Below are 72,089 nucleotides of genomic sequence, written 5' to 3'. Positions count from 1 at the left end.
GCTTTGTCCTTCTATGTTGAATAGGATTTTTGGAAATATTTATGGCACTCAGGTTATCATAGTATAAAGTCATGACTTCTTGTGTGACATTGTATTCAGACAACATCTGCTTCATCCAGACCAGCTGAGAACAACTACTCCCAGCTGCTATGTATTCAGCTTCAGCAGTGGATAGAGATACACAGTTTTGTTTCTTGCTAAACCATGAAATCAGATTGTTCCCCAAAAAGAAGCATCCCCCAGATGTGCTTTTCCTATCATCAACACTTCCAGCCCAGTCAGCATCACAGTAACCAGTCAACATGGATCCATATCCATGAGTATACAACATCCCATAGTCACTGGTGCCATTGACATATTTCAGTATTCTCTTCACTTGGTTTATGTGACTGACTTTTGGTTCAGCTTGGTACCTAGCACAAACACCTACAGCAAATGCAATGTCAGGTCTGCTTACTATGAGATATAGCAGACTTCCTATCATGCTTCTGTATAGACTCTGATCTACACTGACACCATTTTCGTCTTTGGAGATTTTCACATGAGTAGGAGCAAGTGTCCTTTTATGGCTTGCATTTTCCATTCCAAACTTCTTCACAATGTTCTTGGCATACTTGCTTTGAGATAGAAAGATAGAGGCCTCCATCTATTTGACTTGTAGCCCAAGAAAGTAGGTCAGTTCTCCAACAAGGCTCATCTCAAACTCAGATTGCATTTGTCTAACAAAATGTTCAACCATCTATTCTGACATCCCACCAAAAACAATGTCATCTACATATATTTGTGCCACCATGAGCTTTCTTCCTTCATTCTTCACAAATAGAGTTTTGTCAATACCTCCCTTTTTGTATCCATTGTCAGTGAGGAACACTGTGAGTCTCTCATACCAAGCCCTGGGAGCTTGCTTCAACCCATAGAGGGCTTTCTTTAATCTGTACACATGTTGTGGAAGATTTGGATCTGTGAATCCTTTAGGTTGTTCAACATATACTTCTTCATTTAAGTAGCCATTCAGGAAGGCACTTTTTACATCCATTTGAAACAGCTTGAATTTCAGAATGCATGCAACTCCAAGCAATAGTCTAATGGACTCAAGGCGAGCTACAAGAGCAAATGTTTCATCAAATTCTACTCCTTCAACTTGAGTATATCCTTGAGCTACCAATCTAGCTTTGTTTTTAGTAACAACCCCTTGTTCATCAGATTTATTCTTATATACCCACTTTGTTCCTATGACATTTACTCCTTCAGGTCTAGGAACCAATTCCCATACTTCATTCCTCTTGAATTGGCCTAACTCCTCTTGCATTGCATTGATACAGAACTCATCAGTCAAGGCTTCCTTGATATTTCTGGGTTCAGTCTTTGACACAAAGCATCCATGTAAGATTACTTCCCTTGATTAGTAGTGACTCCTTTATCTGGATCTCCTATGATAAGATCTTTGGGATGATCCTTCTGAATTCTGATAGAGAGTCCCTTGTTTATTTTGTCATCTTCAGGTTCAGCTTGAGGAGGTTCTTCTTCCTTATTTTTGTCTGAGAGGTCAACTGGAGAATCATTCAGAGATGTCTCAACATCGTCTGTGACATCCGTCTGTTGGTCATCAACCACAACATTAATGGATTCCATCAATACATTAGTTCTGGAATTAAAGACCCTGTAGGCTATGCTATTTGTTGAATAGCCTAGAAATATTCCTTCATCACTCTTGGGATCCATCTTCCTTCTTTGCTCACGGTCAGCCAGGATATAACATTTGCTACCAAATACATGGAAATATTTGACTGTTGGTTTTCTTCCTTTCCAGACTTCATAAAGGGTTGTGGGACTTCCTTTCTTCAATGTCACTCTGTTGTGAACATAGCAGGCTGTGTTCATGGCTTCAGCTCAAAAATGATAGGGAAATTTCTTAGCATGAATCATAGCTCTGGCTAATTCTTGAAGAGTCCTATTTTTTCTTTCCACCACACCATTTTGCTGGGGAGTGATGGGGGATGAGAACTCATGATGAATTCCTTCTGAAGAGCAGAATTCAGCAAATTTGTTGTTCTCAAACTCCTTCCCATGATCACTTCTAATTTTGACAACAGGACTTTCTTTTTCCCTTTGATGTTTCAAACAAAGCTCCTTAAATACTTCAAATACATCAGATTTTTCTCTTATAAAATTGATCCAGGTGTATCTGGAGAAGTCATCCACCACCACATATGCATATTTTTTCCCACAAAGGCTTTCTACTTGCATGGGTCCCATCAAGTCCATATGAAGTAGCTCCAGGACTTTGGTAGTTGTGTCATGTCTAAGCCTCTGGTGTGACATCCTTATTTGTTTTCCAATCTGACACTCTTCACAGATTTTTCCCTCATCATTCTTTAAGTTGGGAATTCCTCTAACAACTTCAACAGATATGATCCTTTTCATACCTTTAAGGTGCAGATGGCCCAATCTTTGATGCCATATCTTCACCTCTTCTTCTTTGGCTAAGGTACACATTAAAGAGTATCCAGTTTCTTGAGAGCTCCACATGTAGCAGTTGTCTTTGGACCTAACTTCCTTCATGATTACTTTATTTTCTTTGTTAGTAATCAGACATTCAGTTTTGATGAAGTTTACATTCAGACCTTGATCACACAGTTGACTGATGCTTATAAGATTAGCAGTTAATCCCTTAACAAGTAGGACATCATCAAGGTCAGGAACTCCCGGGCAATCTAGCCCACCCATTCCCTTGATTTCCCCCTTTGCACCATCACCAAAGGTAACATAACTCATGGCATGAGGATGAAGTTCAGTTAGCAGATTTTTGTTCCCAGTCATGTGTCTGGAGCAACCACTGTCAAAATACCAATCTTCTTTGGCTGAAACTCTGAGGGAAGTGTGAGCTATGAGACTTGTGACCTTTGTCTTAGGAGCCCATTGCTTTTTGTTGACAATCTTGTGATGCTTGGACCTTGATTGGTATTGAGACTGAACAGGGCCAGGATAGCCACATAGCTTATAGCAAAAGGGCTTCAGGTGGCCAAATTTTCCACAGTATTGGCATTTCCATCTTTGATGCTTCCCTTTTTGCTGTTGTGACATCTGATGTGACATCTCAGGTTTGCTTTTAACATGGCTGCACTTAGGTTTGGATTTTGGTTTGCAACCAATGTAACTGCACTCAGCCTTGAATCCAATACTAGATTTGTTTCCTGTTATTTGGCCAGTCTGGAGAATCTTGTCTAAGATGGCAGATCCATTGTTAAGCATTCTTACATACTTAGTCATCTCATCTAGTTTGGAATTCAAGAATACAACTTCCACCTTCAATTTTGAGATGGTTTCCACAAGCTCTTCCTTTTCATTTTTCAGCTGAGTTATCACTTTCTTCTGGCTTTCAACTTGTCCGCACACTCCTGCCCTTCTGTGGCACAACTCTTTAAGGGTTTTGTCATCATCAATTGACTCTTCCTCAGACCCCCATCTTCCTGTCAATGTAGTCACATGGTTTGTGGCTTCTTCTATTTCACTTCCATCAGACCAAGAGGCCACAAGACTCCTCTTTTGTTTCTTGAGGTAGGTCCCACATTCTGTTTTAATATGACCATACCCATTACACTCATAGCACTGAACTTCTTTGGGCTTTTCTTCAGACTTTGGTTTCTTACCAAGGTTGTTGGATTTACTGATGTCAGATGTGATGTTCTTGACATTGCCCTTTGTTCTCACATCTACCTTTTTTTATCAGTCTGTTGAACTGTCTTCCCAGCATTGCTATCTCATTTGCCAGGTCTTCATCAATATCTTGACCACCTTCCTCATCTTCCTCTTCAGTGTTTGACATAAATGATATGCTCTTGGCTTTCTTTTCAGCTCCATCACATATTCCCATCTCAAATGTTTGGAGGGATCCAATTAGCCCATCAACTCTCATATTTGAGATGTCTTGAGATTCTTCTATGGCTGTTACTTTCATAGCAAATCTCTTGGGGAGTGATCTGAGTATTTTTCTTACTAACTTTTCATCTGACATCTTCTCACCCAAGGCTCCAGAGGCATTGGCAATTTCAAGGATACTCATGTAGAATTCATGAATATTTTCATCTTCTTTCATTCTTAAGTTTTCAAACTTGGAGGTGAGCAGCTGAAGTCTAGACATTTTTACCCTAGAGGTGCCTTCATGAGTGGTCTTGAGAATGTCCCAAGCATCTTTGGCCACTTCACAGTTGTTTACCAGCCTGAAAATATTCTTGTCTACCCCATTGAATATTGCATTCAATGCTTTAGAGTTTCCAAGAGCAAGATCATCCTCTTCCTTGGACCATTGTTCTTCAGGTTTCTTCTCAGTAGTGGCTTCTCCTTCTTTAATGATGACAGGATGCACCCAACCTGTTAACACAACTTTCCAAGCCTTGTTATCAAGGGATTTCAGAAATGCTACCATTCGAGGTTTCCAATAGTCATAGTTAGAACCATCCAAAATTGGTGGCCTATGAACAGATCGTCCATCTCACCCAGAACCAGAGCAGGATGCCTGCTCTAATACCAATTGAAATTCTGGTATCAGATATAAGATGTCTAAGGTAATGTTACGACACTAATATCTGTTAACACACAATGGATAAAATATACAGAATGGTAAAGCAAATAACACAAGCAATTGTTAACCCAGTTCGGTGCAACTCACCTACGTCTGGGGGCTACCAAGCCAGGAAGGAAATTCACTAAAATAGAATTAGTTCAAAGACTCTCCGTACACTTCAACAAGTTACAGTCTTTCTCACCTAATCTCTACCCGTGCAATTTCTACCTAAGCACTCTTAAATATGAGAACCCACTCACTTCCCTACAATCACACACCAGTGATTTTAAACAACAATCCCTTGTGAAAAGAAAATACTTTTCAATTACACGCTCTTGATTTTACTTCACAGTTTCAATCAAGAAGACACACTCTTGATCTTGCTTCACAACTTTGATCAAGAAGACACACACTCTTGCTTAACAACTTTAGAGTGACAAATTACAACCATAAATCAGTCCAATTCAATCATCAATGGATGACTTGAATGACCTATAAGTCTCACGACTAAATAGACATAAACCCTAGCTCTCTCTCTATATTTCGCTCAGTATTGGTTGTGTGTTCAAACAGGTTTTCTAAGTCCCTTTTTATAGAAGCATCCAGCTGGGCTTGGACATCTTGAAAACCCTAAATCTATTTTCCAATCAAATCTTTTTATAACAACTATTTAGATCTCCTTGGAAAATAAGTAAATCTGGTTGTAATCCATGATTGAATGCGCCATCTAATCATATCTTCAATCATACAAAGATTGCCATTAATTGTGCAATCACAAAACACCAGACATTCATACTGAATGTTCTGTGTACAGGATGTCATGACATCGTTTCTGACATCCTGGAAAAATCCTGCATAATCCAACAATTCCTTTTATAACTTCCAGCAGGTACAGCCATATCAGATGCCATGACCTTGTGTATGTCATCTGAAACAATCCTGCATGAACATGTCTTTCATTTAAGATCCAGAAGGTACATCCAATATAAGAAGTCTTGTCATTGTATGTGGCATTCTGAAACAATCCTGCATGAACATTTTCTTGAACTCCAGCAGGTACATATGATATCTCATGTTAAGACATCACATATAACATCTTGTGAACACTCTTTGTTTTACCAAAGTTGCTGCCAACACTTAGAATCAATAGAGTCATTCTTGGCCGCCCAAAGCCAGTCTTCTCCAACGCCTTCAACTCCTCCCCAGATGACTGTCATTTCAGAGGTTGCTGCCTCTACCGTGCCTGCTGTCAGTGCTCACTTTGCTCCGTTTGCTATGCCAGTCGGGTTTCCCTGGGGGATGCCCGCGAATTTTGTCCCAGAGGGTCTCGCCCCTACATTTGCTTCTCTATAGGCATCTAGCCCGATCCTTGCTGTGCCACCTCCAGTCGTGCATACTTTGTCGAGAGTTGATGACACCATTTACCACTCTGAGCCATCTGAGGGCCCAGATGTGTACGATAAAATGGACGTTATGAATGATCAATTCCTTGAGCTTGGCAAGGAACTTAAAACTCTCAAAGGGAAGGACCTCTTTGGCAAATCTAATGCTGAGCTATGTCTCGTGCCTAATGTCAAGATTCCTATCAAATTCAAAGTATATGACTTTGAAAAGTATAAAGGAAACACTTGCCCGCTCAGCCATCTTATGATGTACGCACGCAAGATGTCGACTCAGACCGATAACGATCAACTCCAGATCCACTACTTCTAGGACAGCCTGTCCGGTGCTGCTTTGAGATGATACATGGGCCTGGATAGTGCGAACATCCGCTCCTTCAACGACCTTGGCGAAGCCTTCGTTAAGCAGTACAAGTACAACGTTGACATGGCTCCCGATAGGGACCAACTGAGGGCTATGTCCCAGAAGGAGAAAGAAACATTTAAGGAGTACGCCCAAAGGTGGCGTGAATTGGCTGCACAAGTTGTGCCCCCGCTTGAAGAGAAGGAAATGACAAAGATCTTTCTCAAGACTTTAAGCTCTTTCTACTACGAGCAGATGATTGCTAGCGCTCCTTCTGACTTCAACGATCTGGTGAACATGGGGATGCGTTTAGAAGAAGGATTCAGGGAAGGGCGCCTGATCAGAGAAGAGGGCTCTTCTGCCAAATGTTATGGGGTGTTTGCCAAGAAGAAAGATGGAGAGGCACATGTTGTGTCATCCCATGTTAAACAAAGAAGACCCTCTATGAAGAGGAAGATTGTGCGTCCAACCAGTAACCAGCACCAAGTGGCTCATATAGCACCTGCATTCAGAGAAAACCAACATTATCATCGCCAGAACCAACAACAACAATATGAACAGTATCAACAACAACAACATCGTCCTCAACAGCAGGCCTACCAGCCTCGAAACAACAATCAAACCAGCACTAGCTATGATAGGAAGAGGGTCACTTTTGATCCAATTCCAATGACCTGCGCTGAATTATATCCTTCACTGATTGAAAGGAAATTGATCACTCCACGTGACCCACCTGCTGTACCTACCAACCCTCAATGGTGGTATAAGCCCGAGCTTCATTGTGTTTATCATTCTGGTGCTCCCAGACATGATGTGGAGAACTGTTACCCTCTCAAGACCAAGGTTCAAGACCTTGTTAGAAGCGATATCTTGTTTTTCGAGGATGTAGGTCCTAATGTGAAGAAGAACCCATTGCTCGAGCATGGGAAATCTTTTGTTAATATGGTTCAGGGTTGCCCTGGCAAATACAAGGTCAAATATGTCAGCCATATCAGGCAATCTTTGGTTGAGATGCATAGAATGTTATGTGGATACAGTCACTATGAGCATGACCATGACAACGGCCGTGTATGCACGGTCAATGAGAGGGGATACCGTCAAGTCAGGAAAAACATCCAAGAAATGCTAGACCAGGGTATGATCGAGATACTTCAGAATCGTAATGAGGTTGAAGTCAATGTTATATCCCCTGTGTTCAGATTGCCTGAGTCGGTTGTTGTCAGATATGATGGCAGCAAGCAGAAGGCTTCTCCTACTCTCATTATTAAGCCAACTGGCCTTGTTCCATACTCTTCCGACAAGGCTGTTCCCTATCGATATAATGCTGTTGCATTAGAAGATGGGAAAGAGGTGCCTTTACCCTCTGCTTCTGTTACCAATATTGCTGATGTCAGTGGTTTGACCCGCAGTGGTCATGTATTCTCGGCGCCGCCGAAACCCCAGGTTGACACCATAAGAGCTGATGATGTTGTTGATAGTGATGCACGTCTTGTAGGGAATTCTTCTTCTTCTCTGAATCCGACACTTGTTGTTGATAGACCTGCCGTAACTGCTAGAGCTCCTGTCCCTGCTGGCCAGAATGACATGTTAAGAGAGGACTGTGATGAGATGCTGAGGCTCATCAAAAGGAGTGAGTACAATGTTGTAGATCAGCTGCTACAAACGCCATCAAAGATATCCATGTTGTCTTTGTTGATGAACTCTGAGCCATACCGCGAAGCTTTGCAGAGGGTGTTGGACATGGCATACGTGGATCACGATGTCACAATAGAACAATTTGATAGCATTGTTGCAAATATTACTGCTTGTAACAACCTGAGCTTTTGCGATGCTGATCTTCCCGAGGAGAGAAAAGACCACAATTTGGCACTTCACATTTCAATGAGCTGCAAGGATGATGCCTTGTCTAATGTGCTGGTAGACACAGGATCATCGCTGAATGTGTTGCCAAAATCCACTATGGCGAAACTTTCTTACCAGGGGCCTCCCATGAGGCAGAGTGGAGTGGTCGTCAAATCTTTTGATGGATCCAGGAAGACTGTGATTGGTGAGGTTGAGCTCCCAATCAAGATAGGACCTAGTGATTTCCAGATCACTTTTCAGGTTATGGATATCCACTAGGGGTGGCAAAACGAGCTTGGCCCGCTGGGCATTCCCGTTTTGCCCGCACTTTTGTGCGGGGCGGGCCAAGGATTTAGGCCCTCACCCTAAAATGTGTTCGCCCCGCCCTGCCCCATTTTTTTCGCGGGCTTTTGCGGGCACGTGTGTTTACATAATTTTTTGCATTTTTAGGCTTAAATAGTGCAGTGCCCGTGGGCTTTCCCCGCCCCGCCCTCACTTTTTTGCGGGGCGGGTATAAGTTTTAGGCCCACATCCTTAACTATGACCGCCCTGCCCCGCCCCGTTCTTTTGTGGGCTTTTGCGGAGCGAGCCTAAACGGGGCCGACATGCCCGTTAGCCACCCCTAATATCCACCCATCATATAGTTATTTGTTAGGCAGACCATGGATTCACGAGGCAGGCGCCGTGACATCCACCCTACACCAAAAGTTGAAGTTCGTCAAGAATAAGAAGTTGGTGGTGGTAGGGGGAGAGAAGGCTCTCTTGGTAAGCCATCTGTCTTCCTTTTCTTACATTAATGCTGAGGATGAGGTTGGAACACCGTTCCAAGCCTTGTCTATTGCTGAGCCTTCTAAGAAAGGAACTTATTCATTTGCGTCCTACAATGATGCAAAGTTGGCCATTGAGCATGGCGCAACTACTGGTTTAAGACAAATGATTAAGTTGGAAGACAATAAATCCTGGGCTGGCATAGGGTAGTCTTCAGGCGCTTTCAACAAGCACGGTCTGTTTCAGAGTGGTGGTTTCATCCACACGGTCGAAGACCAAGAGTCTGCTGCTATAGTGGAAGATGATGCAGAGGAAGATTCTGGAAACTTTGTTATCCCTGGAGGAATCTGCAATAATTGGGTCGTTGTTGATGTTCCAACAGTTGTCCATAAGTCCGTGTAATGTTCATTTTTGTTTAAAAACCCTTCTCCCATGCCAAAAGGAGAAGTGATGACATTGTTCGCACATAAATACAATGACATTCATTCAATAATTACATGTTAAATGTTTGTTTTTCCAAATTATTTTCACTTTTTGCTTTTTGCATGAAATGGGTGATCACATAAAACCCTAAAAAGAGAATAAAATCAATCTTTTCATCTACATAATGATTTGCTTTGTTTGAATTCTAAAATCTCTTTTATATCCAAAATCATTATGCAGGATGATCAAACCCATTGAACATAATGATCCAACGCCATCTCCCAACTTTGAGTTCCCTGTATTTGAGGCCGAAGAAGATGATGTTGAAGAGATTCCTGATGAGATTACCCGTCTGCTTGAGCACGAAGAGAAGATCATTCAGCCGCATCTTGAGAATCTGGAAACAATCAACTTGGGGTCTGAAGATTGTGTTCATGAGGTGAAGATTGGGGCACTCCTTGAAGAGTCTGTGAAGAAAGGGTTGATCGAGTTGCTACGAGAATATGTCGACGTCTTTGCCTGGTCATATGAAGACATGCCTGGTCTGGATACTGATATCGTGCAACATTTCCTGCCTTTGAAGCCTGAGTGTGTGCCTATAAAGCAGAAGCTCAGAAGAACTCATCCTGATATGACGGTGAAGATTAAAGAAGAAGTTCAGAAGCAAATTGATGCGGGGTTTCTGGTGACTTCTACATATCCTCAATGGGTGGCCAATATTGTGCCCGTGCCTAAGAAAGATGGAAAAGTCTGAATGTGTGTGGACTATAGAGACTTGAATAAAGCTAGTCCGAAAGATGATTTAGCTCTACCACATATTGATATGTTGGTAGATAATACAGCTAAATTCAATGTCTTCTCATTTATGGATGGATTTTCCGGATATAACCAGATCAAAATGGCACCCGAGGATGTGGAGAAGACAACATTCATCACGCCTTGGGGAACATTTTGTTATCGAATGATGCCCTTCGGTTTGAAGAACGCCGGAGCCACGTATCAACGCACTATGACTACCTTGTTTCATGATATGATGCACAAGAAGATCGAGGTATATGTTGATGATATGATTGCAAAGTCGAGAACAGAAGTTGAACATGTTGAGCACTTGTTGAAGCTTTTTCAGCGTTTGAGGAAGTACAAACTCCGCTTTAATCCGAACAAGTGTACATTTGGAGTCCGTTCCGGCAGGTTATTAGGCTTTATTGTCAGTGAGAGAGGTATTGAAGTTGATCCTGCCAAGGTCAAAGCAATACAAAAGATGCATGCGCCCAAAACTGAGAAGCAAGTCTGAGGTTTTCTTGACCGCTTGAATTATATTTCCAGATTTATATCCCACATGACTGCCATATGTACGCCAATATTCAAGCTCCTCTGGAAAGATCAGCATCATGATTGGATCGAGGATTGCCAGAAGGACTTTGACAGTATCAAAGAGTATCTGTCCGAGCCTCCGATTCTGTCTCCGCCTGTTGAAGGGAGAACATTGATTATGTACTTGACAGTTCTTGAAGACTCCATGGGATGTGTATTGGGTCAGCAAGATGAATCAAAGAAGAAAGAGTATGCCATCTACTATATGAGTAAGAAGTTCACTTATTGTGAATCTCGATACTCAATGCTTGAGAAAACATGATGTGCTTTGGCTTGGGTTGCTAAGCGTTTACGCCAGTATTTGTTGAATCATATGACTTGGTTGATATCCAAAATGGATCCAATCAAGTATATCTTTGAGAAGCCTGCTTTAACAGGGCGGATTGCCCATTGGCAGATGCTGTTGTCTGAGTATGATATTGAGTATCGAGCTCAGAAAGCTATTAAAGGTAGTATCTTGGTTGACCACTTGGCACATCAACCAATTGAGGATTATCAGTCTATTCAGTACGACTTCCCTCATGAGGAGATTCTGTATTTGAAAATGAAAGATTGCGATGAGCCTACGCTCAATGAAGGGCCAGAGCCTGGTTCCCGATGGGGCATGGTGTTGGATGGCGCTGTAAATCAATATGGAAATGGTATTGGGGTAGTGATGATTACTCTTCAGGGCACACATTTTCCTTTTACAGCAAGGCTAACTTTCAAATGCACGAATAATATGGCGGAGTATGAGGCCTATATTATGGGTTTGGAAGAGTGTATTGATCTTAGGATCAAGCATCTTGATGTTTATGGTGATTCGGCCCTTGTTGTTAATCAGATCAAGGGTGAATGGGAGACGAATCAGCCTGGCCTCATCCCATATAGAGATTATGCGAGGAGGATTTCAACTTTCTTTACTGAGGTTGACTTCCATCATATTCCTCGAGATGAGAATCGGATGGCGGATGCACTTGCTACGCTTGCTTCGATGATAGTGGTGAAATTCTGGAATGAAGTCCCCAATATTACTGTGATGCGCTTGGATAGACCAGCACATGTATTTGCAGTTGAAGAAGCGAAAGATGATAAGCCATGGTATTATGACATCAAGTGCTTCCTTCAAAGACAGATTTACCCGCCTGGGGCATCTGTTAAAGATAAGAAGACTTTGAGGAGATTATCTGGCAGTTTCTACCTCAATGGCGATGTGCTTTATAAGAGGAATTTTGACATGGTTCTGCTCAGATGCGTGGATAGACACGAAGTAGACCTGTTAGTGACTGAAGTCCATTAGGGTTCATTTGGTACTCATTCTAATGGACATGCCATGGCAAAGAAGATGTTGAGAGCAAGCTACTATTGGCTGACAATGGAGTCTGACTGCTGCAAATACATGAAGAAATGCCATAAGTGTCATATTTATGCGGATAAGATTCATATTCCCCCGGAACTTCTGAAGTTATTTCCTCACCACGACCTTTCTCTATATGGGGAATTGACATGATTGGCATGATAGAGCCAAAGGCGTCGAACGGTCACAGGTTTATTCTCGTAGCAATTGATTACTTCACCAAGTGGGTTGAAGCGACCTCATATGCAAATGTGACCAGGCAGGGGGTTATGAAGTTCATCAAGAATCAACTCATATGCCGTTATGGTGTGCCAGACAAGATCATTACTGGTAATGGATCTAACTTGAACAACAAGATGATGGCGGAGCTGTGTAGCGAGTTCAAGATTGCACATCATAATTCTTCTCCTTATAGACCCAAGATGAATGGGGTTGTTGAAGCTGCTAACAAGAACATCAAGAAGATTATTCAGAAGATGGTTGTTACGTACAAAGATTGGCATGAGATGTTTCCATTTGCTTTGCATGGCTATCGTACATCTGTCCGCACTTCAACATGGGCAACCCCTTTCTCTCTTGTTTATGGCATGGAGGCCGTGCTCCTAGTGGAAGTTGAGATCCCGTCAATGAGAGTCTTGATGGAAGCCAAGTTGACTGAGGCTGAATGGGTTCAGAGTCGTTATGACCAACTGAATTTAATAGAAGAGAAGAGATTAACTGCCATGTGCCATGGTCAGTTATATCAACAAAGGATGAAGAAATCCTTTGATAAGAAGCTCAAGCCTTGTGTGTTCCGAGAAGGTGACCTCAGGCTCAAGAAAGTCTTGTCTTTCGCGCCCGATTCCAGGGGCAAGTGGACTCCAAACTATGAAGGTCCATATGTTGTTAAGAGAGCCTTTTCAGGCGGTGCTTTAATACTTACAACTATGGATGGGGAGGATTTCACTCGTCCTGTGAATTCAGATGCATTCAAGAAATACTTCGCCTAAAATAAAAATAGAACAGCTCGCTATGTTGAAAACCCGAAAGGGAGGCTTAGGCAAAAATGAGCGTCTTAGTGGATTGAAAACCCGAAAGGGCGATCCAGGTAAAAGTTAGAGACATGAAAAAAAAAGAATATATATATATATATCCCGCTGTAGCGGGGTATTCGTTACCATTAGAGATATTGACTAAATCCAAGGTAAACCATACAAGTCGAGTCGCCACCACACTTCTATTTATCCAAAGGAATGGTTAGAAAGCGAACAAAAACCTCAAAGTTTTATCGAATAAAAAACAAGTAAAAATGTTAGAGATCTGGGTAAGGGGGTTGGTTATGCAATGGAAAGGTTTTAAGCACCCAAAACATCCTAGGTACTCCTAGGGAGCCCTTTTCATAAGTGTTGTTCTAGTCTAAAGGGTGTAGGTATATCTAAAGTACTATTTACTAAAAGGAAGGTTAAAAGAAAATGACTCGCAAGGATGTCGCATCCACTGCCTACGTATCTCATCTGAGTATGAGAATCAGAGTCTTCGTAGCTCGGCTACCTATGGGTTAAAGAGAAGTGTGCTCGGTAAGACGTCGCGTCTTATGCCTACGTATCTCATCTGGAATGAGAATCAGAGCAAAACGTAGTTCGGCTAACTAGGGGTTAAGGATTGCCATCTGAACATGGACTTACAAAAGAGGACACCAGTTGTGTCAAAGAAGGGTGGGAAGTGTGTTCAACGTCCTAGCAGTAGGTGTCACAGCTCGCTGAATCGAGTCTTAGGCAGTTACCTCTTTGCAATAGAACGAACTGACATGCCACAAGATCGGAGATGCACAGAAGGTCTAAAATTGGGGAAGCTCTGCTCTAGAGTTGTCATGCAATATGGACCTATGTGTTAGGATTTACAAAGGGGAACATCTATCTAATGTTAGTATACAAAGAATAAGGGAATTCTACCTATGTTATCATACAAAGGGTTCTACCTAATGGGTGCTACCTAAACGGAACAAGAGTCGACAGATGGAGCGCGGAGAGGAGTTACGGATAAGGGTAGGTGGCGATGCCGGAGGCAATCGACTTACAGGTAGATGGCAATGTCTGAGGCAATCGACTTACAAGAGGATGGATGAATGTGTGCTGGTTCTGTTAAGTTTTGAAAATGATTACTCGACGTTGGATCGATCTTTTGATCTTGTTTTGAAATAGTTATCGGATGTTCGTTTTAATTCTTGTATTAACAGGTGACTAAAGAAATAAAGAAATAAATATTATACACTTTATGGGAGAGGGGTACATTTGTTATGAATGGGGATTGTTCATGGCAAACAAACAATAAGAGTATATGCCTCATACATCATACAAGTAGGCAACAATTATCAATCAGATCGGATAAATAAACAATATATAATCAAACCAAAGAATAAAATAATGGAGCATTTAAACAATGCATGGGAGTATGAACATGTTAAACAATCAAGCAATAGAAAACATGAATGAGAGAAACAAGTATAAAAGATAACAAATGAATCAAACAGATGAAAATATGCACACGAAGGGTCCACTGAATAATTTAATCAGGAAATGAGGTAAGGACCAAATAAAATCAAGGTAAAAGTCCTTTAATACATGGCATATGAGATGAACGAGGGAGGATCAAAAGATCTCTTCAATTGCCATAAGCAATCCCTAAGTCAAACATCGATCATAAAGAAGTCAACTGAAAATTCAAGTCAACTTAAAAAATAACAAATAAATAGTAAAATAATCAAGAAAATTATGAAAAATTAAACTAAATAAGGTGGGGTCAGGACATCATCATCCCCCGAAAATAATTTAAAAATAATGAAAATTGGCACGTGAATTAATTAAAACAAAACATAGGTCAAACAAAAAGTCAATTAATAAGACTAGGTTAGAAATAAATCAAGAATAAATAGTAAATTAATCAAGAAAATAATGAAAAATTAAAATAAATAAGGTGGGGTCAGGACATCATCTTCCCCCAAAAAGATATTAAAAACAATGAAAATTGACACACGAATTAATTAAAATAAAACAGAAGTCAAATTAAAAGTCAACCAACCAAACTAGGTCAAAAATAAATCCAAAATAAATTGAAAATGTGCAATAAAATTCCAAGAAAAGGTCATGTTTACCATGAGACAGTAGTCAACCTTCATCCCAAAAATAAAATGCTAAAAATGATTTTAAGTCATAAAAATAAAATCAATAAAAAAAAGTGTATTAAAATGGACCATTTAGAATAATTAATTAAAATAAAATATTAATTTTAAAAAATACAAAAATAAAAATTATATAAAATTAAATAAAACGTTAAGAAAAGTGAAAAATATTTTTGGGTAATTTTATGGACGAAGAAAATATTTTAAATAAGAAAAAGAAATATGAAAATGGAAGGATTAATGGTGATGAACATGGTAAGCAAGCGTAGATATATCAAAACATGGTCATGGAAGAGATGGTTACCTAAAGGAAAATAGAAGTGGAATGGAATCTGATATGTGATGAAGCTTTGCCTCCTTGCCACGAAATTTCAATGCTCCTTTAGGGTTAGGGTTTCAGCTTCTTAAATAGGGTGGATTAGGTGTTCTCATGGGCTCTTTAATAAGTGATTTATCCATAAGAATAAAAGTGTGAAGTGAGGTGTAAAATGTTGTTATATTGGGCCAAAATTAAGTGAGTGGATGTCCAATGCATGGCCAAAAGAGGTAAAAAACGTGACTGGTTTGTGCAGCATGCTTAGAAAATCTGATCGGGACAGCCAGACCCAAAATCTGCCTAGAAAATCAAGTCATGATGCCCACTTTAAATGAATGTATCTCTCAAACCATGGATCCAAATGAGATGATTCCAAAAGGATATGAAAGAGGACATGGCAAGGTACAATTGTTGTGAAGAAAGTATTTTCAAATAATGCCTTGAAGTGCAAGAAAACTGGCCAAGAAGTCTTGACAAATTTTGAAGATTTTGGACTTAGAAATTTTTCTAAGTGTCCTAAAAAATGTCTCACTTTGACTAAGCATAACTTTCTCAATTCTAATCCAAATGGAGCAAACTTTATATCTCTAGAAAGCTTGGAACAAGAGGAACAACGTTCATGTTGGAGAAATTTTGAAATGGAGCTTTTATCTTGATACAAAATGGGCTTAAAGTGAGTGCAACGATCATGAAAACTTGCCCTAAATGGAAAGTCAACCATTTCCAAATTAAGTAACTTTTCCAATTCCTGATTAAGTGATGAATCCATGATCCAACCTTGATCAAATTTCACATGTAGGATCCCCTAGGCACGGATTTTGAGATTCCACTCTCAAAATGTTAGGAGTTGACTTTTCTGGCCCCATAGTTGACTTTTTTCCAAAGTGTCTCATTCCCGATTCCATTGATCAATTGAAGCACTTCTAGCTCAAATAAAGAGCTGATTTTTTGTATGTAGACCCTTGTGGACATATGGAGGGCCATGGAAAAGAGTTTCAACCAAAGAATCAGAAATAAACTAATTTTATACCAAACCCTAGTTTTAGGGCAAAATGATCAGGAACTGATTGCACTGATTGCCAATGGATCTTTCTGAGATAATTGTGAATCTTCCTAGGCCAAGATGCCTCTCTAATCATGACATGGATGAGCTCCTCTACTTCCAACCAAACATTTCCTGTTGCAGGTAGCCATGAAACCCTAATTTCTGATTAAATCCAGATGAACAATGTGATAGCTTTGAATCCTTCATTGATGAACTGAGGACCATAATAAGATGCTTGGACCCCTCTAAGACCCTTGAGACTTGTATACTTAGAAAATGAAGTCCAATTCTCAATCTTGTTTTGTGTGGGCTCTTTCTGTTAAGGAGTGATCGATCAAAACCTGATCTCCATGTCACTAATGCAGTATGCAATGAGTATGACCTAATATGATGCTAATAAAGTGTAAAACATAATCCCATGCTTCTAGGAAAAATGAAGGGTAAATTTTGGGGTATTACACCCGCTAGATTGAGTACCTCACATCGGGGCAATCTAGGCAAAAATGAGGGATTTGGCAAGTAACTGCATCCTGACAAGACTTTTCAGCCGTCTTTTGTCAAAGATTCTCGCAGTCATCGTCAACTGAAGCTTCAAATACATTGGATTCAGAGTTGGTGGAGAAATGGTCATTATGTTCAATGTAGCCCTTTTCCAATATATATCACCAATTTCAAATTTGTAAAGATCCATGGAGTCTCGCCATTTGCAGACTACCATTCCATCAAATAAATTTGAGCCTTTATCCAATTATTTGCACTCTTATTTGTTTTTGTTTAACAAAGGTTTGCATGTTTTAATTGATAAATATCATTGTTTTAAGTAAATAAAGTTTTTATAACTGTTTTTAAACAAAGTGAACATTCACAATGTCTGAAAGGATAAATGGGATATCCTCAGTGCTCTCCAAAGGATAGTATGATCTCCAAAAGGGTAATGCATTTGTTCATATTCCTAGCATGTCTGTTATTCTCTTCATCATCTTTCAGGTTTGGTCTTGGTCTTCTAACTCCCCAATGGGTCTGGTTCTAGCATCTATGTTTTATCAATTATATGGTTGTCATCCCTTGTGTGGATTGACCTAAAATCCCTTATAGATTGATAAATTGACATGCTATCTTCTTTCGAGGAAGTTGGTCTTCCCTCATTCAGATTGGAAATCCCACGCATAGTGAGCAGGAAATCCCAGCATGCGTGGAATTTTCAACAAAGTTGGTTTGTAGCTTATCCCTAGTGGATTCACATACATTGATATCCAGCAGGTTTGCCTCCTGTTCATCCTCAGCAGGGTTGTTCCCATTAGACTTCCCCAGTTTGGTCACCAACAGGTTATTTCCAACTGATCACCTACAAGTTATTCCCGGTTCAGTCATCAGTAGTTATTTCCCTGGTGGAGTTGCCTGATCAGAGCCTGATTATCCATTTGCTTCCTCTTTGGATAGTTTTCCTCCCGGCAGAGCGGTGATGAAAATGTTTATTTGCTATCCCCAACTGAGCGGTGTCTCTCTTCTCCTCAGCAGAGATTGTTTCTCAATGGAGTATGAGGAAATGTGATGGTTATTGGAACTTTTGTTTGGTGGTTTTTCCCCGCAGAGTTTCGTATCTTTCCTTGGCTTTTCCCCAATAGAGTTACTTCTATGGTAGATCTTATCCATGTTTAGCTTCCCCAGCTAAGGCTCTACCCAACCCTAGTTTGGATTTGAAACTCTAAGAAGGATGTGTTATCTTCTTCCCCAGCGGAGCGTTTGGTGCTGTCTTCGCAGCAGAGACATTTCTGCCATGGTTAGAAGTGAATGTTGTTGATGTGTTTCTGTTTGGTGGTTATTCCCCACAGAATTCCACATCACCCTCTGACAAGATCCTCAATAGAGTTCTTCTATGATCGATCTTATCCATGTGCCTGCGTACTGTTGAAAGATCCCCAACTTTGGTGGTTGTGACCCTTTGCTTATTCCCAACAGCGGTCCCTAACCCCCGGTGATTCTGCTTGTTCCCCTATCAGTGGTCTTTGTCCCTGGCAGCGACTTTGCTCAATCCTCAACGGTGATTGGTGTTTCCTGGTATTTGTTGCCCCCATCAAATTTGATTTTCTCCAGTGGGCTTGGCTTTCTCTTTTGAGATGTTGTACCGGGTGTTTGTCCGTTGATTCTTGGACCTGTTTGTGTTAGATATGTCTAATCGTCAGCATTAATCATACATAAACCACACATATACATGCATATTTATAACATTCAGATATTCATGTTGCATTCTTTTCCATATATCTTTGTTTGTTATCCTCTGCTACGTGGTGATACATATTTCCCCAAGTAGATGGTTGTGTCTGATCTCTCCATATAGAGTCAGCCTCATTGGCAGAAAGTGTCTATCCTTTCTTCCATATTCCCCACTGAGTTATGTCCTCGTGGGTGATTTTTTTGTTTCAGTTTCCTCCCAAAACATGTATTGGGATGGAATTACTCCTCTGAGTTTGTATCCTTATTGGGTTGAGTCCTGTTTTATTGTGTCTCTCTAGATTGTTCCTAGATTGACTCCTCTTGTTTTTTCCCCTACAATTCCCTGTGGTTCAGGTGACCAATTGCTTAGTAAGCATTGGTTTTTCATTCTCTCCCCAGTGGATTTCTGCGGTCTTCTACCCAGTAACCGGTAGTTATAAGTCCTATTTCTGTGGTTTACTACCCAGTAATCGGTAGTTGTAAACCCCACTTTGTTCCCTTGCAGAGTTAATCCTCGATGTTGTTCATCCTAACCGATGACGGTGACTTTCTTCTGTGGTTTTCTACCCAGTAACCGGTAGATCTAATCCCCTCCTTGTTGGTTATCTTTATCCAATATGCGATATTGATATTCCTTCACCTTTCGAGTATACCACCCAGTAACCGGTGATGTATCTCCTGGATCATTGCTCTCGTCAATGTATCCCCAGCAAGTCATCTTTCATTTACCCTTGTTTGGTAATGATTATTTCTCCCTTTGATTGGTCATCATTTTATACCCAGTAGCCGGTATCCCGATGTCCTTTCTTTTCGGTCGATTTATCCTTTATTAACCTAGTAACCGGTTGTGGATAATCTTCCATGCGAGTATGTTATCTTTATTCTGATGGTAATATATAACATATCTCATGCGCCCTTCTGTCGAAGTCTTTTTCTTCCCCAGTTGAGTAAGATTCGTATTTCCTTATGGAATCGAATGCCCATCCTGTACTCGAGTCTGCTTTTCCAGCCCTCATTTCGGATGATGAGTGTCTTGGAAATATTCCTTAATTCACACCTGGTTGGTCACCTATTATATGCCCAGTAACCGGTATCCCTGGTGTTTCCTTCCTTCTGCTCCCTATTATGACCTTTTGGTCCCCTGTGGAGTCAGATTTTCTTGAGTTGAAATATACCTTCTAGGTTTTCCTCAGATGTTTCGGATGATCGATATCTCTCACCCTTATACCGGTCTTAGATATTCTTTCTCCCTGAGCGTGTTGTTCTCTCACCCTTATACCGGTGTTTGGATCATGTCTCTTTTTGAGTTTTATTACCCAGTAACCGGTAATATCTCATTCGTTGCTTCCTCAGCTGAGTCCTTTGTGGACATCCCCACCTGAGTCCGGATTTTTATCCGAAGTATCCTTTATGGATAGTTTTGCTGTATTGGCATATTCCCCAATACATGCATCTTTGCGTCAGCTCGAGTCTTTCCATTGATTTATTTTCGTGGAATCCTCTCATGTCTCCCAGCAAGTTTCAAGTCGTGACCTGCTCACGCATTTTATTCCCCATTAAAGTCCCCAGAGTCTCTGTCCCATTTACGAGTGTATTACTCATATGGATTGTCAATTTCTCCTGATTTCTTTTTCTTTGTGGACATATATCCCCACAAAGTATTAACTTTTGCATACATACATTTGCATCATGAGGTCTCTTAGGGACCAAAATTCGTCTCTTTGTTATTATTTAAGCCCATTCTACCTCGTCGAGACGAAGATTTTAACCTTCACTTCTCCGGCTAGAATGAACTTAAATAGGGGCATCTGTAAGACCCTAATTTTGACCCTAAGATCCCTCATGGCATCATATCATTGCACATTGCATTTGCCTCAAGGATCATAGCATCTTGGCTCCTTAACCCTTAGGGTTGGGACTTGTGTGAGTTGGTTTGAGACCACCAAGCATGCTTGAATTGTATACTATTGCTTTTCTCATTTTGTTTACTAACCAAAAGCACAAAAATATGTCACTAACTTTGTTTGTTTTGAAGCTCAAGCAGTCATGTGATCCAAGGCCCCTAGGAGGCCCCTATACTCATTGAAGTGGCCTGATGAAGATGAAAGCAAGCATGAAAATGGTTCAAAAAGCACTCAATCATCATATATGTCCCCCTAGTATCTCAATTTTCCAATTTGATCAAGATAAACCAAAGGGCTTGAGGATTGTTTCCCCAAGGAAACCCTAATTCAACTATGCATTGACTGTGCCTTGCTCATGAAGCAACCTCAACCCATGATCAAATACAATCAAGGGAAGTTATTTCATTCATCATTTTATGCATATATGAGCCCATATGAGTCTCCTCAATCATTAATTCATCAAGGTTTGAAGTTTGGACTTGAGAAGTTGATCAATCAATTCATCTGACTATTTTGAAATCCACTGAGACCTAACTTTTGATGTGTTTGTCAAATGAAGATGACCCTAAGAGAAAAAATGTTCTTAATAACCATATGAACAACTTTCATGTTCATCAAAAATTTATGTGAAACTTGGAAGGTCATCATTCATTTCAAAACATTATAGGTCATTTTGACTGAAACCCTAATTTTGGGTCAACTTCCCAAGGACCTAACTCACTCTTTTTTTATGATTTTGAGGTGGGACCAAGTGCGTTGGAAATTTTAAGATGTCTACTTCAATTTTTATGTTGGACAAAATTTCATAATCCTAAAATAAACACATGTGATATTACAAAACATTATAGGTCACTTTGGTCCAAAGTCATTGAAATGTGAAAAAGTCCAACTTCAAGTGCCCATAAAGTTCTCATCAAAAATCCAAATGATGTAACATATAAGTCCAAATTGATTTACTTGAAAAGATCAACAACTTTGATGTTGAAGGTTTTGTCATTTGAGGCTTGCATCATTGAAAAGATCAACAACATAACATTTGTTCCTTATGTCAAGACCTTTCCAACCATTACCCACATGCCTATGTTTCAATTTTGCAAAGTGGATTTTCGAAGAGGTGAATTTTTGTGATCATTTATGGAAACCATGTTGAATCTTTATGCACAAGCTAATACAATGAAATTTGCACGTCCAAACCATCTCACATTCATCTCAGCTTGCATTTGCAATAGATTTTGGGCCTCCCATGCGCCTGTACAGGCCCATGCATGGAGGACCCAACTTCACATGCACACGAATTCTTCATGCCTTGCATCAGCCTTGCCTATAAATAGAAGGCTGCATTCATTTCAAACTTCAACCTAAAGGCGCCTGAAATTCTGCAAAAGTGAAATCCAAACCCTCACTCAAAGGAATTTTGATTTTCCCCTCAATTTTTTCAAGTTCAATTTTCAACTTCATTGGTTGATCTTTGAACTTCAATTCCTTATCCTAGCTTCTTTGTTACCTCAAGAGCAAGCTGCATCAAAGAATTGGAGTAGATCAAGCATAGAAAAGTTGCACTTCAAAGGTTGTTATTCAAACTTTTTTCATTCGAATCTCCTTGGATATTGATCATTTTTTGTGTTCGTTGGTACCTCTGAAGTCCTCATGTGAGAGGCAATTGATTTGTGCTTTTAATTTTATGAATTGAGAAAACTCAAATTGAACACCTCATTTTTCTATCTCAGATTTCTCCTTCTATGAGAGTCTAGAGTAGAAACTAAGGGCACATGGGTGATGTACATCACCGCAGCTTTCTATTGATGTATGGATCGTGCATTATGGTGGAGGTTGAGAAACCTACAACTCTGGCCGGAACGGTGAGTCTCACCGGAGAAGACGGTGGTTTCCACCACCGTCCCCACGTGGACGAGTTCTTGGCCCTTGGATCTGTTGCTTCTGATCTAATCTGGTCCTTTGAACGTTATGACTTATTTTAATGCTTGGTGCTTCGCTGTTAATTAATCCACACCATGAGCGCGCGCTACACTGCCTTCTGATCAGCCACGTCATTTAATGAGCTTTGATCAGACGCTCCCTGATTTTTCTTATTTTCTGAATTTCCATTTTAATTTCTTTTATTCCATTTTATTTTAAAAATTCATAACTTCTTTATTTGGAATCACAAAAATATGGGACCAATTGCAAAATCTTTCTCTTAAATTCTAGTTTCTAAAAATGATTTTTAATTATTTTTGCGATTCCATTTAATATTTTTTGTGAATTATTTCTTTTCTGGTTGTTTTTAATTCATTTAAAATACTTTCACTACGCCAAATAAGGGAAAAGAGGGCGCTTTTTTTGGCCTATAACAGCGCTTTAAAGCGCCCTCTAATCTGGCGCTGGCATAGGTAAAGACATCGCTTTTTTTCCTGGTGAAAGCGCTCTCTAAAGTGGCTCTTTAAGCCCTTTAAGGGCCACTTTAGAGGGCGCTTTTTAAAGAAAGCGCCCTCTAAAGTGGAAACTTTTAAGGGTTTAGAGGGCGCTTTTACTGGAAAGCGCCCTCTAAAGTGGAAATTTAAAGGGTTTAGAGGGCGCTTATTTTGGAAAGCGCCCTCTAAAGTGGGTGGTTATTTAAATTTTTTATTTAAAAAGCGCTATATTTTTTTATTTATTTTAGACAACCTGTATATTGAAGCAGTACACCTAAAACTGTATAATTTGAAGCCCTTTTTCACACATTGCATTCAACAAGCCTTATATACAACAATCCATACATATACAACAATCCACTGATATATAATCGTTTAACTTCTAAAGATTCTAAATATACAACCAATTCATAACTTAAAAAGAAATAAAACTAAGTAGCAAAAGCATCTCTGAGATGTATGTTTTTTTTGCTAGCCGCAGTCTTCTTAGCAACAACCTCTTTTTGTTCAATATCAATAGCATGAACCTAAAATATCATAAAATTAGTTAGGTGAAGTATAAGATCAAGAATTAACATTTTCTATGCATAAATATCATATAATTGTGTTTATACCTTTTTTTTTTATGCAACTGACTCGATTTGCTGTAATAAAAGCCATTTTACCTGTAATAAAGAAAACAATTAAAATCATTTGACCTGTACCTTTTTCACTAAGTTCTCTTTCTTTTCTGGGTTGGAATATGTTCTACATGTCTCTTAACAACACGGACGGTTGGATTGATCCAAATACCCTCATTATGATCATTTCTAATATATGAATCATTTGATATAATATTCTCATCTTGATCATTTCTGGTAAACGATTCAATCTCAACATCAATATCACCTTGATCTCCAGTGTTTTCATCAATTACTTTGTTGGAAAAAAGAACTATAGACCATTTCGTACTTCTGCAATCTCTTCAACTCGATCACAATCGTATGTATCTGCGCCACTATAGTTTGAGGCATAGGTCGTACTATCCCCCGGTTCAACATTCTCGTTACTTTTCTCACCATGCAAATTCCAACATGTATAACTTCGATCAATTTCATGCCTCATTAGATGCGATGTCAACTGAACTGCGTCAACCCGTTTCCCATAACAACAACCCAAGCAAGGACATATCATTCTACTGGGGTCTTCGGCGTGCGTGTAGCGGTGTATTCGTCGCTATATGATTTATTGATTAAACCATAAGCAAAGCATACAAAGAATCGAGTCGCCACCGCACGTTTATTTATCCTAAGGAATGGCTAAAAAGCAAACAAAAGCCTAAGAAGTTTTACACGTAGAAAACTAATAAAAAGATCAGAGAATCTGGGTAAGGGGTAAATTACGCAATGGGAAGATGTTAGGCACCCAAAACGTCTTAGGTACTCCTAGGGAGCCCTTTTCACACTTGTTGTATAAAAATGTTTATTTGTTTATGACATATTGTGCAAACATGAATGGGAAGATGAGAAAAGAATGTACAATTTTATTATTTTTGTGTTTGAACGGATGAACCCGTTGCCTACGTACCTTCCATCAAAGGTAAGGATCAAAACGCCGTAGTTCGGCTAAAAGATTTCCAAAATATCAGTGGGTTCATTTTAAAACACAAGCACTAAGGCTTTTCATTACCAATGGGAGAAAACTCAACCTGAATCAACAATCCACCATGCGAGGACGGCTTCGACGTACTAGAGGGGTTAACCATGTTTTCAGTACGGAAGTCTTACAATCAACTCACTAAGGATAAGGTAAGATTTACATCAACCACTATGGTAATTGAAACCTATGGCTAATGTATGAAAACATATCAACAATGGACAAAGCCACAAAACAATTGAATGGGTGAAGTTAATTGATTATGAGTATTCACAAAATATGGTCAAGGTATGATTAGGATTGATTCAAAGAAGTGTTATGAAATGGAGTTTGAAAAGTCAAGGACTTAGGGTCCAGGTTTCTAATTTGAAAGGACATGAAGATGTTTGCACAATAGTTCAAAGTTTTTGAAAGCAAAGTGAAAAGGTTTAGGACAAAGAGGGTGAATGGAAAATGGAGTGTAAAACTTCTCAGAAAGGTTCACCTCTTGAGATCATATAGAAGATGATTCAAGTGTGTCCTTAGGAATAGGCAAATGAGCAATAACAAATAAGCAAACAAATGATACCGGAGGCCAATTGCTGGGCTTATACCAATCTCACAACAAAGGTGGATACCAGATACCAATAGATGGATTTACACCAGTCTCCTAAAACAAACAGGGATGTCAGATGCCAGTAAATGGACTTATTCCAACCTCCTAAAGCAAAACAAAACCTGGATATCAGATGCCAATCTGTCTGGACTTACTCTAGCCTCCAAATGATGATCATAGGAATACAAAAGCCAACAACATGGTCTTACAATTGCATCCTCACATACAGCAAACAAACAGAAGTAATGGACATAAGTGGCCAAATGAAATGGTCTTACACTCTATCCCTTCCAAATCATAGGAACAATGGCCAATTAATGGACTTATTGTTGTCCTCAATGGGTAAACCAAAGATGGATCACAAAGATATGAGATGATGATCATGCAATAATGAGCAATTAATGATGATAAATGCACAAAGGCAATCAAGCAAACATGTACAGATGCAACAAGCAATCAATCAAACAAAGTCATTTAGCACACACTATATCCAAGCAATTAGGCTCAAGCAAGGGTTAGACTTTAAAGTCAACTGGAATGGGGTAAGTGGTGCTCTTAACCTTAACATTGAGAGTTAAGGTGAAGCAGATGAAAGGATATGAGGGGTGTGCCTCATTGCTCTTATCCCTGGTCAGGGAGAGCTTTGAATATCAGAAGATGTGGGAGTTCAGAAAGTTGGAACTCTCTCCACAAGTTAATGACTCGATAGATCTTGGGTTAAGATCCACAATGCTACAACATGTAATGTGAGCAGAGGGAAGACACACAGAATAGTAGGAGATAGGCTACATATCTCTTCTATCTACCAATTTCCTCATATGAGGTCTTTTCCTGCTTAGGGACAAAATTAAACAATCACAAACATTGCCTCTTAAGGAGGACTTCAGATAGGTGCCTGGCCAAGTAACAAGCCAGGTCTTCCAGACTACATGAAGAAGAGATGTTATACCTCAATGCTTAAGCTATCAAGCAAATCAATAGCAAGTTCACAATGAACTATAGCAACTAAATGTACCTGTGGAAACATCAAACAAATCAGTATGGTATACAGACAATCAACCAACAGTTAGTGCAACAGACAACCAATATAGGCAAAGGCATAAGCCACAAGTCAATCCCAATTGAATCAACTTCAACCTACAAAACACACATTAGTAATCAAAAGCAAATATCAAATGCTCTTAAGATGAGGCATCATCAATTGTGTAACTTGCATGTGCAACCTGAAACAAAGCTTCAAAAGGCAAACCCTTAGGCTAAAGCCTAGGGTCAAAGATAGGGAAAAAATTTAAAACAGAACATGAAAATTAACCACAATCAAGATTAATCAATTAAGAATAAAGTCCAATTGGTCTCATGTCAAAACTATGCACAAAATCTATTTCATAAGCAAATCATGTCAAACTATGCAAATTGAAACACATTGGAGCAAACAGAATGATCACAAGCATATCAATACCACAATGGCTCAATAAATTCCAAGAAAAATTAGGCCTAAACAGAACACATTGAATGAGCAACACACCAAAATTCATTGTATTTGGATAAATGGAAGCATGTCAATTAAAATCAACAAGTCAATGTATGCAAAAACAAGCTCAAACAAGGCACCAAATCATGCATCAACTTCAAGCAAGCATAAAACAGAAATGGCATAAGATAAATGAACCAAACCAAAGCCAAAATGAACTTCAACATGTCAACAATCAATGTACAAATTTTTAGGCTCATGTGATAAGGCATAAGAATTTCACAAATCATGGAAGTTGAACACTCAACAAAAGTCCAATTATGACCAAACAGCAAAGAAAAATATCAAACAAATTGGAAATGGATCTAAAAATCCTACAAAAAAATCATGCTCAAACTAGATATCCAGTGGTAACATCATGCAAAAATTCAGAACAATTGGCAATCAAATGGCACGGAAAATAAAATCAGCAACATGAACAAGAAATGGTGTGACACACATTGTCACACCTGCAATGATCACATCATAAATCATAATCCAGGAAGGCAAAAATCACAAACCATATACCAAAATGTTCATCAAAGTGTCTAGATTATACATGTAAAATTTCAAGAATTTTGGATCAACCATCATGATTTCACAAATGAAATGGCAAGCTATATGCAAGAAATGACATGTGAGAACAAACCCTAGGCAATTATTTTTTCCAACCGTGCACAAATTCATTAAAAATCATCAAAAAATAGAAGACATTACAAGGATCATGGCATAAAAAACCTCATGTGATTTGGATTATTATTGAGAGAGATATGAATTTTTTAATATGATGAAAAATTAAAAATGATGAATGGAATCACATGGACATGATAAGCATAACATGAAGAAAATACACAAAGCCAAAATAGATGGATGCAGGAGGCCGGATTTGAACCGCGTATGAGTTTGAAATTGGCGCTCACTTAATGAAACGCATTGTTTCATTAAGTGAGGTGTCACGCGGTGAATGGCGGCATTGTTCACAAACAGAAAATTCATGCAAAACAAAGGCCAGGCAAGATCTACACACGATCTGGAAACGAAACTGAAACATTCATCATCATCTTCATCATTTTCATAATCACCAAGATCCAATGTTCACAGAAATGCATAAAAATTATATCACTCGAATCATCTCATCATGCACAGCACTAAACCAGCTTCAATTTCAATTAATTTTAACTATATTAAGAGCATCGATCAAAACAAGTTTCAACATCCAGATTTCAAATCCACATAACTTGCTCAAAACTTAATGAAATTTCACGACCTAAATTGCAGAATGCTCTACATGCTAAGATCTACAAAAGCCACATGATAATTGCAAGAATTGAGAGTATCGAGTTCCAACCTCTTTGAAGATGCAGCAGCTGATTTGTTGGATTCAAAGCCTGGAAGTGTGAAACAGGTGCTCAATAATGTTTGGATGAATGTATGGAAGCAAGACTTCAGCTCAACACAGCTTGAATTCGAAGAAATTTCCAACTGCCATGTGAATATGCAAGTTCCAACAGTCAAGATTCAGCATGAATTATCCACGATTTTGCTTCAACAAATCTTCACCATGCCTGCAAATGATGATTAGAACAAGAAGCAAGCAAAAGGAATCAAGAAATTCGATGGAAAAAGTTGAAAAAAGTTTGAGAGAATTTGAGAGAAATTGAGATGAAAAAGTTTCAAATCTGAAATTGTGATGTGTTGATGCAGAATTTTGTTATGATTAGGACTTTATAGTTCCTGTTAATCACACTTGCTAAACATGATTAGGCAAAATGCAATGGATTAGTGAAAATGAAGGTTTATGCCAAAATGCCAAAATCACCCTTATGCATATGTGGCCAATGGAACAGTGTAAATTCACTTGCAGCAAGTCCAAAATTCTGTTTTAAGGCAAATTGAATTGGTTTGGCATGAAAATTATGCATACTTTTCAAAATCACTTTTTCCCACCAAAATTCAAAATGAAGTCAAGTGAAAAATGCACTTTTTGTGTGATGATTTTTGATGAAATGTAATGAATGATTATGATAGAGCATGTCAAATGGAGATTGCTCCAAAAAGAACCACATGAATTGGCCTTTTGGTTCAAAAGTTATGCCTCCTTGAAGTTCAAAAATTCTTGACAATGATTTGATCATAACTTGCCAACCACAAATTAGAAATGGATGTTCTTGGACTTTTTGGAAAGTTGAGAGCAAGATCTTCAACTTTCATGTTGAACAAAATTTGATTTGGAGCTTTCTTGATGATGTAAAGTTGAGGAGAAGACCTTTCCATTTTTGGCAGTTTGAAATTACAGGTCACTTACTATTTTTGGCAACTTCTTGTCTGACCTCCAATTCCTCAATGATGATGTTTGACATGTTATATGAGACTTGTATGGACATGAATGAGACCTTTCCAACCATCTCCCACCATCAAATCACTGATTTTATGCACAGTTGACCACAGTTGACTTTGCTAGGGTTTCAGCTGACCTAGCCATGCTCAGATGAAATCCAAGCCTCTACCACTTGAGATCTTGATTCAAAATGATATCCCTACTCATATGAACTCTTGATGAATGATCAGTGGTGCCCAAATTCTTCAGAATGGCCACCATCTATGGCTAAATGAATGCCTTTGACTGTCTTGACTTAGTTTTGCTTCATCTGCAAGTAACAAGGTTAGATGACAATATTTTTGTAGTTTTGGGTTAGTAAACAAATGAAAAGCAATGATATACAAATGCAAAACATGCTTGGTGATCAAGACCACACTCAAAAGATAACCCACCCACAAAGAAGGAAGCAAAGGTGCACAATGATCCTTGAGGCAATGATATGATATGAGGTGATGCCATGAGGGATCTTAGGGACAAAAATTGGGGTCTTACAGATGCCCCTATTTAAGGTCATTCTAGCCGGAGAAGTGAAGTTTAGAAATCTTCGTCTCGACGCGGTAGAATGGGCTTAAATAACAGTAATGAGACAAATTTTGGTCCCTAAGAGACCTCATGATGCAAATGTATGCATGCAAAAGACACAAACTCTGTGGGGAATATAGTTCACACAGAAGAAAAGACGATCCGTCGGAGTAATACACTCACCAGGAACAGAGACTCTAACAGGACTCTTGTTGGGACTTTGATAGGGGATAAAAAGAAAAAGAATGCGTGCGCAGGACACGACTCTGAGTTGGGGAAAACAAAACTGACACAGCGTGAACAAAACACGACTGGACCGGAGACCTCACTGAGGATGCGAAGGACTCACACTGGGGAAAAGAAAATTCCAAAGGACAAAACATCCATCGGAGAGACACAAGCTGACTCAAACTATCCGCAAAGGATACTTCGGATAAAAATCCGGACTCGGACCAGGAAAAGATCCACAAAGAATCTCTCTGCCCGGGAAAATGCATATATTGGATAAAACGCCAATACAGCAAAGGGTAAAGTCACAACAAGAAATCCACAGGGAAAGTGTTTAACGAAGAGACTCTCCTGGGGAAAAGCAACAAAAAATGAGATGTTACCGGTATAAGGGCAACAAACTCAGGAAGAATGAATATCTAAGACCGGTATAAGGGTGAGAGATATCAATCAACCAAACATCTGAGAAAGACCTAAAAAAGGATACATCAACTCAGGAAAATCTGACTCCACGGGGGACCAAGGTCATAATAGGGAGCAAAAAGGAAGGAGCACCAGGGATACCGAGGTATATAATAGGTGACCGACCAAAAACGTGAATTGGTATATATGCCAAAACACTCATCATCCAAAACAAAAGCTTGGTAAAGGATGGAATATTCGATTCTACAAAGAATACGAATCTTACTCTGCGGAGAAAACAATCAAACGATTGACCCAATAGTGCATGAGACATATTATTCATTACCGTCAGAACGCGAATAATATACTCGAAAAGGAAGAGACACCAGAGATACCGGTTAGGGCATATAATAGGTGACCTACCAAAGCGTGAATTGGTATATATGCCAAGACACTCATCATCCGAAAGGAGGGCTTGAAAAAGCAAATCGACTCACAGGATGGGCATTCGAATCCACAACGGGAAGACGAATCTTACTCAACTGGGGACACAAACCCAAAGAGCGCATGAGATATAATATCCATTACCGTCAGAACATGGATAGAATACTCGCATGAGATATATTATCTATTACCGTCAGAACGTAGATAATACGCTCGCATGGTAAGAAACACCAAGGATACCGGTTACTGGGTATATAATAGGCGATCTACCGAAAACGTGGATTGGTTTTTTACTGCCAAAACACTCATCATCCAAAACACAAACTGGTTAAAGGATGTATATTCGATTCTACAAAGAATACAAATCTTACTCTACTGGGGAAGATCAACAAAGGACTCCAACCAAAGAGCGCATGAGACATATTATTCATTACCGTCAGAACGTGAATAATATACTCGAAAAGGAAGAGATACCAGAGATACCGATTAGGGCATATAATAGGTGACCAACCATAAAGAGAGACAATCGATACCAAGCATCCGGGTAAACGAAAGACAACTCAAAGGGATAAATTGCAAGCATCCGGCAATTATCCAACAACAAATATTCGACTCCGCAAAAGGGAAATAACGAATCTTACTCGACCAGGGAAACACAAAAGGCTTCAACTGAAGAGTGCATGAAATATATTATCCATTACCATCAGAACGTGGATAACATACTCGCATGGAAGATTATCCACCACCGGTTACTGGGTTAATAAAGGATAAATCGACCGAAAAGAAAGGCATCGGGATACCAAAACTAGGTATATAATGATGACCAATCAAAGGAGCAACAATCATTACCAAGCAAACGGATAAATGAAAGGCGATCTGCTGAGGATACATTGGTACAACAATCAATGATCCGGGGATGAATTGCATAAACAGCAGTTATCCACAAAGACTAGCTGGGGATATATTGATGAACAATCAATAATCCGGGGAACAAATCACTAGCAAATGGTGAAAGGACCCACTGGCGACTTCAAAAGGGATAAAATTGCAAGCATACGGCAATTATCCAAAAGACTTGCTGAGGATACAACTGCGAGCATACGGAAATTGACCACAAGCAAAAAGGAATATCAACATCGAACAACGAATGAAGATAACCACAAAGAGTAACCATCATCGGTTAGGATGAACAACCAGGTTAACTCTGCAAAAGGGGAGAAATTAGGGTTTACAACTACCGAATACAGGGTAGAATACCAAAACTCTGGCTGAGGAAACAAGAGGTTAGCACTACCGACTACCGGGTAGAAAACCAAAGACTCCGCTGGGATAAAATTGCTAGCAACCGGCAATTATCCACCTGTATCACAAGGCACAAACTCCGCTAGGGAGAAAAAACAACATGGGATTTACAACTACCGAATACGGGGTAGAAGACCACAAACTCAACTGAGGATAGGGTGAATGAATGCCAAATATCGAGCAATTATTCAACTTATTCCATAGGGAGATACCAACTCTATTGGGAATGAAACCACAACAGTACCAAAAATCCATCACTAATCAGCCCGAACCACAAAGGTTACCGCTGCTAGGGGAAAAGAGATGGGACTTACAACTACCGAATACGGGGTAGTAGCCACACTCCGATGGGGATAAACACGAATTAGGGTTTACATCTACCGAATACTGGGCAGAAAACCAACAACTCCGCGTGGGGAATGAAAGAATCACAAATCCGCACGGGAACAAAAATAGGGTTTATAACAAACCACAAACTCTGCTGGAGAGCAGGACAATAGGATTTACGACTACCGACTACTGGGTAGACAACCAATAACTCTTGCCGAGGAATAAAAGGTATATAACCATAAATTCCACCAAAAGGGCAAGGAAAATAGGACTTATAACTACCGGTTACTGGGTAGAGGCCCAAAAAGATTCCGCTGGGGATAAAAGAATTATTGCCGATTACTGGGCAGTTCATTCATTTATTCCACAGGGAAGCACAAGCAACTGCTGACAAATAGTCCATTCGGGATCGATCCGAAAAGACATACTGAATCAAGACACGTCCTATGAGGATATAACTCAAATAGGAACATCCATCCCAATATATATGCTGGGAGGAAACGGAAGAAACCGCCATCCACGAGGATAATCTCAGTGGGGAACTGCAGAAGGAAAGACATACACTTTCTGCTTATGGGCTGACTCTATATGGGGAGATTAAACACCCGATATCTGCTTGGGAAGATCTAATGAAGAGATCTATAAAACCCAAAGCAGGAGACAACAATCAAAAGATATATGGCAAAAAATGCGACATGAATATCTGAATGTTTATGAGTATGCATGAATATGCGTGATTAATGTTTGATGAATGCTGACAAAACAAACAATTCTAACACAAACAAGTTCCAGGAATCAAACATTCGGTACTATACTTCCAGGGAGAACCAAGGAGGTCCAACTGGAAAGCCAATCTGCTAGAGATCTTCAAGCTGAAAAGCAAAGATCTGCGGGGAGGCAAAAGATCGGAGATATCACAAAATCTCTGAGCGATGGATCAACAAACATCCCAACTGGAGTACAGAAAGTCACAACAGGAAACAACGGCCACAAAGACAAATCTGTTGGGGAATGGGATAAATCCCAAAACATGCAGGGGAACAAGAGCTCACTGCACAGGCAAGAATTGCCACGAAGGCACCTCCGCAATAACTCCACTGGGGAACAACCCTCAAAGGGAGAACATATCATCCATGTAGAATCTGACTGCACGAGCAACTCTACCTGGGGATAATGCCAGTAACCAATCCATTGGGGAACAACCCACTGAGGAGAAGGAAAAGATCACACAAGTAGATTCTACAACAAGCCACTCTACTGGGGACCAAAAGCAATCAAGGAATCAACCCAACCCTACTGGGGAAAACAGAGGTTTCAACTCTGGCAGAAATTCTGAGGGGATTATCACAGATGCAACCCTGACTCTGTTGAGGAATACCCATTCCATTGGGGATTTTGCATACACACGATCCACCAAACCACAAATTTACAGGCAGATCCACTGGGGAAATCCACTGCGGGATCCACTGGGAATATGGAAGAGAGCTGGGGATCAACCACCAAATGCTGACTCTTCTGAGGAGAAAATCCATAACTGCTGAGGAGGAACACAATCACTGCCCTGCTGAAGGAAGATAAGAGGTGAAAACCTCGCCAAATGCTCTGATGGAGAGATAGCAACAACTCTGCTAGCGACTTGGCCGGGGAAGAGGGTACTGTTGGAGAAAAACGACGTTTTCCACAAGCACTCTATTCTGGAGATATATCACAGATTCCTCTAGCGACTGTGTTGAGGAAAGATAGCGACAACCCTGCTTACGACAATGTTGGGGAAAGCGGTAAAGTACCGGGATATCAATCCACCAACCATTGAATCTTCAACAGGAAAAGCATCCATGCTGAGGAGAAAAACCACAACTCCGCTGGCAACTGCACTGGGGAGAGTGGTACCGGGGTCTCAAACCACCCACTACCGAAACTTCCAAATGGGAAACACCCATGCTGGGGAGAGGATACTGCTGGAGAAGAAAACGAAGTCTTCAACAAGCACTCTGCTTAGGGAACAACCCTAACAAAAGCTCTGCTTGGGGAATAACCCCAACAATAAAGCAAGAGAAAGAGGATACAACCAATGCCAGGAATATGAACAAATGTCTTACCTGTTGGAAATCATGCCACCCTTGGGAGAGCACTGAGAAATTCTTGAGTATCCTTTTGTCATTGTGAATGTTCACTTTGTTTAAAACAATAATTTTAAAATTTATTTGTTTAAAACAATGACATTTTATCAATTAAAACATGCAAAACATTTGTTGAATTGAAACAAATAAGAGTGCAAATAATTGGATAAAAAGCTCAAATTGTTTTAATGGAATGGTAGCCTGCAAATGGCAAGACTCCATAGATCTGTACAAATTTGAAATCAGTGATATATATTGGAAGAGGGCTACATTGAACATAATGATCCTTTCTCTACCAATTTGAATCTCGATGTATTCGAAGCTTCAATTGACGACGAATCGAGAATCTCTGACGATCAGACAGCTGTGGAACAGAAAGTCTTGTCAGGATGCAGTTACTTGCCAAATCCCTAATTTTTGCCTAGATTGCCCCAGGGTGAGGTACTCAATCTAGCGGGATGCAAATATTAATTTTTTCAAGTCTCTAACTTTTTCCTGGATCACCCTTTCGGGTTCTCCACCGAGACACTCATTTTTGCCTAAGCCGCCCTTTCGGGTTTTCAACTTAGCGAGCTATTCTGTTTTTTCATTTGCATATACTTCATTTTTTTAGGCAAAGTATTTCTTGACTGCATCTGAATTCACAGGACGAGTGAAATCCTCCCCATCCATTGTTGTAAGCATCAAAGCACCGCCTGAAAAGGCTCTCTTAACAACATATGGACCCTCGTAGTTTGGAGTCCACTTGCCCCTGGAATCGGGCACGAAAGACAAGACTTTCTTGAGCACGAGGTCACCTTCTCAGAACACACGAGGCTTGACCTTCTTATCGAATGCTTTCTTCATCCTCTGCTGATATAACTGACCATGGCACATAGCAGTCAATCGCTTCTCTTCAATCAAATTCAGTTGGTCATAACGACTCTGAATCCATTCAGCATCAGTCAACTAGGGGCTTTGAGGGTATCATTTTTCTTTTATTCTCTTTGAAAATTTTTTCCTGATTTTTCCTCTTATTTTGATTTTTTCACCCTCTTCTCTTTTCTTTTTTTTACATTACATTTGTAATGCCCCAGTTTGATTGTTCTGCTGATTCTCAAGATACAGCTGAATGAGCTCTTTCGGTGTTCGAGAATGGGAAATCTCGTCAGGAATCCCCTTCAACATCATCTTCCTCTGCCTCGAATACAGGGAATTCAAAATTGGGAGATGGCGTTGGATCATTATGTTTAATGGGTTTAGAAATCCCTGCATAATGATTCTGGATAATGAAAAGCTTTTGTACTTGATCGGTCACATTTTAACTTGATTTTCATCATGTTCTCGGCCAAAATTCATCAATGTGGTAACCCTTTATTTTGTGTTTGAGTGTTTGAATTTTAAGTATTTCATAGTTGAGTAGATTTATGCTTATTTTGCTTTTGGTGTTAATTTAAGTTTTTAGATGCGTTTTATGTCGTTTCCATGGTGTTGTGCATGTTTCAGAAGTAGTTGAAGAGTCGGAAGTGCCAAGGCAACAGTGGAAGAGTGAAAGAAAAAGAAAGAAAAAATAGAAGGAAATTCCTGGAGCCAAACACGGCCCGTGTCTCCTGACACGGCCCGTGCTGCAAGAAAACCTTTTTCCCATACAAAAACCAGGGGGCTGACACGGCCGACCGTGTTGCTTGGCACGGCCCGTGTCAGCAGGTCTGAAGGAAAATCAAAAAAATAAATAATTGAAGAGCCAACACGGCCGCCCGTGTTGCTTGGCACGGCCCGTGTTGGCAGGTGCGCTGAAGTTTCCGATTTCTTGTTTTCACTCATGTAAGTGATCCCGAAGGGCATTTTTGACTTTTTGGCCTGGCTGCAATGTGTACCACACTATTTAGACCTAATGGAAGGACAAACTAAAGGACGAAACGGAGAGAACGAGAGAATCAAGATTTTTGGAGAACGGAGATCATCAAGCGCGGAAGCAATTGAAGATCGAAGCTATCTAATCTCTTGTAATGTCTAATCTTATATTTGTACCTTCTTTGAATATTATCATGAGCTAAACCCCCCAATGCTAGGGGGGTGTCCCTGAATTGCTTTTGTAATGAACTTTTTTCCTACAATGTTATGAATGTCTATGTTTTTATGAAATCAATTTGTTATAACACGAGTGTAATGCTTGCCGTATTGGAAAATTAGGTATTGAATTGGAGGTAAAGGAGGTCTGACAAATCCCTTTATCACTGTGTGTATAACAACATCTCTAATTTCTCTTAGGAATGAGGATCTAATAGTGATGATGGGAAATTCTTGATATTCATACATGGGATTAATATTCTTTTGAATGGCTAAGGAATTAGGATTTAAAATTGAATGTTAATGGTTTCTGGCTAAGGAATTAGGGGAAACTTCTCTTGAGAACCATATTGAATCATTCGAACATAGATATCATAAATTAAGGATTAAGTTTATTTCAGAGCAATTCATACACCCTTGATCTAGCATGTTTAACTTGTCTGCATTCAAAAATCTCTACTTTATTTCCTTTGTATTTTACAAAGCAAAATCACTCTTCACTTACCAACCCAAGGATATTTTGTTCAATTGAATCATTATCAACACTGATAGTTCCTACGCAGTCCTCGAGATCGATACTCAGGATAATTCCTTTTATTACTACATCGGTGAAATAGTACACTTGCTATTTTCCCGATCAAGTTTTTGGCGCCGTTGCCGGGGACTGCCAAACTATCTGTTAATAATTATTCAATTGGAATTTTGTTGCTCTGCAACTAAAATTTTACTTTATTTTATTTGTGTATTTCACTTTGCCTATCCTAACCACTGTCTAATATTTTATGCGAGGTAAGGCCTCAGCTGAATTTCTTTTTGACGCAGAACCAGAACGATCGTTGCGAGCACGAATCAGAAAAGCCAGACACGACAGACTGGAAGTAACAGAAGAACCGCTGATAGTTTCTGATTCTGAGAAAGAGGGAACCGATTCTATTCATTCGGAACACTCTGATTCTGGAAATTCTGATACCGAACCTGAAACTATGGCAGCTGATCCACCTCCTGCGGAGAGACTATTAGGTGATTACGGAGGAGCAAATGCTCCGCCTGGAAGGATGACAATTGTGAATCAACCAGTCAATGTTGCCCACTTTCAACTTCACCCCTCAACGATACGGCAACTAGAAAGGAGACCTTTCGCAGGAAAAATTAACGAAGATGCCAACAAGCATTTGCAAAGGTTTCTGACTATGACTACGTCGTTAAAGATTGAGGGACATTCTGAGGAAGCTAAGAAGCTGGTCATGTTTCCGTTTACATTGTCAGAAGATGCTGAAGAGTGGTTCTACTCTTTACCTGCTGGAAGCATCACAACTTGGCAACAGATGGAGACAACTTTTCTCAACGAGTACTTTCCGGCCTCTGTGTACATCCGAAAGAGGTACGACATAGTGAATTTTAAACAGAAGGAAGGAGAGTCACTTGGAGATGCGTATAAAAGGTTTAAACGATTGTTGGTTGCTTGTCCTACACATAATATGGATGCAACGGAGCAAATGCAGAATTTTGTAAATGGTCTTCGGATGAAGACTAAGCAACTCATTGACACAGCAGCTGGTGGCTCAACCAACTTTACAACGGCCACCGGTATTAAAAAGATTATCGAAGCCATTGCAGCCAATGAGCACCTGGAGTTGTATGACCGCAGTGTGAGTCAACCCGAGGGATAATTGACCTGAAATTGGCAAGTCAAGTGGTGAAGATGGAAGATCAAATAGCAGCTGAAGTAGAAAGAAGACTGAAGAAGATGGCTATCGATACTCAAACTGTGGCACAAGTTCAACCGGTTCAACCAACGCAAGCTAGTAATTGTGAAATTTGTGGAGGACCTCATCTTACTGCACATTGCGTTGCAACCGCACAACAAATTGAGGAGATTAAGTTTCTAAGGCAGAACAACCCTTATTCGAATACATACAATCCGGGTTGGAAAAACCATCCAAATTTCTCATGGAAGGATCAACAAGGACATGTGCAGAACCAACCACAGCAACAACAGTTTCGACCTCAGCAACAACAACCATATCAACAACAGTTTCAGCAACAGGTACCAAGAAAAGCTGATTGGGAGCTTGCCATTGAAAAGATGGCCGCTCAAAGCTCTCAATTTCAAGAAGAGACTCGAAGTAATTTAAAAAACACAGGTGCTTCAATTAAGAATCTTGAAATACAGATGAGTCAGATAGCCCAACAACTAGCGGGTTCTCAACAACAAGGCGTGTTACCGAGTTCTACGATTACTAATCCAAGAGAAAATAATCATGTGAATGCGGTGACCACAAGGAATGGTAAGTCGAAAGAAGTACCTGAAAAGAGTTCTGAAGAAGAAGACTTATTGCTTGAAGTTGATCTAGAGATAAAAGAAAATGAGGTCGTGAACGAAGAGGTCACTAGTGATGAAAGAGTGGTAAAAGACAAAGTTATTGATCCAAAACCGGCCGTCAAACTACCATACCCAACAAGAAATAAGAAGAAAGGGCAGCATGAAAAAAACTTTGAGAAGTTCCTGGAGATGTTTAAAAAGCTTGAGCTAAACATCCCGTTCTTGGAGGCGCTTGAGCAAATGCCTACTTACGCGAAGTTCATGAAAGACATCATCTCGAAGAAGCGGACCATAGAGACTAACCCGATCATTCTAACGGAAACTTGTAGTGCCATTTTGCAGGGTATGAAGGTTCCGGTGAAGAAGAAGGATCGAGGTTTTGTGACTATTCCTTGTACCATTGGAGATAGATCCTTCAAGAAAGCTCTAATTGATTTGGGAGCAAGTGTAAGCCTTATGCCGCTGTCCATTTATAAGAGGTTGGGGATAGGAAAAATTCAAGATACAAGAATGACACTCCAGTTTGCTGACCACTCTGTGAAGAGACCTTATGGGATAGTAGAAGATGTGCTAGTAAAGATCGACAAGTTTGTGTTTCCGGTGGATTTTGTCATTTTGGAGATGCCGGAAGATGAAGAGATACCAATCATTTTGGGGAGACCATTTTTAGAGACCGGGAGATGTTTGATCGACATAGAAGAAGGCACGATGACTTTGAAAGTGTATGATGAAGAGTTAAAAATTGATGTGCGAAACACCATGAAGTACAAGGATGACGTTGCCACTAGTCAACATATTGAGATAATTGATCAAATATGTGAGAAGAAAAATTGCTTGACAACACAAAAATTAGCTTTGGAAAGAGTGTTGAGTCTATCAATTTTTAACGAAGAGGAAATAGTTGACGAGAAAGATATGGAAGTAGTAGTCATGATGGAAGCATCACCACCTTTCAAAGGTTATCGGCACAACCGGTGGGAAGATTTACGGCAACCCTTAGTGGAAGAAAAGAAAGATGAACAAAAGAAGGGGACCGAATTGAAACAACTCCCGGAAAACCTCAAATATGTATTCCTAGACACAGAGAGTAAGTGCCCGGCCATCATAAGTTCACATCTAGAAGTTCTTCAGGAAAATAAGCTTGTCAAAGTTTTAAAAAAACATAAGAGTGCTATTGGCTGGTCTATTGAGGATTTGAAAGGAATAAACCCCACAATATGCATGCACAAAATTCTCATGGAAGATGATCACAAGTCGGTTGTCCAACCTCAACGACGACTTAACCCAGCAATGAAGGAAGTGGTCAGAAAAGAGGTGGTTAAACTGTTAGATGCAGGGATGATTTATCCCATATCTGATAGTTCGTGGGTAAGTCCGGTTCATGTGGTGCCAAAGAAAGGTGGAACTACAGTGATAAAAAATGAGAAGAACGAGTTGATACCAACAAGGACAGTCACTGGTTGGCGGGTATGCATCGACTATAGAAGACTGAATCTTGCCACCAGGAAGGACCATTTTCCCTTACCATTCATTGATCAGATGTTGGAAAGGTTAGCCGGTCATGACTATTATTGCTTCCTCGATGGCTACTCGGGATACAATCAGATAGCTGTTGCACCAGAGGATCAGGAGAAGACCGCATTTACATGCCCTTTTGGTATTTTTGCCTACAGAAGAATGCCATTCGGGTTATGTAATGCACCAGCAACGTTTCAGAGATGCATGCAATCAATCTTTGCAGATATGCTTGAGAAGCATATGGAAGTCTTCATGGACGATTTCTCAGTTTTTGGTAAGTCTTTCGATAATTGCTTGACTAACCTTGCTCTGGTGTTAGAAAGGTGCCAACAAACAAATCTTATCCTGAACTGGGAGAAGTGTCACTTCATGGTACGTGAAGGGATAGTCTTGGGTCACAAAATTTCCTACAAAGGAATAGAAGTGAACAAAGCAAAGATTGAAGTCATCTCAAAGCTTCCCCCACCGATGAATGAAAAAGGTATTAGAAGTTTCTTAGGGCATGCGGGTTTTTACCGTAGGTTCATAAGAGATTTCTCTAAAATAGCAAAACCCTTAACGACTCTTTTAGTTAAGGATAATACCTTTGTTTTTGATAAAGAATGTGTTGTGGCGTTTGAAACACTAAAGCAAAAATTAGTATCAGCACCTATTGTTGTAGCCCCGGACTGGTCTCTGCCTTTTGAGATAATGTGTGATGCAAGTGATATTGCAGTGGGGGCAGTTCTGGGGCAGCGTCGAGAAAAATTGTTACATGTCATTTATTATGCTAGTCATGTGTTGAACCCCGCACAGATGAATTATGCGACAACTGAAAAGGAGTTGTTAGCCGTAGTGTACGCCTTTGATAAATTCAGGCAATATACTGACCATGCTGCTTTGAAGTATCTTTTTGCTAAACAGGACTCTAAGCCAAGACTTCTTAGGTGGATCTTACTCCTTCAAGAGTTTGATGTGGAGATTCGTGACAAGAAAGGATGTGAGAACACTGTTGCCGATCACCTCTCCCGTATATCACCTATCGAAGAGACAGAAGACAAGCGTCCAATAAAGGACGAGTTCGTCGATGAACAGATCCTCGCTTTCAACGGAGTGCCTTGGTTTGCCGATTATGCAAACTATCTGGTCGGTGGGATAATCCCCGATGATTTTGATGCTAACAAGAAGAAAAAGTTTGTGCATGATTGCAGGTTCTACTTGTGGGACGATCCTTTCTTGTATAAGAGAGGAGTGGATGGACTTATCAGGAGATGTGTTCCAGAGGAGGAACAAAGGGATGTGTTGAAAGCATGCCACGACTCCGACTATGGAGGACACTTTAGTGGTGACAGAACCGCCGCCAAGGTTCTCCAATCTGGGTTATACTGGCCAACTTTATTCAAAGATGCTCAACAAATAATTAAAGAGTGCGACAAATGCCAGAGAACGGGAAACATCTCAAAAAGAAATCAGATGCCCCAAAATGCCATGTTAGAAGTTGAACTCTTTGATGTGTGGGGTATCGATTTCATGGGTCCCTTCCCACCATCTTTTGGGAAGCAGTACATCTTAGTGGCGGTGGATTATGTCTCAAAGTGGGTGGAGGCCGTGGCCCTACCAACTAATGATGCTCGAGTGGTGATTAGGTTTCTAAAGGAGACTATCTTTGCGAGGTTCGGAGTACCAAGAGCTTTAATAAGTGATGAAGGAACACATTTTCTGAACCATCTTATGGAGAAGCTCCTCTTGAAGTATAATGTGAAGCATCGAATTGCGACTCCGTACCACCCTCAAACTAGTGGGCAGGTGGAAGTGTCAAACAGGCAACTCAAACAAATCCTTGAAAAGACCGTAAACTCATCCCGCAAGGATTGGGCAAGCAAGTTGGATGATGCACTTTGGGCTTACCAAACGGCTTTCAAAACACCAATTGGTATGTCACCATACCAGTTAGTTTACGGCAAGGCTTGCCATCTACCGCTTGAATTAGAACACAAGGCATTTTGGGCTTCAAAATTTTTGAATATGGATTTATCCAAGGCAGGAAGTTCTCGGATCCTTCAGCTCCATGAATTAGAAGAATTTCGGAATCGTGCTTATGAAAATGCTAAGGTCTATAAAGACCAAACAAAGAAATGGCATGATAAAAGGATAGTGAAAAAAGAGTTTTATGAAGGACAACTGGTCCTTTTGTATAATTCTCGATTGAAATTATTCCCTGGGAAGTTGAAATCCAAATGGTCAGGCCCGTTTGTTGTTCACAAAGTTTTCCCACATGGAGCGATTGAATTAAAGAATCAAGCAAACGGGGATACATTCAAAGTCAACGGTCAGAGGTTAAAGCCGTATTACCAAGGACAAGAAATTGGTCAAATACATGTTGCTCGTCTCACAGGATGAGAGGAACAACCGTCGAGCCATGCGACGTTAAACGAAGCGCTTCGTGGGAGGCAACCCACGGGTTTTCAATTTTTTCTCTCTAATGAATTTGTTTGTGTTTCTATTTTTTTTTTGAGTTTGAATGTTTGTAGGTAATCACAGTGTGCTACTGGTGAAGGTGAAAAATTTGAACGGGGTAACAACTAAGGTGTTCAACCGGGGACGTATAAAGAGAAAAGTGCAAGACAGGGGTGCAACACGGTCGGCCGTGTTGTATAGCACGGGCCGTGTTGCAGGCTTACCAATTTCCTCATACATTTTCCAGAGGAGCAACACGGGCAGCCGTGTGTGCCAGCACGGGCCGTGTTGCTCACATGGCCTTGTCCCCATACATTTTCCAGGGAGGCAACACGGCCGGCCGTGTGGTCCAGCACGGGCCGTGTTGCAGTGCAAAATTCTGAATTTTTTTTAAATTTTAGAGACGTTGGAGTGGGGCCCACACGTCTTTAAATACCTTTTACCACTCCCACACTCACTTTTCAGCCACTTCATCTCTTCCAACCCTATTTTTCTCTCAAATCTCTCAAACTCCATAACCTCCTTCACCTTAAACCTCATATTTCATCATCATCCAACCATTATTTTTCAAAGTTCCTTCACAAAAGCTGGGCCGTTTCTCGCACTCTACACCGCGACGGTATTATTTTTCCCTATCTCCACTATTTTTTTCTGCTAACTTTTTCAGGTGACCATTATGCCCCCGAAAAGAGCCGACCGAGGAAAGGCCGTGGTAGAGACCTCAAGACCGAGACAAAGGTCCCGGCGGATGCCAAACGCACACGGAATCATTTTTGAGGATGATGATCATATCGAAAGGTATAAGACCCACCTTAAAAGGAAGCTTGTACCTACAAGGTATGTTTGTGATGACACTATGAGTGCATTAGGAATTCTAGATGATGTATCCCAAATGTTCCACAATTTAGGTATTTTTGAATTTATGCATGCTGATGTGCCTACCTATGAACGCATCACTCTAGAATTCCTAAGCACTGTTAAATTTAAACTGGAAAAAAATTGGACTGGTCATGTCTATGAATATTTTGGCACTATGAGTTTCCGACTTTATAACGAAGATTACTCGATGTCGGTTATTCAGCTTGGGCAATGCCCCCGGTTACCATTGGTAGGATCCGGGGCAGTACCAAATGACTTTTCTGCAGGTTCCTTTTGGTCCTCTATTACAGGTTTACCACAGTACGAACCCCGAAGTGCAAAGGCATCATGGATTCAAAACCCGTGCTTCCGATATGCTCAAAAAGGGTTAGCATTCACCTTGTTTGGACGAGGAGATAGTACAGGTGTAGCGGCAAAGCGGGAGTTATTTTTGATGCATGCCATGGTGAATGAGGAACCAGTGAATGTGGCGGCATTCGCCGCGGACCATTTAGGTACCATGGGGCGTGCCAGCTCAGGAGCCATTTCTGTGGGAGGTATGATAACACAAATTGCTGACTGGTGTGGTTGTAGGCCGGTGTTGGACGGAGAAACCCCGATGCAGGCGTTGGGTAAGCTTGACCTCAATGCCCTGTGTACGCAAGGCATGCTCGAACAAAGCCGTCATGGGTATGTGTTGGTAAGCCGAACACGCAGGCTGTTCCGCTTACCGAACACTGATAAAACTAACGTTGATAACAATGAGAATTGGTTGTATACCTCTGTTGACCCCGAAGAGGCGGGAGAAGATGAATTTTTTGCAGGTGATACGAGAGAGGAAGATGCACCGGCAAGGGAGAGGGCTGTTCCTCACCCTCACACCTCTCACCACAGAGGTATGGGAGCCTCCTCTGCTGGATGGACACCCATGGACATGGATCAGTTCCGTGTCGAGCAGGCTCGCCAGGGAGCGGAGATTGATCGGATCGTGACAGAGCAGCTCCGTCAAGGGGCTGCCATTGATGATATTCAGAGGATGATGCAACATATGATGTTGCAATTTCCACAGCACCCTCCTCCGCAGTAGGCACTGTAAGTCCCTCTTGCATTTGGGTTCAAACATTGGGGTCAATGTTGAGTTCAAGTGTGGGGGGGTTCCTTTCATTGTTTTAATTTATTTTCCGTTTTAATTTATTTTCCGTTTTGGTTTTTCAATTTTTAAAGTAATTTTCCTTTGATTTCTTTTATTTTCAACTGTTTGGATGTTGGGTTACAGATTGATGGATAAAAACCAGAGGCGTGATGGAAAGATGGTTAGTGGATGAAAGACACAACCCGAACTCACGCTCCCGAGGCACCCTGGAAATTTATGCAGTCGAAGAAAAACTATTGTTGGACACAGTGGGATGAAAACTGGATTGAGATAGAAGTATGGTACACCTGAACCAAAAAGAAGCTACATTACACAGAGAGTGCTTTGGAACCTGCAAGTTTACCCCACATGGTGAGATTACAAAAAGCCAAATACTAAGAGATCATCATGAGAGTTAATCCAGGTATGACTCTATCGCTCTGGTTTTGCGTACGTTCTACTGACATAGCACTGCATTATGACACACACTGAGGCATTTTTGTTGTTGTTTAACCTTGAGCCTTTCCAGCCACCCTTGTACGTTTTATCCGTTGCGAACCCCTTTGAGCCTTTAACCATTTTGTTTGTTTGTAAACCGCTTATGTTACCCTATGGCCAGAAAAAGAAAAAAAAATAGATAATAATCTCTTCTACCCTTGCTCGGCATAAATGTTGTGGATTTTGGAAACTGTGTGAATTCTAAGTTTGGGGTGGTAAATCTAATACCAAAGGGACAAGTGTGCGAAAAATTGTTACAAGAAAAGAGAAAAGAAAAATTGGAGGCTCTTTGAATGCTCCGGAAAAAGAAATAAAAAGAGAAAAGAAAAATAGAACTCATCAAAACGCACTTGTCCCAATTAGACGACTTGATTACATTTGAAATACTCAATCAGTTGAGTAAAGTTAAAGAGTCGATGTCGAACCCCTGTATATCAAAATAAGCACAGGTACAAGAAACATAACAGGAGTGCCGAGGCCAAACCCCTTGTGTATCCGTTTGTTATTTATCCTACCTGTCCTAAGCCCCGTTACAACCCTAAGTCCTCCAAAAGTGTGTGAATTATGTTTGTGCAATAGAAGTAGAATTTATTCAAAAACTAAGAGTCGATATTGCATACACTGAGTCTTTAGTGCTAACCCTGAGAGATTGTGTGAGATGTATGAAAAGCTTGCAGGTAAAGAGGTGCTGAACTGTGAGGTGTAGCGGATAGTTCGGATTGGGTGGCCAACGTCTTGACCATGAAGGTAGGAAACTCGGTGCGAATAACATCGGCTGCATAGTGGTAAAAAGGAATTTTAGGGTGACCTCTGTTTGTTGTCTCTGGCATCACTTGAGGACAAGCAATGAGATAAGTTTGGGGTTGTGATCGGTCACATTTTAACTTGATTTTCATCATGTTCTCGGCCAAAATTCATCAATGTGGTAACCCTTTATTTTGTGTTTGAGTGTTTGAATTTTAAGTATTTCATAGTTGAGTAGATTTATGCTTATTTTGCTTTTGGTGTTAATTTAAGTTTTTAGATGCGTTTTATGTCGTTTCCATGGTGTTGTGCATGTTTCAGAAGTAGTTGAAGAGTCGGAAGTGCCAAGGCAACAGTGGAAGAGTGAAAGAAAAAGAAAGAAAAAATAGAAGGAAATTCCTGGAGCCAAACACGGCCCGTGTCTCCTGACACGGCCCGTGCTGCAAGAAAACCTTTTTCCCATACAAAAACCGGGGGGCTGACACGGCCGGCCGTGTTGCTTGGCACGGCCCGTGTCAGCAGGTCTGAAGGAAAATCAAAAAAATAAATAATTGAAGAGCCAACACGGCCGCCCGTGTTGCTTGGCACGGCCCGTGTTGGCAGGTGCGCTGAAGTTTCCGATTTCTTGTTTTCACTCATGTAAGTGATCCCGAAGGGCATTTTTGACTTTTTGGCCTGGCTGCAATGTGTACCACACTATTTAGACCTAATGGAAGGACAAACTAAAGGACGAAACGGAGAGAACGAGAGAATCAAGATTTTTGGAGAACGGAGATCATCAAGCGCGGAAGCAATTGAAGATCGAAGCTATCTAATCTCTTGTAATGTCTAATCTTATATTTGTACCTTCTTTGAATATTATCATGAGCTAAACCCCCCAATGCTAGGGGGGTGTCCCTGAATTGCTTTTGTAATGAACTTTTTTCCTACAATGTTATGAATGTCTATGTTTTTATGAAATCAATTTGTTATAACACGAGTGTAATGCTTGCCGTATTGGAAAATTAGGTGTTGAATTGGAGGTAAAGGAGGTCTGACAAATCCCTTTATCACTGTGTGTATAACAACATCTCTAATTTCTCTTAGGAATGAGGATCTAATAGTGATGATGGGAAATTCTTGATATTCATACATGGGATTAATATTCTTTTGAATGGCTAAGGAATTGGGATTTAAAATTGAATGTTAATGGTTTCTGGCTAAGGAATTAGGGGAAACTTCTCTTGAGAACCATATTGAATCATTCGAACATAGATATCATAAATTAAGGATTAAGTTTATTTCAGAGCAATTCATACACCCTTGATCTAGCATGTTTAACTTGTCTGCATTCAAAAATCTCTACTTTATTTCCTTTGTATTTTACAAAGCAAAATCACTCTTCACTTACCAACCCAAGGATATTTTGTTCAATTGAATCATTATCAACACTGATAGTTCCTACGCAGTCCTCGAGATCGATACTCAGGATAATTCCTTTTATTACTACATCGGTGAAATAGTACACTTGCTATTTTCCCGATCAGTACTTAAACAAGCAAATCATTTATGCAGATGGAAATCTGTTTTCATTTGTTTTTATGGGTTTTTTGTGATCACTGATTTCATGCAAAAAGCAAAAAGTGAAAACAAATGGAAAAACAAATGTTTAACAATGCATTAATTGAATGAAAACATCATCGTATTAAATGCTGCCAACAATGTCATCACTTCTCCTTTTGGCATGGGAGAAGGGTTTTGAACAAAGTGAACCATTACTCTGATCTATGGATGACTGTAGGAACATCTACAACGACCCAATTATGGCAGACACCACCAGGAATGATGAAATTGTTCATATCCTCTGCATCCTCTTCCAAGATAGCAGCAGCTTCTTCAGGTTGATCAGCATGGATGAATCATCCACTCTTGAACAAACCTTGCTCATTAAATGCCCCAGAACAGTAGCCAATGCCAGCCCGGGATCTATTGTCTTCAAGCTCAATCATCTTCCCTAAACCAGCAACTGCACCACATTCAATGGCCAGTTTCGCATCTTTGTAGGAAGCGAATGAAGGAGACTTTTTCTCGATTGGTTCATCAATAGACAAAGCTTGGAACGGCGTTCCAACTTCATCCTCAGCATCAATATACGAGAAAGAAGACAAGTGGCTGACCAGGAGAGCCTTTTCTCCCCCTACCACGACCAGTTTCTTGTTCTTGACAAATTTTAGCTTCTGGTGTAGGGTGGATGTCACGGCGCCAGCCTCGTGAATCCATGGTCTGCCAAGGAGACAGCTGTATGATGGGTGGATATCCATTACCTGGAAGGTAACCTGGAAATCACTTGGTCCAATCTTGATTGGGAGATCAACTTCCCCAATCACGGTCTTACGTGACCCATCAAACGCTTTCACAACAACACCACTCTGCCTCATGGGAGGCCCCTGATATGACAATCGAGCAAGTGTGGTCTTCGGAAATACATTGAGAGATGATCCAGTGTCCACCAGCACGTTGGACATGGCATCAGACTTGCAATTCATAGAAATATGTAGAGCCATGTTGTGGTCTCTTCCCTCCTCAGGGAGATCAGCGTCACAGAAATTCAAAGTGTTGCAAGCAGTAATGTTTGCAACTATACCATCAAACTGTTCCACAGTGACATCGTGATCAACATACGCCAAGTCCAATACTTTCTGCAGAGCCTCCCTATGGGGTTCTGAATTCAACAGCAGAGATAATACAGAGATTTTGGATGGCGTTTGTAGAAGCTGGTCTACAACGTTGTACTCACTCTTTTTGATGAGCCTCAGCATCTCATCACATTCTTCATTCACAATGCCACTCGGGCCAACAGAAGAATCAGGAGTCTTTTGTACAGAGGAGGAGGGTTGTTTGGCAACAGCAAGTGTCGGATTCTGAATATTCACAGCAGTCCCAACCGGACGCTCAACAGTGTCAGAAACAACAGCCCTAGCCTGAGGCTTAGGTGCAGAAAATACGCGACCACTTCGGGTCAACCCACTTACATCGGCAATGTTAGTAACAGAGGTTGAAGGCAAAGGCACTTCTACCCCATCTTGCACAGCAACGGGATTATATCTGAACGGCACGGCTTTATCAGAAGCATAAGGCATAGGGCCTGCAGGCTTGATGACTAGTGAAGGAGAGACCTTCGACTTACTGCTATCATAGCGAATAACAACAGGCTCGGGTAACTTGAACACAGGAGATATAACATTAACCTCGGGTTCGTCTTTATCCACATTCCGATTCTGAAGGATCTCAATGGTACCCTCATCCAGCAACTCTTGAAGTTCTCTGCGCACTTGGCGACAACCCAGACGGTTCACTGAACAGATGCGGCATCTGTCATGGTCATGCTCCATATGGCTGTATTGACACAGCAACCGATGTAATTCGACCAGCGACTGTCTAATATGACTTACATATTTGACCTTGTACTTCCCAGGGCATCCCTGGACCATATTAACAGATTTCCCATGCGCGGGCAATGGGTTCTTTGTAACATTCGGGCCTGAGTCCTCGAAGCTCAGAATTCCACATCTCATAAGGTCTTGAACCTTAGTCTTCAGTGGGTAGCAGTTTTCGATGTTGTGACCCGGAGCACCGGAGTGATACACACAGTGTTGGTCTGGCTTGTACCACCACTGAGGATTTGCAGGCACAGCAGGAGGATCCCTGGGAGTAACCAACTTCCTTTCCAACAAGGAAGGATATAGCTCAGCGTATGACATAGGAATCGGATCGAAGCTGATCTTCTTCCTATCATAACTCAAATTAGCCTAGTTGGTTGTACTGCCACGAGGCTGGTAAGCCTGTTGCCGTGGACGGTGTTGCTGCTGATACTGAGGCTGTTGTTGCTGATGTTGATGTTGAGGTTGCTGATATTGCTGATTATCCCTGAAAACAGGTGCTATATGAGCCACCTGGTGCTGATTGCTATTACGCCGTGCAGGCTTCCTCTGAACAGAGGGTCTTCTTGGCTTGGCATGGGATTGCACAGCATGTGCTTCCCCATCCTTCTTCTTAAACGCCCCATATCGTTTAGAAGAAGAGCTCTCATCCTTTGCCAATCGTCCTTCACGGACTCCTTCCTCGAGACGCATCCCCATGTTCACCATCTCGGTGAAATCAGAGGGAGCGCTTGCTACCATCCGCTCATAATAAAAAGAACTAAGAGTCTTCAAGAAGATCTTAGTCATCTCTTTCTCCTCCAGCGGTGGAGTAATCTGAGCAGCCAGCTCTCGCCACCTCTGGGCGTACTCCTTAAATGTCTCCTTGTCCTTCTGAGACATGACCCTGAGTTGATCACGGTCAGGAGCCATGTCAACGTTGTATTTATATTGCTTGACGAAGGCTTCGCCAAGATCATTGAAGGATCGGATATTAGCACTGTCCAAACTCATGTACCATCTGAGTGTAGCACCGGACAGACTGTCTTGAAAATAATGGATCAGAAGCTGATCATTATCAGTTTGGGTAGACATTTTTCTTGCGTACATAACCAGATGAGCAAGAGGACAGGTGTTCCCTTTATACTTTTCAAAGTCAGGAACTTTGAACTTGATCGGAATCTTAACACCGGGAACAAGGCAAAGCTCAGCAGCGGACTTGCCAAATAGGTCTTTCCCTCTGAGGGTCTTCAATTCCTTCCTCGGCTCAAGGAATTGATCATTCATAGCCTCCATCTTCTCATTGACATCTGGGCCCTCAGACGGCTCAGAATGATAGATGGTGTCGTCTACCCTGGGAATGGTATGCACGACAGGAGGAGCAGCAACAGGGACCGGGCTAGATGCCGGCATATGAGCAAAAGTTGGAGCAGGAATATCAGGTATGAAACCCGGAGGCATACCCCAAGGAAACCCGGCTGGCATAGCATTGGGCACAAAATGAGCACAGGCAGCTGGCACAGTCGAAGCAGCGACCTCTGAAATGACCGTCCTCTGGACAGGAGTTGCAGGCGGTTGAGAAGGTTGGTTCTGAGCAGACAGAAACTACTCCATCAAAGCGCTCAGACGAGCGACCTCTTCCTTCAGCTCACGGTTCTCTTGTTCCAACTGATCCATAACTCTTGCAGAATTGGCTCGAGTATAATACCGGTGAGTCAGCTTGTCTTCAAAATAAATGAAGAACACAGAGTTAGGACAAGAAGACCAGAAACAAGGTACCTGCTTATGCAAAATGATGCATGCGATGCTTGTGCAGATGCTTTGTTTATTTTCAAGGAACCCTTTAGGGCATTATTTGCAACAAAAAATTGAATTCTTAAGCATTTAATATCATATGGAAAATATCTCATTCAATATATATTCGAGACAAAGAAGTACAACATTTTTGATCATATTACAAAGAGAAAAGGGAAATAACATCCTATGGATCCCTAGAAGCTCGGGATGCTGGAAGACGAGAAACACAAAGCTTCTTGATCTCTCTCTCATAGGCAGCTTCCATATCTGCTTTCTCTTTTGCAAGTCGATCATACTTCCTCTTCCAGAACTTGGAAGACTCAGGAAGCAGAGAAGTCCAAGTACCATTCGGATCGTCGATCACTCGATGCTCGAGAAACTCAATCAGAGCGTCCTTCTCTTTGATTTGCTGAAGCAATTCTTCTCTTTCACGGATCCAGGTACGTGAAAGGTCTTCTTCTCTTAACTCCTCTACACGTTGGGTAGGGAGGGTTGAAGGCCCAGCCACATCCAACGGTGTAGGTCTCGGATGATCATACGGTATCAGGTACTCGGCGGCTCTCTGTCTGACCCAAGAGGTATATGGCTCCAAAGCAATGCAGTTCTTCGGACCCAATTCATTCATACTCTTCTTGCAGATCTTGCGTCAAGCGCGGACAAATCTGGCTTTCAGGCCTAGGGGATCTTTACCCTCCTGAAAGAACACACCTTCTAACAGAATGTTATGAGGTTTATCCTTTAGGGGGAACCCAAGCTGACGGCGTGCTAGAATAGGATTGTAGCTGATCCCACCACATGTACCGAGAAGAGGCACATTAGGGAATTCACCATAATAATCAATGATCTGCACAGTATCATACACGCGATCATACCAAGAGATATCATCATTAGTGAGAGACATGAGTCTCTGAGACCACCGTAGACATCCCTTGTTCTCCTTGAAAGCAACAGTCTGCGGCAAGTGCGAAATAAACCACTTGTACAGCAAAGGCAGACAGCACACAATAACTCCTCCACCCTTCGCATTCCTCAGATGCAAAGAGACATAGGCATCACCCAACAAAGTCGGAACGGGATTAAGAACTGAGAAGATCCTAATGGCGTTCACATCCACAAATTTGTCGAAGTTGGGAAATAATACCAATCCATAGATGAGCAGCACGAATAAAGCCTCAAAGCCATCCTCACTCATGGCCTTCCCATAGATGGTAGCTTGAGCGATGAGGAACTCGGAAGGAAAACCCTGAATTCCACCTTTGGTAGTTAGGTTAGCTTTAATCAAAGATTCATCTATGTGCAACAAGTCTGCAATCTCTTGAGCGGTCGGAATACTCTCTAAGCCACTGAACGGCACCTGATCCAGGATAGGAATCCCAATAAGATGAGAATACTCCTCCAAAGTAGGCAGCAACTGGAAGTCCGGAAAAGAGAAGCAGTGATCCAGAGGATCATAAAACTGAGCCAGAGTATTCATCAAACCCTCGTCAACCTGAGTAGTCAACAGAGGCAGAAGCTTCCCATAGCGAGCTTTGAAACCCAAGGGATCTAATACATAAGATGTCAGATTCCTTAACTCTTTCACATCAGGTTATCTAAAGCTGTACTTCTTTGTATGCCTTTTTGGTCTTTCCATGTCTGAAAATTTTGCAAATAAACCCTTTAAGTTCCTTGAATTTTTTTTTTCTGATGACATGAAGTGAAGATGAATGCATGAATGCATGAATGCAACAATCACACTCAAGGATCAAGCAAATCACACTAAACAAAGGTCATGGGAAAGCTCATTGTATCCCTAATATCAATCATCCATTTTGGTGGATTTAGGTTTTACACCTTATCAACACCCAAGTTCCATTGATATTAACGGTACATGAACCGGCTCAATCATCCTTAATATCAATCATCCATTTTGGTAGATTTAGGTTTTACACCTTATCAATACCCAAGTTCCATTGATATTAAGGTTGTCTGAACGACTCAACCATGAATCACGGGTTTGCTGAGAGTCACGAGCATGGAGTCTTGGTTAAGAACCACCCAAAGGGAGTGTACTAGGGTTTAAACCTGCCAGACATGTTCTACCAGAGGTTCCCATAATCATCGTCCCATCTCTCGGATATTATCGGAGGAACGAATACTCGTATTCCAAAAATATTCTCGAGAGAGACTCTTATGAGTGTAGTATCGCGTAACAATCGCATCAGATCTTACATCTGAACGACCTCCGCACTACGTCCTAAAAATAGGCCAAGATGGGCTTGGTAAACTACGGTCCTTGGCTTCTAAGGCACATGATTGAAAGAATAATGCCTAACCACAAATAACTTGTGTGACATTATTAATCCAACATGACCTCCACCAAGTGAATGGACTCGCAAGTCAACTGGATAAGGAATACTCCACACCAGTCAACAAGACTACGCCATTCTCCTATCCTAGAGTGCACTCGAGTTCGGGTATAGAACTCATCTCACAGAGATCACCAAAGCAAACAGCAATTGTATATCAAGCAATTCAAACATTACAATCAATACAGTTATCCCAAATTATACAAAAATATGTCAAATAACAAATAATAATATATCATACAACAAGGGTGAAAAGTAGGCAATACCACCAGGGAAGGTCTAATGTTGTCCCCAGCAGAGTCGCCACTTTTCTGTAGCGGTGTATTCATCGCTATATGATTTATTGATTAAACCATAAGCAAAGCATACAAAGAATCGAGTCGCCACCGCACTTTTATTTATCCTAAGGAATGGCTAAAAAGCGAACAAAAGCCTAAGAAGTTTTACATGTAGAAAACTAATAAAAAGATCAGAGAATCTGGGTAAGGGGTAAATTACGCAATGGGAAGGTGTTAGGCACCCAAAACGTCCTAGGTACTCCTAGGGAGCCCTTTTCACACTTGTTGTATAAAAATGTTTATTTGTTTATGACATATTGTGCAAACATGAATGGGAAGATGAGAAAAGAATGTACAATTTTATTATTTTTGTGTTTGAACGGATGAACCCGTTGCCTACGTACCTTCCATCAAAGGTAAGGATCAAAACGCCGTAGTTCGACTAAAAGATTTCCAAAATATCAGTGGGTTCATTTTAAAACACAAGCACTAAGGCTTTTCATTACCAATGGGAGAAAACTCAACCTGAATCAACAATCCACCATGCGAGGACGGCTTCGACGTACTAGAGGGGTTAACCCTGTTTTCAGTACGGAAGTCTTACAATCAACTCACTAAGGATAAGGTAAGATTTACATCAACCACTATGGTAATTGAAACCTATGGCTAATGTATGAAAACATATCAACAATGGACAAAGCCACAAAACAACTGAATGGGTGAAGTTAATTGATTATGAGTATTCATAAAATATGGTCAAGGTATGATTAGGATTGATTCAAAGAAGTGTTATGAAATGGAGTTTGAAAAGTCAAGGACTTAGGGTCCAGGTTTCTAATTTGAAAGGACATGAAGATGTTTGCACAATAGTTCAAATTTTTTGAAAGCAAAGTGAAAAGGTTTAGGACAAAGAGGGTGAATGGAAAATGGAGTGTAAAACTTCTCAGAAAGGTTCACCTCTTGAGATCATATAGAAGATGATTCAAGTGTGTCCTTAGGAATAGGCAAATGAGCAATAACAAATAAGCAAACAAATGATACCGGAGGCCAATTGCTGGGCTTATACCAATCTCACAACAAAGGTGGATACCGGATACCAATAGATGGATTTACACCAGTCTCCTAAAACAAACAGGGATGTCAGATGCCAATAAATGGACTTATTCCAACCTCCTAAAGCAAAACAAAACCTGGATATCAGATGCCAATCTGTCTGGACTTACTCTAGCCTCCAAATGATGATCATAGGAATACAAAAGCCAACAACATGGTCTTACAATTGCATCCTCACATACAGCAAACAAACAGAAGCAATGGACATAAGTGGCCAAATGAAATGGTCTTACACTCTATCCCTTCCAAATCATAGGAACAATGGCCAATTAATGGACTTACTGTTGTCCTCAATGGGTAAACCAAAGATGGATCACAAAGATATGAGATGATGATCATGCAATAATGAGCAATTAATGATGATAAATGCACAAAGGCAATCAAGCAAACATGTACAGATGCAACAAGCAATCAATCAAACAAAGTCATTTAGCACACACTATATCCAAGAAATTAGGCTCAAGCAAGGGTTAGACTTTAAAGTCAACTGGAATGGGGTAAGTGGTGCTCTTAACCTTAACATTGAGAGTTAAGGTGAAGCAGATGAAAGGATATGAGGGGTGTGCCTCATTGCTCTTATCCCTGGTCAGGGAGAGCTTTGAATATCAGAAGGTGTGGGAGTTCAGAAAGTTGGAACTCTCTCCACAAGTTAATGACTCGATAGATCTTGGGTTAAGATCCACAATGCTACAACATGTAATGTGAGCAGAGGGAAGACACACAAAATAGTAGGAGACAGGCTACATATCTCTTCTATCTACCAATTGCCTCATATGAGGTCTTTTCCTGCTTAGGGACAAAATAAACAATCACAAACATTGCCTCTTAAGGAGGACTTCAGACAGGTGCCTGGCCAAGTAACAAGCCAGGTCTTCCAGACTACATGAAGAAGAGATGTTATATGTAACACCCCGATAAAATATGATAATTATTTAAATTAAGTTAATAGTATATTTATTAATTTAATTAAATAATTGGATTATTATTGGAATTATTATTCTTATTGGAATAATATAAATTGGAATAATAAAGTTGAAATATATATATAAAGAGTTCCATTTGGTAAAAAAGGGTTTTTTCACGTGAAAACCAGAGAAGCGACAGAAAGTGAGAAAAGGGCAAAGAGGAAGAGCAGGAGAAGAAGGTTGAAGAAGGAAGAGCTTGAAGCTAAAGGATTGCCGGATTAACTCGGGTAATGGGGGTTTATCGTCGTTTAATGGGTATTATGGGTTAACATGTAATGGGTAGTAATAAGCCGTTGAATTGACCCTAATTGGGATGATGAGTGCTGAAAAATTGTGATGAATAAGTTATGTCAAAGCTGTAATTGAATCTATATTTGGGTGAGTTGTGATTTTCCGAACGTGTAGCTTTTTACGGAATTGGAATCGGAGGTCCGGAAGTCCTCCAACGGCGGAAAATGCGGAGAATTTTGCATTCTGCTTCGTGTTAGCGCAGGAACAGCTTTCTGTCTTGCGTTAACCGGTTAACCCAGGGTGTTAACCGGTTAACACTGTTATGAATTGTGAAATATTGCTGTCTGTCTTGCGTTAACCGGTTAACCCAGGGTGTTAACCGGTTAACACTGTTAAAATGTGCCAGGAAGCGTGTTCTGTTTGCGTTAACCGGTTAACCCAGGGCGTTAACCGGTTAACACTGTTGGAAAAGTGGAAAATTGATATTTAAATATTGTGAACATATTTGATGATTGGCCTATATTGGTGTAGGATATAGTAGGGATCATTTCCCGTTGTTTTGAGCAGTGTAGGTATTAGTAGAGTGTGCTAATACTGTGATTGATTATGTGGCATGACATAATATGATTCTGTGATAATTGTATTGATGATGTATGATGGTGTGTGTAACACCCTTCTAAAATACCCCAAATATTTAAATTAAAATAACAACATATATCAATCAGAGTAAATATGCCATTTAAGGGTGTCACACAATATTCCACACCATTCAACAATATAACGGTCATGCTCCTTTATTAATTCAAAACATAAACATTTGCATAAAACGCAGCGGATAGAAATCTCATCAATCATGTAAAACATTACATGTAAAATGGTTCATAACCAACAATAAAACATTTAAAACAAGTTAAAACATCCCATCCCGATGTTACATCTATCAGAGCACGACCCACTAGGGAGACTACACTAGACTCCAAGCATTAGCTTCTACTCAACTCATTGCTCGTTACCTGAAAAATAGTTGTAAGGGTGAGTTCCTCAATCGATATAATAAGCATTATAAATTATCATGTCATGTTAAGTAAATAACACATTTCATCACCCAAATTAGATTACACATTCAGCAATGGCAATATCAACTCAATCATACTCATACTCAATGTCAACACAACCACACGTATAATATTGGAATACATCCATTCATATTATACGCCATACATAAATTATGCAATGAGACTCCACACATGCGGTACCGACTATTCTTGAACATATAGTTCAAGCTCACCGATCAAATCCAGATACGGCTACTAAGCTCACTAGTCCCACTCATTTGAGATCTAATGACTCACTCACTAATTCCTCACCGTGGGAATTAGCTACAGCCCCGAAGGCTATGCTATGCACACTAATCATCTAGCATGCAAACATCAACAACAAATCCACAATGATTCACTCACTAATTCCTCACCATGGGAATTAGCTACAGCCCCAAGGCTATGCTATGCACGCTAATCATCTAGCAATGCAACATCAACAACAATCCACAATGGACATATGCTCATACTCTAAGCCATACAACAGTCCATTCACAATTACATGCAAATTATATACATTCACAGCATTATGCATATCATCATACCTCATCAACAAATGTATCAACACATCATATCATGTCAATTAATTAAACACAGTATTAGCACACTCTACTAATACCTATACTGCTCAAAACAGCGGGAAATAATCCCTACTATATCACACACCGATATAGGCAACCACCAATTAGGCACACAACATTTTAATTAACACTTTTTCCACTCTGCAAGAGCGTTAACCGGTTAACGCCCTGGGTTAACCGGTTAACGCAGGCAAAACACGCTTACTGCCCAAAACTTAACAGTGTTAACCGGTTAACGCCCTGGGTTAACCGGTTAACGCAGGCAAAACAGCACTAATTCTCAATTCGTAACAGTGTTAACCGGTTAACACTCTGGGTTAACCGGTTAACGCAGACAAAACAGCAGTTCCTGCGCTAACACAAAGCAGAATGCAGAATTCTCCGCATTTTCCGCCGTTAGAGGACTTCCGGACCTCCGATTCCAATTCCGTAAAAAGCTATACGTTAGGGAAATTACAACACACTCAATTACAGGTTCAAATTTCAGTTTTTACACAACATATCCATCACAATTTTCAGCATTCAACAATCCCAATTAGGGTCAATTCCACGGTTTATCACTACCCATTACATGCTAACCCATAATACCCATTAAACGACGATAAACCCCCCTTACCTGAGTTAATCCGGCGAATCTTTAAGCTCCAAGCTCTTCTCTTCTCCAACCTTCTTCCTCTTGCTCTGCCTCTTTGCCCTTTTCCTCTTTCACGATCGCTTCTCTGTTTTTCACGTAAAAACCTTTTTACTCCAAATGGAACTCTTTTTCCTTATTCCAACTTATATATTTTCCAAATTATATTATTATTCCAATAATAATAATAATTCAATAATTCCAAAATAATAATAATAATAATCCAATTATCTAATTAAATTAATAAATATATTATTAACTTAATTTAAATAATTATCATATTATTATCGGGGTGTTACAACTCTCCCCCACTAAAAGAGTTTTCGTCCTCGAAAACATACCTCAAGCGAACAATTCTGGGTAAGACTCCTTCATCTTACTCTCCAGTTCCCAAGTCACATTGCCACCTGCTGGTCCTCCCCAAGCTACCTTCACCAAGGCAATCTCTTTACCCCACAACTGCTTCAACTCTCGATCCTCAATCCTCATAGGTGATGTTTCAACAATCAGGTTATCTCTCACCTGGACATCATCTACTTGGACCACATGCGACGGATCATGAATGTACCTCCTCAACTGAGACACATGAAAAACCTCATGCAAATTCGCAAGTGACGGCGGTAAAGCGATACGATACGCTACTTCCCCTATCCTCTCCAAAATCTGATAAGGACCAATAAATCGAGGTGTCAACTTTTTCGACTTCAAAGCTCGACCAACCCCAGTTATCGGAGTAACACGGAGAAACACATGATCTCCCTCTTGAAACTCAAGTGACTTCCTCCTCTTGTCATGATAACTCTTCTGACGACTCTGAGCAATTCTCATCTTCTCCTGAATCATCTTAATCTTTTCCGTAGTTTGTTGAACAATCTCCGGTCCAACCACAGCACTCTCACCTGACTCATACCAACATAAAGGTGTCCGACATCTCCTACCATATAAAGCTTCAAACGGTGCCATACCAATGCTCGAATGAAAACTATTGTTGTAGGTAAACTCAATCAAAGGTAAATAACAATCCCAAGCACCTCCCTTTTCCAAAACACAAGCTCTCAAAAGATCCTCTAATGACTGAATCGTCCTCTCAGTCTGACCATCAGTCTGCGGATGATATGCAGAACTCAATCTCAGCTTAGTTCCCAAAGCCCTCTGCAAACCTTCCCAGAACTTTGATGTAAATCTAGGATCTCTGTCCGAAACAATACTCGACGGAATACCATGCAAACTTACAACCTTCTCAATATACAACTCAACTAATCTCTCTAACGGATAATCCATTCTGATCGGAATGAAATGAGCCGATTTTGTCAACCTGTCAACAATCACCCAAACGGCTTCAAAATTCTTATTTGTCCTCGGCAAACCAGAAACAAAATCCATACTGATACTATCCCACTTCCACTCTGGAATAGCCAACGGTTGCATTAGCCCAGACGGCTTCTGATGCTCAATCTTTGACTTCTGACAAGTCAAACAGGAATAAACAAAACTCGCAATTTCTCTTTTCATTCCCGGCCACCAAAATAACTTTTTCAAATCATGATACATCTTCGTAGCTCCAGGATGAATACTCAGGCCACTACGATGTCCTTCTTCAAGAATACTCTTCTTAAGTTCGATAACATCCGGAATACACACCCGATTACCAAATTTCAAAACATCATTCTCATCAACTCTGAATTCACCACCTTGACCTTGATTCACTAGAGTCAACTTATCAACCAAAAGCACATCGGATTTCTGACCCTCTCTGATCTCATCCAGAATACCACTCGTTAACTTCAACATTCCCAATTTAACACTATTGTGAGTACTCTCACACACCAAACTCAAGTCTCTAAACTGCTCAATTAAATCCAATTCCTTAACCATTAGCATAGACATATGTAATGATTTCCGACTCAATGCATCAGCCACTACGTTTGCTTTACCCGGATGGTAATTCAAACCAAAGTCATAATCCTTCAGAAACTCTAACCATCTCCTCTGTCTCATATTCAGCTCTTTCTGATCAAACAAATACTTTAAACTTTTATGATCACTGAAAACCTCAAATCTTGACCCGTACAAGTAATGCCTCCATAACTTCAGAACAAATACCACAGCTGCCAACTCTAAATCGTGTGTCGGATAGTTCTTCTCATGAACTCTCAGTTGTCTCGAAGCATAAGCTATAACCTGCTTATTCTGCATCAACACACCACCCAAACCCAACAATGAAGCATCACAGTAAACCTCAAATGATTCCGACGGACTCAGTAATATCAGAATAGGAGCAGTACTCAACCTTCTCTTTAACTCTTGGAAACCTTCTTCACATTTTGAGTCCCAAACAAATGCTTGCCCCTTTCTAGTCAACATCGTCAACGGTAACGCCAACTTAGAAAATCCCTCAATGAATTTCCTATAGTAACCAGCCAATCCCAGGAAACTGCGAATCTCAGCAACAGACTTCGGAGCTTCCCACTTAGACACCGCTTCTATCTTAGAAGGATCAACAGCAACACCACCTCTTGAAATCACATGACCAAGAAAACTAACCTCTTCTAACCAAAATTCACACTTGGATAGTTTAGCAAATAACTTCTTTTCTCGTAGAACTTCTAAAACCACTCTCAAATGCTCAGCATGCTCTTCTTCAGATTTCGAATACACCAAAATGTCATCAATAAACACCACAACAAACTTATCTAGGAACGGATGGAAAATCCTATTCATGTACTCCATAAATACTCCAGGCGCATTAGTCACACCAAAAGGCATTACAGAATACTCATAATGTCCATACCTCGTTCTGAAAGCGGTCTTCTGAATATCCTCAGCTTTCACACGTATCTGATGATATCCCGATCTCAAATCTATTTTGCTGAACACACTCGCACCAACCAACTGGTCCATCAAATCATCGATCCTCGGCAAAGGATACCGATTCTTGATCGTCACTTTATTCAGTTGCCTGTAGTCCACACACAACCTCATAGTACCTTCTTTCTTCTTAACCAACAACACTGGTGCACCCCACGGGGACACACTCGGACGAATAAATTTCTTATCCAACAGATCTTCCAGCTGACTCTTCAATTCAGCTAACTCAACAGTAGACATACGATACGGAGCCATCGATATCGGCCTAGTACCAGGTACCAAATCAATCGAGAACGCAACTTCACGCTCTGGCGGTAATTCATTCACTTCTCCCGGAAACACATCAGGAAAATCACACACCACGGCTAGATCACAAATCGCCAGTTTATCTTTAGCCTCTAAAGTCGCTAACAGCATAAACAACTCTGCCCCATCCGCTACTTCCTCATTCACCTGCCTGGCTGATAGAAACAAACTCTTTCCTTCTTCAATCTCAGGAAATATCACAGTCTTATCAAAACAATTGATAGAAACTCGGTTAAACACCAACCAGTTCATACCCAAGATAACGTCAATCTGCACTAGTGGAAGACACACAAGGTCTATCCCAAAATCTCTACCAAAAATACTCAAAGGACAACTCAAGCAAACTGAAGTAGCAGTCACTGAACCCTTTGCAGGAGTATCAATCACCATACTACCATACATCTCAGATATCTCTAACTTAAGTTTCACAGCACAATCCAAAGATATAAAGGAATGAGTAGCACCGATGTCAATAATAGCTACAAGAGGAAAGCCATTAATATAACACGTACCTCGGATCAAACGATCATCTGCAGAAGTCTCAGAACCCGATAAAGCAAAGACCTTGCCTCCTGATTGATTCTCTTTCTTCGGCTTAGGACACTGTGGACTGATATGACCCACCTCTCCACAGTTGAAACAAGTTACAGTCTTCAACCGGCACTCTGCAGCCAAATGACCACCTTTGCCACACTTGAAACACTTCATCTCAACACTGGTACACTCATGGACACGATGTCCAGCCCGACCACATCTATAACACTTAGCAGGGGCACTAGAGTCTCCCCCACTAGGCCTCTTCATCCCACTCTGCTTCTGGAAACCTTTGCCAGCTGCATACGGTTTTCCACGATCATTCTGATTCTTGCCTTTCCTATCAACTCTCTGTTGATAGCTCTCTACTCTGGCTTTGGAATCCTGTTCAAAAATCCTGCAACAGTCAACCAAGTCAGAAAACACTCTGATCCGTTGGTATCCAATAGCCTGTTTGATCTCGGGACGCAACCCGTTCTCAAACTTCACACATTTCGAAAATTCTCCAGCAGCCTCATTATAGGGAGTGTAATACTTTGACAGCTCTGTGAACTTAGCAGCATACTCCGTAACAGACTTGTTACCCTGCTTCAACTCTAAGAACTCTATCTCTTTCTTTCCTCTGACATCTTCTGGAAAGTACTTCCTCAGAAATCTCTCTCTGAACACAGCCCAAGTGATCTCAGCATTCCCAGCAGATTCCAACTCAGTGCGGGTAGCAACCCACCAATCATCTGCTTCTTCTGACAGCATATGCGTACCGAACCTGACCTTCTGGTTATCGGCACACTCAGTCACTCGGAAGATTCTCTCTATCTCCTTCAACCACTTCTGAGCGACATCTGGATCGTATGCTCCCTTGAACATTGGAGGATTGTTCTTCTGGAACTCACTCAGTTGACGAGCAGCTCTCATTCCCACAACATTCGGATTCCCTCCAAGTACTCCAGCTAGCATACCCAGAGCCTCAGCAATCGCAGCATCATCTCTACCTCTTCCAGCCATCTCTATTCTGAAACCCAACAAGCTAAAATAATAAGTACTGATAGGGTTACACAACACCTATCCCGTACAGGGGAAACAGAATAATTACGACTCGACTCGACCGACGATGCTCTGATACCACTAATGTAACACCCTTCTAAAATACCCCAAATATTTAAATTAAAATAACAACATATATCAATCAGAGTAAATATGCCATTTAAGGGTGTCACACAATATTCCACACCATTCAACAATATAACGGTCATGCTCCTTTATTAATTCAAAACATAAACATTTGCATAAAACGCAGCGGATAGAAATCTCATCAATCATGTAAAACATTACATGTAAAATGGTTCATAACCAACAATAAAACATTTAAAACAAGTTAAAACATCCCATCCCGATGTTACATCTATCAGAGCACGACCCACTAGGGAGACTACACTAGACTCCAAGCATTAGCTTCTACTCAACTCATTGCTCGTTACCTGAAAAATAGTTGTAAGGGTGAGTTCCTCAATCGATATAATAAGCATTATAAATTATCATGTCATGTTAAGTAAATAACACATTTCATCACCCAAATTAGATTACACATTCAGCAACGGCAATATCAACTCAATCATACTCATACTCAATGTCAACACAACCACACGTATAATATTGGAATACATCCATTCATATTATACGCCATACATAAATTATGCAATGAGACTCCACACATGCGGTACCGACTATTCTTGAACATATAGTTCAAACTCACCGATCAAATCCAGATACGGCTACTAAGCTCACTAGTCCCACTCATTTGAGATCTAATGACTCACTCACTAATTCCTCACCGTGGGAATTAGCTACAGCCCCGAAGGCTATGCTATGCACACTAATCATCTAGCATGCAAACATCAACAACAAATCCACAATGATTCACTCACTAATTCCTCACCATGGGAATTAGCTACAGCCCCAAGGCTATGCTATGCACGCTAATCATCTAGCAATGCAACATCAACAACAATCCACAATGGACATATGCTCATACTCTAAGCCATACAACGGTCCATTCACAATTACATGCAAATTATATACATTCACAGCATTATGCATATCATCATACCTCATCAACAAATGTATCAACACATCATATCATGTCAATTAATTAAACACAGTATTAGCACACTCTACTAATACCTATACTGCTCAAAACAGCGGGAAATAATCCCTACTATATCACACACCGATATAGGCAACCACCAATTAGGCACACAACATTTTAATTAACACTTTTTCCACTCTGCAAGAGCGTTAACCGGTTAACGCCCTGGGTTAACCGGTTAACGCAGGCAAAACACGCTTACTGCCCAAAACTTAACAGTGTTAACCGGTTAACGCCCTGGGTTAACCGGTTAACGCAGGCAAAACAGCACTAATTCTCAATTCGTAACAGTGTTAACCGGTTAACACTCTGGGTTAACCGGTTAACGCAGACAAAACATCAGTTCCTGCGCTAACACAAAGCAGAATGCAGAATTCTCCGCATTTTCCGCCGTTAGAGGACTTCCGGACCTCCGATTCCAATTCCGTAAAAAGCTATACGTTAGGGAAATTACAACACACTCAATTACAGGTTCAAATTTCAGTTTTTACACAACATATCCATCACAATTTTCAGCATTCAACAATCCCAATTAGGGTCAATTCCACGGTTTATCACTACCCATTACATGCTAACCCATAATACCCATTAAACGACGATAAACCCCCCTTACCTGAGTTAATCCGGCGAATCTTTAAGCTCTAAGCTCTTCTCTTCTCCAACCTTCTTCCTCTTGCTCTGCCTCTTTGCCCTTTTCCTCTTTCACGATCGCTTCTCTGTTTTTCACGTAAAAACCTTTTTACTCCAAATGGAACTCTTTTTCCTTATTCCAACTTATATATTTTCCAAATTATATTATTATTCCAATAATAATAATAATTCAATAATTCCAAAATAATAATAATAATAATCCAATTATCTAATTAAATTAATAAATATATTATTAACTTAATTTAAATAATTATCATATTATTATCGGGGTGTTACAGTGTGCATAATGTTGTGAATATATCTATTATGTATGCTATTGTGAATGGACTGTTTATGGCTTAGAGTGTGAGCATATGCCCATTGTGGATTGTTGATGGTTGCATGCTAGGTGATTTAGTGTGCATAATATGGCCTTTATGGTGGTAGCTAATTCCCATGGTGAGGAATTAGTGAGTGAATTATTGTGGATTGTTGTTGATGTTTGCATGCTAGGTGATTTAGCGTGCATAGCATATCCCTTGGGGTGGTAGCTAATTCCCATGGTGAGGAATTAGTGATGTGAGTCACTAGGTCTCAAATGAGTGGGACTAGTGAGCTTGGTAGCCGTATCTGGATTTGATCGGTGAGGTTGAACTATATGTTCACGAATAGTCGGTACCACATGCATGGAGTCTCATTGCATAATGTATGTATGGCGTATAATATGAATAGATGTATTCCAATATTATACGTGTGTTTTGTGTTTGTGTTGAATATGATTGTGATTATGAGTTGGTGTTGCCGTTACTGAATGTGTGATCTGATTAGGGTGATGAAATGTGTTAATTTACTTAGCATTTCATGATATTTTATAATGCTTATTATATCGATTGAGGAACTCACCCTTACAACTATGTTTCAGGTAACGAGCAGTGATTGAGTAGAAGCTAGTGCTTGGAGTCTAGTGTAGTTCCTTAGTGGGTCATGCTCTGGTAGATGTAACATCGGGACGGGATGTTTTACTTTGTTTTCATTTTGGTTGTTGAACAACTTTACATGTAATGTGTTACATGGTTTGCATGATTGATTAGATCTCTATCCGCTGCGAATTATGCAATGTTTTATTTTGATGAACAAATGAGCATGACAAGTTATTATGGTGAATGGTGTGAAGTGTCAAGTGTGACACCCTTAAATTGCATATCTACTCTGATTTATATTTCGTTGAATTAATTAATTATTGGGGTATTTTAGAAGGGTGTTACATTAGTGGTATCAGAGCATAGTCGGTCGAGTCGAGTCGTAATTATTCTGTTCCCCTGTACTTGATAGGTGTTGTGTAACCCTATCAGTACTTATTGTTTTAGCTTGTTGGGTTTTCAGAATAGAGATGGCTGGAAGAGGTAGAGACGATGCTGCGATTGCTGAGGCTCTGGGTATGCTAGCTGGAGTACTTGGAGGGAATCCGAAAGTTGTGGGAATGGGAGCTGCTCGTCAACTGAGTGAGTTCCAGAAGAACAATCCTCCAATGTTCAAGGGAGCATACGATCCAGATGGTGCTCAGAAGTGGTTGAAGGAGATCGAGAGAATCTTCCGAGTGACTGAGTGTGCCGATAACCAGAAGGTCAGGTTCGGTACGCATATGCTGTCAGAGGAAGCAGATGATTGGTGGGTTGCTGCCCGCACTGAGTTGGAAGCTGCTGGGAATGCTGAGATCACTTGGGCGGTGTTCAGAGAGAGATTCCTGAGGAAGTACTTTCCAGAGGATGTCAGAGGAAAGAAAGAGATAGAGTTCTTAGAATTGAAGCAGGGCAATCGGTCTGTTACGGAGTATGCTGCTAAGTTCACAGAGCTGTCGAAGTATTACACTCCCTATGATGAGGCTACTGGAGAATTTTCAAAATGTGTGAAGTTTGAGAACGGGTTACGTCCCGAGATCAAGCAGGCTATTGGGTATCAGCGGATTAGAGTGTTTTCTGACTTGGTCGACTGTTGCAGGATTTTTGAACAGGATACCAAGGCCAGAGCGGAGAGCTATCAGCAGAGGGTTGATAGGAAAGGCAAGAATCAGAGTGATCGTGGGAAGCCGTATGCCGCTGGCAAAGGTTTCCAGAGACAGAGTGGGATGAGGAGACCTAGTGGGGGAGACTCCAGTGCCCCTGCTAAGTGTTACAGATGTGGTCAGGCTGGACATCGTTTCCATGAGTGTACCAGTAATGAGAAGAAGTGTTTCAAGTGTGGCAAAGGTGGTCACTTGGCTGCAGAGTGCCGGTTGAAGACTATGACTTGTTTCAACTGTGGAGAGGTGGGTCATATCAGTCCACAGTGTCCTAAGCCGAAGAAAGAGAACCAGTCGGGAGGCAAGGTCTTTGCTTTATCGGGTTCTGAGACTTCTGCAGATGATCGTTTGATCCGAGGTACGTGTTATATTAATGGCTTTCCTCTTGTAGCTATTATTGACACAGGTGCGACTCATTCCTTTATATCTTTGGATTGTGCTGTGAAACTTAAATTAGAGATATCTGAGATGCATGGGAGTATGGTGATTGATACTCCTGCGAAGGGTTCAGTGACTACTACTTCAGTTTGTTTAAATTGTCCTTTGAGTATTTTTGGTAGAGACTTTGGGATGGACCTCGTGTGTCTTCCCCTAGTGCAGATTGATGTTATCCTGGGTATGAACTGGTTGGTGTTTAACCGAGTTTATATCAACTGTTTTGATAAGACTGTGATCTTTCCTGAGATTGAGGAAGGAAAGAGTTTGTTTCTATCAGCAAGGCAGGTGAATGAGGCAGTAGCAGATGGGGCAGAGTTGTTTATGCTGTTAGCGACTTTGGAGACTAAAGATAAACTGGTAATTTGCGATCTAGCCGTGGTGTGTGATTTTCCTGATGTGTTTCTTGAAGAAGTGAATGAATTACCGCCAGAGCGTGAAGTTGAGTTCTCGATTGATTTGGTACCTGGTACTAGGCCGATATCGATGGCTCCGTACCGTATGTCTGCTGTTGAGTTAACTGAATTGAAGAGTCAGTTGGAAGATCTGTTGGATAAGAAATTTATTCGTCCGAGTGTGTCACCGTGGGGTGCACCAGTGTTATTGGTTAAGAAGAAAGAAGGTACTATGAGGTTGTGTGTGGACTACAGGCAACTGAATAAAGTGACGATCAAGAATCGGTATCCTTTGCCGAGGATTGATGATTTGATGGATCAGTTGGTTGGTGCGAGTGTGTTCAGCAAAATAGATTTGAGATCGGGGTATCATCAGATACGTGTGAAAACTGAGGATATTCCGAAGACTGCTTTCAGAACAAGGTATGGACATTATGAGTATTCTATAATGCCTTTTGGTGTGACTAATGCGCCTGGGGTATTTATGGAGTATATGAATAGGATTTTCCATCCGTACCTAGACAAGTTTGTTGTGGTGTTTATTGACGATATTTTGGTATATTCGAAATCTGAAGAAGAGCATGCTGAACATTTGAGAGTGGTTTTAGGAGTTCTACGAGAAAAGAAGTTATTTGCTAAACTGTCTAAGTGTGAATTTTGGTTAGAAGAGGTATCTAAGTGGGAAGCTCCGAAGTCAGTTTCTGAGATAAGGAGTTTTCTTGGACTTGCAGGTTATTATAGGAAATTCATTGAGGGATTTTCTAAGTTGGCGTTACCGTTGACGATGTTGACTAGAAAGGGGCAAGCGTTTGTTTGGGACTCAAAATGTGAAGAAGGTTTCCAAGAGTTAAAGAGAAGGTTAACTACTGCTCCTATTCTGATATTACTGAGTTCGTCGGAATCATTTGAAGTTTACTGTGATGCTTCATTGTTGGGTTTGGGTGGTGTTTTGATGCAGAATAAGCAGGTTGTAGCTTATGCTTCGAGACAACTGAAGGTTCATGAGAGGAACTATCCAACACACGATTTAGAGTTGGCAGCTGTGGTATTTGTTCTGAAGTTATGGAGGCATTACTTGTACGGGTCAAGATTTGAGGTTTTCAGTGACCATAAGAGTTTAAAGTATTTGTTTGATCAGAAAGAGCTGAATATGAGACAGAGGAGATGGTTAGAGTTTCTGAAGGATTATGACTTTGGTTTGAATTACCATCCGGGTAAAGCAAACGTAGTAGCTGATGCATTGAGTCGGAAATCATTGCATATGTCTATGTTAATGGTTAAGGAATTGGATTTAATTGAGCAGTTTAGAGACTTGAGTTTGGTGTGTGAGAGTACTCACAATAGTGTTAAATTGGGAATGTTGAAGTTAACGAGTGGTATTCTGGATGAGATTAGAGAGGGTCAGAAATCCGATGTGCTTTTGGTTGATAAGTTGACTCTAGTGAATCAAGGTCAAGGTGGTGAATTCAGAGTTGATGAGAATGGTGTTTTGAAATTTGGTAATCGAGTGTGTATTCCAGATGTTACCGAACTTAAGAAGAGTATTCTTGAGGAAGGACATCGTAGTGGCCTGAGTATTCATCCTGGGGCTACGAAGATGTATCATGATTTGAAAAAGTTATTTTGGTGGCCGGGAATGAAAAGAGAAATTGCGAGTTTTGTTTATTCTTGTTTGACTTGTCAGAAGTCAAAGATTGAGCATCAGAAGCCGTCTGGGCTAATGCAACCGTTGGCTATTCCAGAGTGGAAGTGGGATAGTATCAGTATGGATTTTGTTTCTGGTTTGCCAAGGACAATTAAGAATTTTGAAGCTATTTGGGTGATTGTTGACAGATTGACAAAATCGGCTCATTTCATTCCGATCAGAATGGATTATCCGTTAGAGAGATTAGCTGAGTTGTATATTGAGAAAATTGTAAGTTTGCATGGCATTCCGTCGAGTATTGTTCGGACAGAGATCCTAGATTTACATCGAAGTTCTGGGAAGGTTTGCAGAGGGCTTTGGGAACTAAGCTGAGATTGAGTTCTGCATATCATCCGTAGACTGATGGTCAGACTGAGAGGACGATTCAGTCACTGGAGGATCTTTTGAGGGCTTGTGTTTTGGAAAAGGGAGGTGCTTGGGATTGTTATTTACCTTTGATTGAGTTTACCTACAACAATAGTTTTCATTCGAGCATTGGTATGGCACCGTTTGAAGCTTTGTATGGTAGGAGATGTCGGACACCTTTATGTTGGTATGAGTCCGGTGAGAGTGTTGTGGTTGGACCGGAGATTGTTTAACAAACTACGGAAAAGATTAAGATGATTCAGGAGAAGATGAGGATTGCTCAGAGTCGTCAGAAGAGTTATCACGACAAGAGGAGGAAGTCACTTGAGTTTCAAGAGGGAGATCATGTGTTTCTTCGTGTTACTCCGATAACTGGGGTTGGTCGAGCTTTGAAGTCGAAGAAGCTGACACCTCGATTTATTGGTCCTTATCAGATTTTGGAGAGGATAGGGGAGGTAGCCTATCGTATCGCTTTACCGCCGTCACTTGCGAATTTGCATGAGGTTTTTCATGTGTCTCAGTTGAGGAGGTACATTCCTGATCCGTCGCATGTGGTCCAAGTAGATGATGTACAGGTGAGAGATAACCTGACTGTTGAAACATCACCTATGAGGATCGAGGATCGAGAGTTGAAGCAGTTGCGGGGTAAAGAGATAGTTTTGGTAAAGGTAGCTTGGGGAGGACCAGCAGGTGGCAATGTGACTTGGGAACGTGAGAGTCAGATGAAGGAATCTTATCCAGAGTTATTCGCTTGAGGTATGTTTTCGAGGACGAAAACTCTTTTAGTGGGGGAGAGTTGTAACACCCCGATAAAATATGATAATTATTTAAATTAAGTTAATAGTATATTTATTAATTTAATTAAATAATTGGATTATTATTGGAATTATTATTCTTATTGGAATAATATAAATTGGAATAATAAAGTTGAAATATATATATAAAGAGTTCCATTTGGTAAAAAAGGGTTTTTTCACGTGAAAACCAGAGAAGCGACAGAAAGTGAGAAAAGGGCAAAGAGGAAGAGCAGGAGAAGAAGGTTGAAGAAGGAAGAGCTTGAAGCTAAAGGATTGCCGGATTAACTCAGGTAAGGGGGGTTTATCGTCGTTTAATGGGTATTATGGGTTAACATGTAATGGGTAGTAATAAGCCGTTGAATTGACCCTAATTGGGATGATGAGTGCTGAAAAATTGTGATGAATAAGTTATGTTAAAGCTGTAATTGAATCTATATTTGGGTGAGTTGTGATTTTCCGAACGTGTAGCTTTTTACGGAATTGGAATCGGAGGTCCGGAAGTCCTCCAACGACGGAAAATGCGGAGAATTCTGCATTCGGCTTCGTGTTAGCGCAGGAACAGCTTTCTGTCTTGCGTTAACCGGTTAACCCAGGGTGTTAACCGGTTAACACTGTTATGAATTGTGAAATATTGCTGTCTGTCTTGCGTTAACCGGTTAACCCAGGGTGTTAACCGGTTAACACTGTTAAAATGTGCCAGGAAGCGTGTTCTGTTTGCGTTAACCGGTTAACCCAGGGCGTTAACCGGTTAACACTGTTGGAAAAGTGGAAAATTGATATTTAAATATTGTGAACATATTTGATGATTGGCCTATATTGGTGTAGGATATAGTAGGGATCATTTCCCGTTGTTTTGAGCAGTGTAGGTATTAGTAGAGTGTGCTAATACTGTGATTGATTATGTGGCATGACATAATATGATTCTGTGATAATTGTATTGATGATGTATGATGGTGTGCATAATGTTGTGAATATATCTATTATGTATGCTATTGTGAATGGACTGTTTATGGCTTAGAGTGTGAGCATATGTCCATTGTGGATTGTTGATGGTTGCATGCTAGGTGATTTAGTGTGCATAATATGGCCTTTATGGTGGTAGCTAATTCCCATGGTGAGGAATTAGTGAGTGAATTATTGTGGATTGTTGTTGATGTTTGCATGCTAGGTGATTTAGCGTGCATAACATAGCCCTTGGGGTGGTAGCTAATTCCCATGGTGAGGAATTAGTGATGTGAGTCACTAGGTCTCAAATGAGTGGGACTAGTGAGCTTGGTAGCCGTATCTGGATTTGATCGGTGAGGTTG

At 40.6% G+C, this 72,089-nt stretch overlaps 1 protein-coding gene across 1 annotated transcript; it reads left to right on the top strand.

The window, feature by feature from the left end:
• Nucleotides 1-38,316: 38,316 nt before the first annotated feature.
• Nucleotides 38,317-42,834, top strand: LOC127094492 (uncharacterized). Its single transcript, XM_051033320.1, has 4 exons — nucleotides 38,317-39,510; nucleotides 39,559-40,729; nucleotides 41,057-41,799; nucleotides 41,998-42,834. Exons 1-4 carry the CDS (start codon nucleotides 38,317-38,319, stop codon nucleotides 42,832-42,834), a joined length of 3,945 nt encoding a protein of 1,314 aa, XP_050889277.1.
• Nucleotides 42,835-72,089: the final 29,255 nt, after the last annotated feature.

Source organism: Lathyrus oleraceus, chromosome 6 (assembly GCF_024323335.1).
Source record: "Lathyrus oleraceus cultivar Zhongwan6 chromosome 6, CAAS_Psat_ZW6_1.0, whole genome shotgun sequence".
Classification (NCBI taxonomy): Eukaryota; Viridiplantae; Streptophyta; class Magnoliopsida; order Fabales; family Fabaceae; genus Lathyrus; species Lathyrus oleraceus.
Note: the sequence above shows the minus strand (reverse complement) of the source record. Positions and strands in the feature narration are given on the sequence as shown.

Bases quoted from the DNA above. Each gene is read 5' to 3' on its own strand.
- LOC127094492 (XM_051033320.1), top strand. From the start codon at position 38,317: ATGGAAGATCAAATAGCAGCTGAAGTAGAAAGAAGACTGAAGAAGATG. The intron at 40,730-41,056 runs GTAAGTCTTTCG...TTTTTGATAAAG, and splicing joins GGACGATTTCTCAGTTTTTG to AATGTGTTGTGGCGTTTGAA. The intron at 41,800-41,997 runs GTTCTCCAATCT...TTTGGGAAGCAG, and splicing joins GTGACAGAACCGCCGCCAAG to TACATCTTAGTGGCGGTGGA.